Source organism: Gobius niger, assembly GCF_951799975.1.
Source record: "Gobius niger genome assembly, chromosome: 10".
Lineage (NCBI taxonomy): Eukaryota > Metazoa > Chordata > Actinopteri > Gobiiformes > Gobiidae > Gobius > Gobius niger.
This window is the reverse complement of record NC_136861.1, coordinates 4,595,262-4,666,889: the sequence shown is the minus strand read 5'-3', so window position 1 is coordinate 4,666,889 and position 71,628 is coordinate 4,595,262. Positions and strand designations below refer to the sequence as shown.

At 43.2% G+C, this 71,628-nt stretch overlaps 6 protein-coding genes across 6 annotated transcripts; all 6 read left to right on the top strand.

The window, feature by feature from the left end:
• Nucleotides 1-9,831: 9,831 nt before the first annotated feature.
• Nucleotides 9,832-11,358, top strand: LOC306969177 (E3 ubiquitin-protein ligase TRIM35-like; the record flags this gene model as incomplete). Its single annotated transcript, XM_079564777.1, has 2 exons — nt 9,832-10,293; nt 10,417-11,358. 2 exons carry the CDS (start codon nt 9,832-9,834, stop codon nt 11,356-11,358), a joined length of 1,404 nt encoding a protein of 467 aa, XP_079420903.1.
• A 4,923-nt stretch (nt 11,359-16,281) lies between these two features.
• LOC306969101 (uncharacterized protein) lies at nt 16,282-27,160 on the top strand (the record flags this gene model as incomplete). The annotated part of the gene is made up of 6 exons (XM_079564703.1): nt 16,282-16,680; nt 16,867-17,361; nt 21,699-21,893; nt 22,112-22,365; nt 25,630-26,104; nt 26,228-27,160. The coding sequence occupies 6 exons, from the start codon at nt 16,282-16,284 to the stop codon at nt 27,158-27,160; spliced, it is 2,751 nt and encodes a 916-aa protein (XP_079420829.1).
• A 7,489-nt stretch (nt 27,161-34,649) lies between these two features.
• Nucleotides 34,650-46,479, top strand: LOC306969100 (uncharacterized protein; the record flags this gene model as incomplete). The annotated part of the gene is made up of 7 exons (XM_079564702.1): nt 34,650-35,111; nt 35,235-35,930; nt 36,598-36,784; nt 37,435-37,517; nt 42,711-42,820; nt 44,836-45,310; nt 45,434-46,479. 7 exons carry the CDS (start codon nt 34,650-34,652, stop codon nt 46,367-46,369), a joined length of 2,949 nt encoding a protein of 982 aa, XP_079420828.1. The 3' UTR covers nt 46,370-46,479.
• Nucleotides 46,480-51,169: 4,690 nt separating this feature from the next.
• LOC306969099 (E3 ubiquitin-protein ligase TRIM35-like) lies at nt 51,170-52,696 on the top strand (the record flags this gene model as incomplete). The annotated part of the gene is made up of 3 exons (XM_079564701.1): nt 51,170-51,631; nt 51,755-52,367; nt 52,497-52,696. The coding sequence occupies 3 exons, from the start codon at nt 51,170-51,172 to the stop codon at nt 52,694-52,696; spliced, it is 1,275 nt and encodes a 424-aa protein (XP_079420827.1).
• Nucleotides 52,697-56,973: 4,277 nt separating this feature from the next.
• Nucleotides 56,974-58,563, top strand: LOC306969175 (E3 ubiquitin-protein ligase TRIM35-like; the record flags this gene model as incomplete). Its single annotated transcript, XM_079564775.1, has 2 exons — nt 56,974-57,372; nt 57,559-58,563. The coding sequence occupies 2 exons, from the start codon at nt 56,974-56,976 to the stop codon at nt 58,492-58,494; spliced, it is 1,335 nt and encodes a 444-aa protein (XP_079420901.1). The 3' UTR covers nt 58,495-58,563.
• Nucleotides 58,564-63,494: 4,931 nt separating this feature from the next.
• LOC306969174 (uncharacterized protein) lies at nt 63,495-70,986 on the top strand (the record flags this gene model as incomplete). Its single annotated transcript, XM_079564774.1, has 4 exons — nt 63,495-63,956; nt 64,080-64,962; nt 69,446-69,875; nt 69,966-70,986. The coding sequence occupies 4 exons, from the start codon at nt 63,495-63,497 to the stop codon at nt 70,984-70,986; spliced, it is 2,796 nt and encodes a 931-aa protein (XP_079420900.1).
• Nucleotides 70,987-71,628: the final 642 nt, after the last annotated feature.

Genomic DNA, 71,628 nt, shown 5'->3' with positions numbered 1-71,628 from the left:
CTTAGCAATGTTTTTCAGATGGTAAAAAGCTGCTGATGTTATTGCTTTGATGTGGCTGTTTAAGTTCAGGTCTGAGTCCATGATTACTCCTAGATTTCTAACCTGATTTTTTGGTTTTAGAGAGAGAGACTCAAGGTGACTGAGAACACTTTGTCTTTGTGCCTGTGCGCCAAAAACAATGATCTCAGTTTTGTCTGAGTTTAGCTGGAGAAAGTTGTTTTGCATCCACAAACTGATCTGTTGGATGCAGTGACAGAGTGTATCTACAGGCCCATGTTCACCAGCCGTCAGTGACGCGTAGATTTGAGTGTCATCTGCATAGTTGTGGTACGACGCATTGTTGCTGTTTATTAGCTGACCCAATGGAAGCATGTACAAGTTGAATAAGAGGGGTCCCAAGATTGACCCCTGGGGGACTCCACAGGTCATGGCAATTTTGTCTGAGACACAGTTGCCAATTTCAACAAAGTACGTCCTGTCCTCGAGATAGGACTTAAACCAGTTTAGAGCAGTACCAGAGATTCCCACCCAGTTTTCTAACCTGTGAAGTAAGATCCCGTAGTCCACTGTGTCAAAGGCAGCGCTCAGGTCCAGCAGAACTAAGACTGAGACCTTACCTGCGTTGGTGTTCATGCGGATATCATTTGTCACCTTGATCAGAGCTGTCTCAGTGCTGTGGTGGGGCCTAAAGCCTGACTGGAAAGTATCAAACACATTGTTAGACAGGAGAAAGTAAGTGAGCTGCTGATATACTACTTTCTCTAGGACTTTTCCTAAGAATGGCAGGTTTGATATGGGCCGGTAGTTGTTCATTACCTTGGCATCAAGGCTGCTCTTTTTTAGAAGAGGCTTAATGACTGCTGTTTTCAAGGCCTTTGGAAATGCTCCAGTCTGGAGTGAGATGTTAACTAACTGAGCAAGTTGTGGTAACAAGCTGGTCAGCACAGACTTCAGAAATTTAGTGGGTAATTCATCAAGGCAGCATGTACATGAACTCAGACCAGAGATAACCTCTTCGATTGTTTTGTCAGTAACAGGTGTGAAATGTCTACACTTTATCAACATGAAGATGTTTTGATGTTTAACTGGACCAGGTCATAATGAGAGTCTGTCACTGTTTATTCTGTTATGTTTCTTTGTGTTTTTGCTCCTAAAACAATAAAGACTTTTTCTATTTTCCACAAAGACTCCATTACCTCGTCATTAACAGATCCAGACTTTTTGTCTTAATGTCGATGTTTCTAAGAATTAAAAATCTCTTTTCAAACAGATTCATCCAGTTTAAACTCGACACGTGACTCTATGACACAGTTTTTAAAAAAGGCTCTCACACTTTTCAGCCTGAACTCCATCTAAAAGTTTTCTGGGGAGTTGAAGTATCAGCAGCAGACGAGGGAAGAGAAGCCCAAATATTTACTCAAGTACAGGTAAAAAGTAGTGACCGAAACAATTACTCAAGTAAAAGAAAGTGTTGCTTGAGAAAATGTCACAGCCGAGGCCAGAGTAACTCCTCAATTGAAAGCCAAGACCTACAAAACTCATCTAAACCAATCTTCCTCACGTTGTTGCCGCATTTTTCATCACTTTTTCAATCACATTTCCCTCTTGTTTCATCCTCGTTTCGTTTCGGTTGCTGTTTTGACACTTTTTCAAAGAATCTTTCAGATTTGGGTAAAGCCAAAGTGGGTTTAAGGTTAAAAGAGGTTAAAATGATCAGAACTAAACCACAAAGGTTCCTCACCCACCGCTTTCAAATGTTCCAAGTTCCGTAAAGGAAAAGTGGAAAAGCAAATTAACGTCGTCAAAGAAAATCTGTAACTTTTTGTCTCTTTAATAAAAAAAAAATCTGTAGTTGTTTGAAATTTTGAATCTTCACTTCATGTCGTTAAACAATAAAGTCATTAAAGTCATCAGACTTTAACCTCTTAACTCCCGCCTGAACCGAGAGGATCTTTTTCCTCACGTCATCAGATTTTTTTTTTCAGCATTTTTTTGTTGGGTATTCAACTCATTTTTGTAACTTTTTTGTCATTTTTTGTCAAATTTTTGTCAAATTTTAATCATATTTTTGTCACATTTTTGTCATTTTTTTTCGTCAATTTCTTGTAATATTTTTGCCAATTTTCCATTTTTGTCACATTTCCATCATTGTTTTCGTCTCAGTTTTGTTGCTATTTTCACAGCTTTTTTCCAGAAGCTTTTGGATTGGGGCAAAGCCAAACTGGAGAAAACGTGCTCAGGCGGGAGTTAAGGGGTTAAATAAGTTTGTGCGGCTCAATTCTCTTCAATAAATGACAAACAAAGTCTTGTTTTCCTAAAAATGTATTACATAAATAATCTGAAATCAGCTCATTTTCACAAATAAAAGATGAAAAACACAGTGGAAGTGACTTTCCCCACATTTCCACAGACTTTTATCTCAGCACAAACTCACAGTCTTTGAGGTCGAGCTCCTCCAGCTGAAAAACACACAGAGCTCTGTCAACACCATGATTTACACAAAGGAAAATGATTTCAGATTAATAATGTCAACTTTAAGTGGCTTAAACTAGACAATACACTGAGTTCCAAATTATTATGCAAATGACATTTTTCTCAGATTTTCTAAACTGTCGACTCAAATGACAGGGAGCTTCATTTTCAAGTCTTTAACCTCTTAACTCCCGCCTGAACCGAGAGCATTTTCTCCAGTTCAGCTTTACCCAAATCCTGTAGGCCAGTGTAACGCCTCATTTGAAAGCTAAGGTCTACAAAACTCGTCTAAATGGGATCTTTTTCCTCACGTCATCAGATTTTTTTTCCATCATTTTTTGGGGGGTTTTCAACTCATTTTTGTAACTTTTCTTCTTCATTTTATTTCATTTTTTGTCACATTTTTACGGGTTTTTTTTGTCATTTTTCCGTCAATTTTTTGTCACTTTTTATGTCATTTTTTTGTCATTTTTTTGGGTCATTTTTTGGTGACATTTTTTGTCAATTTTTTGTGAAATTTTTGGCACTTTTTTGTCAATGTTTTCTCACTTTTTTGTCACATTTCCATCATTGTTTTCGTTTCAGTTCTGTTGCTATTTTCACACCTTTTTTCCAGAAGCTTTTGGACTGGGGTAAAGCCAAACTGGAGAAAATGTGCTCGGTTCAGGCGGGAGTTAAGGGGTTAACATAAAGAGATCAGATCTACCACATTGTTTAAAGGTCAGATTGTCTGTATAGTCACAGTAAGAAGAGGACGGACCTGTGGATGATCTGCTGCAGGTCCACGGAGCCTTTCCGATGATGGTGAACCACGAGCGGGAATTCAACCTTCAGCTGCTGGTTTATCTGCAAACAGAGAAAACCCTTTAGGATCCGGACTTCAGAGGTTTGTGCTTTAAACTCCTCTGACACACTTCTTAACCCCCACGGGAACCAGCACACAGCTTTATCCAAATCTAAAAGGAAAAAAGGGTCAAAATAGCCACAAAAACGGACAAAAACGGGGATGAAAATGCAACAAAACCATGAGAAAGAAAAGCGATGAAAGAGCGACAAAAAAGTGACAAAAAAATGACAAAAAAGAAACAAAAAATGACAAAAAATAACAAAAAAGTGACAAAAAAGTGACAAAAAAATGACCAAAAATAAAAACAACAAAAAAAACGACAAAAAGTGACAAAAAAGACAAAAAAATGATAGAAGCGTGACAAAAAAGTGACCAAAAATCATCAAAAGCATCAAAAAAGTGACAAAAAACAAAAAAACAACAACAAAGGGACAAAAAAGTGACAAAAACATGACAGAATAGCATAAAAAAGAGACAAAAAGTAACAAAAATAACAAAAAAACAACAAAAAAGTGACAAAAAAACCCCAAAAAACAAAAAAAAGGGACAAAAAATAACAAAAAAACAAAAAAAAGGGACAAAAAAGTGGAAAAAAAACGACAAGAAGTGACAAAAACGACGCCAACTTGACAAAAACCCAACTAATAAACAACAACAAAACACAAAGTGAGGAAAAAGCTTCATTAAGATCAGTTTTGTAGGTCTGAGCTTTCAAATCTGCTCTACAGGCTGTGACCTTATGGATTTGAGTAAAGCTGAAATGGAGAAAATGATTAAGGCGGGGGTAAGAAGTTAACTTTTACAGTCAGAGAAATGTATAGAAAATATCTGCAGCTGTTTCCTTCTCCATCACTTCCTCAGTGAAGCAGCGCCATCTGCTGGTGAACAATGGCTACAGCATGTGAAGTAACTGGAGGAAATCGAGCTCAACAGTCCAGGACACTTACGCTCCTTTACTGGAGTCTGGAAGTGATAATCCCGTTCATATTTAACACTGACTCTTAAAAACATTCAAATATTAAGAGTTTAAAAGTACGACCGGGCTCTGTGGTGTTATAGTTGTGATATTTCAATATTATCTTGTAGACAATGTATCTATAAATCGTCTACGAGATAATATCAAAATTGCTGTTTGGAAGATAAAGAAATTTACAATATCTTCAATGTGAGAATATGGGGAGGACTGGGGGAAATGTGGCAGAAATGCAGAGGTGGATAGTACTCAGTTACATTTACTCAAGTACATAAGTAACATTTCCAAGAACTTCTTAGAGTCGTTTTTTCACACAATACTTTTCGCTTCTACTTGAGTAAAATTATAATGAAGTATCTGTTTCTTACTTGAGTAAAGAGGTGAGTTCCATCTGTGTCTTTAAAAACCTCCGTCAGAAGTTTGTGAGTCTTTGCACACGCCTCGTCCCAAACCAGGAAACCCGGATCAGACACAAACGTCTGTGTGAAACTGTGGAGCCTGGACTGAGGTGAGTCTGAAGCGTTTCTCACATTAATGGGGTTTAAATAGAGCTGAGAGTCACAGATCCACAGAGTCAGAGAACAGGAAGTGAGATCGTGTTCAGGGAGAGACTCTGACACAGGTTTACAGCTGAAACAGGGAAGGGCATCTGATTCTGATTCCACTGTTTTCAATCAAACGCTTTAGAATCTTTTCCTGTTCCAAGGTGGTGATGTGGATTGGTGTTTGCTTTCAACAAATAAAGGGACAAAGTCTTCAATGAGACCAATGAATCCTTCCCTTAAAGTCCGTATGACAGGTTTTAATGCTTTTGAAAACATGACTCATTTCGATGGATCATATGTTGCAAGTTCATGAAGAAATGCTGGGCAGAAAAGTTATTTTTATTTGATTCTTTAAGCTACTGACAGGAAGTGACATACAGTAGATAAAGGTAAAGTTCCAGCAGTTTGACTCATTTCTCATTTCTTACATGGCCCGACCCCTCACCTTTAACTGGGTTCTGTTTAACAACTAACAATGGACCTTATCACATATTTGTTTGTAGAGACGCAGTTCAGCGAATGAAATGTTGATCTAAACTTTTTATTATTAAGACCTAATAGAAGAAAGTATTTTTTATATAAAGATGTTCTTTCAGTTCTGCGGACCTGCGTGTCCTTTGTCTATTGCGGGGTGGATGTAGATCGGGGTTCCCTGACCCTATGAGGTTCAGGGTGGCTTTGTGAAATAATTCTTATACAGGGTTAGTGGCTACTAATAAGTCCGTGGCCCCTTCCCAAACCAGTAAATTGGTAAAAGGTCTTACGCCAAACCCGATGTGCGTCCGCCATGATAAGGAGCGTCCGAATTGGGCTGTCAGTTAGGAAGGAGTTAGGAAAAGGAGCCTCAATGCTACAGATATATATAAAGGCTAGATGTCTCATGGAGGATCTTACCACAGGGAGCTCACTCATAACATTGTGTTTTATGGTGCATGTACTTTTAAATAACCAGAACTTGCTCAATTTTCGCTTTGGCTTGTTATAAACCTCAGAGGTGTAGGTATGATACTGCATACACATTGTAACACTAGCAATCGTGTTAAACCACAGGTGAGCTTCAATAACAAAGCCAGACAGTCAGTGTGGGTCCAACAGCCCTAAGGCAAAGTTTATTTACAATTAAACAAATACTAAAATGGTTGAATTGGAACGGTAATGGTGTGGCCTCGAGCTGGGGTGAGAGGGGTATACTATTTGTGAAAAACAAACACAAGGTTAAACACAAATAAACACCATTTCCATAACAGAAATCACCCATATATACATGTGCCACCACCACCAAAACTACAAATAAAATCACCACCCAGAGTGAACCCCTATCCCACCCAGCTGTTGCTAGATTAGGTCCACACCAATTGGGGAAGATCTTGTTTAAAATGAAATGACACAGTAAACTGAAACTAACTCAAAAATAAACGGCAACCAGCACTGAGCCTATAAAAGCACAGTGCAATTATTAAACAATATAACAGAACAATTTACAACTAAAAGCATACCTTTAAAACTGGACTGTTAAGACCCTTAAAAGAATACAACATCATTTACAATGTTAGTGTTTTACAATAAAAACCTTAAAACCTAAAACAGTTCTCACCAGGAAGCAACGTGTGCACAGGCCTGCTCAGAAAGAGGAAGCAAGCCTGTGTAGCTCCTCCCTTTATAGCCTCATGTGATCACCTGATCACACCTGTCCCTGCCACAACATGTATAAAAAAGAAAATCTTTATTTCAACATGTTCCATTCAGAATTATAGTCACGTTAATAACGTTTGTAAGAAACCAAACCGTTTGTAAATCCGTGAAGATTTGAGTGAGATATGAGGATTTGTGTTGGTGCTGATCACTCACTCACTCGAGCTCGCCAGAAAGCTTCCCTGTGGCAAGATGGCCGCCAGTTTTGCCGGAAGTGACTCTGCCTTAAAGGGATATTACAGGATTTTTGACATAGGGCTTCATTTCCTAGTTATCCAGAGTGTTGCTGGTACCTGGAGATATTTCATATGTTTGAAGAGTTTCGTGGCGCTAGGCTAATGCAAGGCTAGTGCAAGGCTATGGTATCAGCTAGCCTGCATTAAAAACAGTGTGACCCGCTCCACAGAGCACCTGAGGCAAATCACTTATAACGCCAGACTAACCATATACATGTCTGTGTCCATAGAATCATGTTGGGAATATAACTGACCTGCATCACATGAATGATCGCATTTTGAGGGACTATTTTCTCGCAGATCACTCCGCCGCTGCGTAGCTTATACAACCACGAAGCTGATGCTGCTCAAATATAAGGTATTTTAAATGATTCTATGGACACAGACATTTATATGGTTAGTCTGGTGTTATAAGTGATTTGCCTCAGGTGCTCTGTGGAGTTTTTAATGCAGGCTAGCTGATACCATAGACATGCACTAGCCTAGCATTAGCCTAGCGCCACGAAACTCTTCAAATATAAGAACTGCATGAATTACAAAAAAAAACATATCTCCAGGTACCAGCAACACTCTGGATAACTAGGAAATGAAGCCCTATGTCAAAAATCCTGAAATATCCCTTTAACGCATCTAGGCTTTATGTACATCTATGACTATCAGAGGCACGAGGTCAGTGGAGCTCCACTTTTCCACAGGAACTAACGTCACGTCTGCAGGACAACACTTAAACTAATCCAAGCTAACACTAAACCTAAGGATAGCGGAGTGTACGAAAGGCGTTTTATTGAGATTAACTACAATGAACGTTGCGGGGGAAAAAGTGTAGCTGACAGAACTTCCTGTGGAGGTCTGGATCTCCACTAATCACGTGACTCTCCACTGACAGCGGCCAGATGCTCATGACTCACTTCCTGTCAGTGTCCAATAAGGAAGTGAAACTATAAACATCACAAAGATGGTCAAACTAAACAAATCTTTAGCAACATCTTAACTATGTTTTAACAAAAATGATGTCTAATGTGTCATAAGATGCACTTTAAGTTTAGCCTTTGGTTTAAAACGTGATGAAACAGCGCTGTGAATGATCTGCAGCCACACAGACTCTGTCACTGATCTGAAAAAGGGTCCAGGGCAGAGATATAATAAACTGTAGATCGCACCTTTGGCTCCAGCTGTAGATGAACTGCTTTGACCCGCCCCTGTCCACTGGTTTGGTGCAAAGGGATTTATTAAAATGTTTTCATGGTTTCACTTCTCTGCCAGTGGGACTGAGTGGACTGTGCTTTGCCTCATACTTTGAATGAATAAAGATTAACATTATACTAGATATTAGTTCTAACTAGTGTTGGGCAGTAGTTACAGTATTGAGAATACGTGCATTCAGGTACAGTCACTCTTTCGTTTGAGGGTATTTAGAATAGAGTTACTTTCTTAAAATCAAGGGGATACATTATGGTACTCAGTCATTTATTTTTTTGCGTCATGTTGCAGGACATCGAGAGGAAAAGATCAAAATGACCTGGGAAAAGTTTAGTGATCTCGGCTGCTTTATTGTGTTCCTGATAAATAAGTTCAGAACAGGCGCAAGCACACACTGTATTTGTACTAGTATTTGTATTTGTACCACTTTGTCTAAAACCGATACGAGTACTTTGATTGAAGTACTTGCCGATACCGAATACCGATACGAGTACAAGGCATTTTCTTCAACAGGCTTTTTGAAGTGAATCGACGGTTTATAGACGGACTTTTTCACAGCTGATTGGTTTGTAATTAGTTAATTTACTCATTTACATTCATTTTTCATTCAATATTATTCCTTTTTTTTATTGCTCTGTCCATCATAGACCGAACAGCTGCTCATAATAATAATAATAATAATACATTTTATTTGTATTGCACTTTACATATGAAGAACACATCTCAAAGTGCTACAATTGACACAAAAAACAAGCAAAACAGAACATATCAATAGTAAAAACACGAGGAATATTATCAGTTAAAAACACAAAATAAACATACTAAGAAAAAGGCGCCCAAAATAAGTGGGTCTTCAGTTTACTTTTAAAAACCTCGATAGACTGTGGTGCCCTCAGATGGTTGGGGAGGGCGTTCCACAGTCGAGGAGCAGCTGCCTGGGACGCCCTATCTCCCTTAGTGCGGAGCTTTGTCTTGGGGACCAGGAGTTGGTGGCTGTCAGAGGAGCGGAGCTGTCGGGTTGGTTTGTGGTTCTCATGTCCTAAAGCTCCTCAATGCTTGTGCTTTATTCGTTTATATATTTGTATTTAACAATAGTATTGAGATGTGACTTATGACTGCAGATAAATGGTCTCTTTTCTCCTTCACTTCAGCTCCGTGTGGATTTTCTCCTGTGTTTATAGTAACTTATCCAGTAGCTTCAGCATTTTCATTGTTTTGCTCATTGTGGCTCAATATAAACATGCTGTATGTCTTTATTTTGGATTTTTTTAGAGAGCTGCGTCCTTTAGAAGCACCGGCCACACGTCAAGTGGTATCGGTTTCTGGTATCGCGACCTGATGAATGAGTGTGAGTATGAGTACAAGCGTGTGGTATCGGCCCGATACCCGATACTGGCATAAAGTGCGCACCTACGAGCACTCTCAAAACCACTATTGGATTTTTCCTTCCGACTCCCCGTGAAAGCTAAATGACAGCTCTGCATGAAAACAAGGAACTTTTCAAAAGATTCAAAGACTTTTTATTTGTGAATGATTTGAAATTATATTTCTCTCATCCTTGATTGTGGAGTGGGGAGAGAGGGGTGGGAGCACAGGGAAGGCAGGGAGTTCAGCTTCCTGTTCTTCAGTCGACTGGAGCTGGCCCGTGGATCCCGCAGTCTCCTCCCTGAAGGCATCACTTTGAACAGACTGTGTGATGGGTGCGTAGGGTCCCCTTTGCGGGTGAGACGGGTGGAGAACAAGTCCTTAGTAGAGGGAGAGGGGCTCCGCTTTATGACATCCCTAATTTCCAAACCTTTTAATAACGACTTTCACTCCATCTGACTCGTCCTTTTGTTATTTCTGATCTTCAGAGCTCTTTCCGACATGGCGTCCAGACTGGAGCAGCACCTGAGCTGTCCCATCTGCTGTGAGCTCTTCAGAGATCCTGTGGTTCTGACCTGCAGCCACAGCTTCTGTAAGGTCTGTTTGGAGAACTGGTGGGAGGACAAACTACTGAAGACCTGTCCAGTCTGTAAGAGAAGGTCCTCCAGGGATAATCCTCCAAAGAACCTGGTCCTGAAGAACCTGGTGGAGACGTTCACAGAGGAGAAAGGGCAGACTGCTCCAGCTGCAGAGCAAACATCTCCATCTTCACAGGAGCCCGAGTGCAGACTTCACTCTGAGAAGCTGCGGCTCTTCTGTCTGGACCATCAGGAGCTGATCTGTCTGGTCTGTAGAGACTCCAGGACTCACAAAGACCACAGGTTCAGTCCCATCGAGGAGGCAGCCTCAGACCTGAGAGAGCAGCTGAGGAGAAACATCAAACCTCTACAGGACAAACTGAAGGTAAGAGACCTCGTCCTCCTGTTCCAGTCAGAAGAACGTGTCCACAGAGCTCAGAGGAACATCAACATGTCCTGCTACAGAAAGGGAAGTCTGACTCTAAATAACTCTGATGTTTCTCCTCAGGTCCTGGATGAGAGCAGAGCACAGTTTGATGAAGCAGCGGCTCATATCTCACTCCAGACCAAACAAACACAGACACAGATCAGAGCGGAGTTTGAGAAACTGCACCAGTTTCTGAGGGACGAGGAAGAGTCCAGGATGAAGGCTCTGAGGGAGGAAGAGGAGCAGAAGATCCAGAACATGAAGGACAAGATGGCCGCCCTGAGCAGAGACATGGAGGCTCTGTCCAAGACCATCTCAGAGACAGAGGAGCAGCTGAGAGCAGCAGACGCCTCCTTCCTGCTCCAGTACAAGACTGCAGAGGAGAGGCTGCAGCGCTGCCCCCTGGTGGAGGAGCCACAGATGGAAGACGAAGATCTGATAGACCAGGTCAAACATCTGGGAAACCTGGGCTTCAACATCTGGATGAACATGAAGAAACTGGTGCAGTTCTTCCCTGTGGTTCTGGATCCAAACTCTGCAGGCTCTGATCTCATTCTGTCTGAAGATCTGACCTCAGGGAGAGCAAGAGAGAGACAGAAGGTCCCAGAAAACCCTGGGAGACTTAGTGATGGCTATTTTCGTGGATCAGAAAGTTTTGTCTCTGGGACTCACAGCTGGGAAGTGGAGGTCAGGGGTCAGGTCTGGTCTGTGGGTGTGAGTGGACATGTTCAGAGAGGAGCGGACACTGAGGTTAGAGGATCTTGGTTCATACAATTCACTGAAGGTAAATACTTCGCTGTTTCTACCAAATCCCTGGCCCCAGATCTGGCTCTCTCAGTGAAGAACCTGCAGAGAGTTCAAGTGAAGCTGGACTTTGACACAAACACATTGACCTTCACTGACCCCGACACAAACACAGACCTTCACACAGTCACAGACTCTTTCACTGAGATCTTTCCATTTTTATACACATATGATGCTCCTCTGAAGATCTCGCCAAAGAGCATCACAGTAACAGTGTAGATGTCACAGGTTTGAGGTTTATTGTAAGTTCGAAATTGGCATGGCCGATGAGAAAAGTTATTACTGAACTATGTTTGTAATGAGAGCCGTGGGGTAGTGCAACCAATAAAGACAAATACATTTAAAAGGTCTTTACAATTTATTAATAGAGTTATAAAAATATGGATGTTTGGACTAAAAATAATTAAGGTAAAACGATGAAAAGCTATGGGGTCGTCGTGGAGGCACTCACGCAGTCCCCTTCTTCAAGGGGCAGGAGCAAGGCTGACTGGTGGGGAGCTCTCTGGGTCCTGGAGCTGTCCGGGTCCACGCCTTAGGGTCACCTGCACAAACAGCACAAGAGGGGCCATCAGAGAAGGCAACCCACCCACACCACGCGTCATTGTACTGGCTCCTGATGCCCTGCCCCGTGTCCGCATCGGGTCGCTCTGTCCTCGCCTTACGTCTTCACGCGGTCGCCCCGTCACCACCATAGGTTCAGTCTTCCTCCGTCCAGACTTATCTGCTCGTCCTGTATCTCCTCGTGCCCCTACGGCGTCCGCCACAGGCCCACGTTCTTTCTGTAGTTCTGTCCCCCCCCGTTGCCCTCTTCGTCTCCCCTTTTATCCAGCCTTTTCTCCCGTCCCGCCACCAACAGGTGTGTTGATTACGCACCCCTGGGCATTGGACAGCCAAGTCATGTGTTGAGGTAGTCAAAGCAACGAGGTAAAAAAACACAAGTTAAAAACACAAAGCGCACTTTCAAAAACGCCATCCACTCCGTGACATAGAACCTACAGCTCCATGTTACTGTCCTCTCTCTTTAATCAAAACAGTCAGAGCTCAAATTGCCTCCACTAAAACTCAGTTCCTCCCGAGTCTTTTCACTGTCGATCTGTTTTGATTTAAATCTACACTTTATCAACATGAAGATATTTTGATGTTTAACTGGACCAGGTCATAATGAGAGTCTGTCACTGTTTATTCTGTTATGTTTCTTTGTGTTTTTTGCTCCTAAAACAATAAAGACTTTTTCTATTTTCCACAAAGACTCCATTACCTCGTCATTAACGGATCCAGACTTTTTGTCTTAATGTCGACGTTTCTAAGAATTAGTTTCATCCAGTTTGAACTCGACACATGACTCTATGATCAAGACCAAGAGATCAGAGGCTCTCACACTCCAGCTCCACCTCCAAGTATCTGAGGGAGCTGAAGCCCATGTATTTACTCGAGTACAAGTAAAGAGTAACTCATGATAAGAAGCGTCCGAATTGGTCTGTCAGTTAGAAAGGAGTTAGGGGGAGGAGCCTCAATGCTAACTATCATAGCCACTTTAACATAGGGACCTCTAATGCTAACTAACCGGTGATAATGTAGCAGAGTGGAGGTTACTATAAAATAAATAAAATAAATATGTTGCCACAACGCCACCCAGTGTAACTGGGAAATACCTTAAAACAAGTCTAAGGCACACAAGTTCGTTAAAAAGGACCGGGCAGAGGCAAATGATTTACAAAAGCATGTTCTGTTTTATTATAAAAGTTAAGTTTGGTTTCTTAAAAAGTCCATTTTAGATATTTCGTTCTTTAAAAGCGGAGAATCCAGGACGTACAGAGATGAACAAGTTGACAGACATACAGGCAGGGGAGGCATGATGGTGCTGCCAAGACCCTGCAATTACATTTAACATGAGTACAGAATACATTTTACAGCTGACAAAAACAAAACAAAACAAAGATCCTACCAGGTAGCGAAAGCAAAGCGAGACACCCTACGAGCCCGCAGACCCCGGACCACGTCCAGCTATACGGCCCCACTCGGACCGGCATCAGCAGCGCTATGTGAACAGCAGGAACTTAGACAACGCACCCGCATGACAAGACACAAGCTGCGAACACCACGCTTATCATCGAGGCATGGAAGTTGCATACAAAGTTGACGGCCTTAAGCCTACGTCGCCGGCTTGACGCTCCCGACACGACGCACAACCAAGCAACCCCAGACTAGCCGCTAGCGAAGCCCCGCAGCAGGTGTGACGTCAGAGAGGTGAGAGGGCAGGTGATGGGGAAGAGGCCCCTTTTATAGTGCGCCCCCTACGTGCCATTGGCTTAACGCAGGGACACCTACCCCACCTTACTACAATAAGGAGCTACGTGCCATCCCATAAGCCACTGCACCAATCCCCCCGCCCCCCCGATTCATTGAATGACAGGAGCACATTTGATAATTAAAAAAAAATATGGAATAAGATTCTGCACAAGCCAAACTTTATAAAAGTGACAAATTACACGTTGTCGTCACCTGTCAGTGTGTTAAAGCAGTGGTTCCTAAAGTGGGGCTCGGGACCCCTCGGGGGGTCGTGAGGCTTTGGGTGGGGGTCCCCAGATGATTTCAGGATGAAATAAAAAGAAAAGTGCTACTGTTTTTAATATATTTTGAGTGTAAAATTGCATATCATTTGTGAAATCCATTGAAATCTTCCAAATAAACTGATTAAATACATATTAACTTCATTTAAAAACATTTGTCTTCCCTCTAGTAGCAAAAGAGGCAATAACTTGATACAATGGGGGTCCCGAGTCGTTTACATGTCAATGTTTGGGGTCCCAGAAAAAAAAAGTTTGTGAACCCCTGTGTTAAAGAGAGGCCTCAGTAAATGTCTTACTCGAAGCAGTTTGTGCTTTTGCTTTCACTTAATCGACACTTCAGCCACATGGATCATTTGCTACGGCAGCTTTATCAAACAGCTGTGGAGATAATATAGCACTAAAGGGAAATGTGAGGCTCATTTTTTTTTTTTTTCTCCTTAAATGTCTTTGTTTGGACACTATGTTGTTGCATATGCAGGACAGTAGGGGGCGACATGTGCTTTTGTTTGCCTGCAGTCTGCCAATAACCTTAAAGAAGAAGAACAGCAGCTGTTGGTGATGTCACTTCCCCTTCCCCTGGGTAAGGACGGTCCAACTGGGCAAAAGCTGCTGAAGCTCTAGTTCACTCTCTGCACAGATCTAACAGTCGACCCCATGAAAGGTCAAGGGTCAGGAGCTCGGGTTCGGACATAGAGGCGATAATGTGACGGTTTCAGACGCAGCCCAAGGACACATCAGTGTAGCCGTCACTGCCTTGCTCCAGCCAAAATCACCCATAATGCACCTCGGCTCTCAATAACACAAGGAAGAAATAAAGGTGGTGCTGGTGTGACTTAAAGCACTTTAATTACACTTTTTAACAACAAAATACAAACTTTGACTCGTTCCATTGCTCTGCAGCCAGTGTCCATTTGACTGTTTACAAAAAAGGAAATATTTTTGTCAAGATTTGGTCAAATAATTAATTTTAGGTTTTTCTCTTTTTAGTTAAATAATAAAAAATATTCTTTTTGTTCATAAAAATGTCTTTTGTTAACTTGAAATGTAAATAGGCCTGATTTGATTCAAACATTAAAGCAAATGTCAGTGTTTCCTGGAGCAAAGGACATGATTTGTTTTCATTTCATTTCATTGATATAAAAGGAACTTATATTTTTATTGTGTATTTTCAGATCGGGTTCATCATCTCTGACTGCTTTTTATGTGTTTATTATTAGTTACTAAAATATAATTATACTGTCGCCCCCAGCCCCACAGAGTCTCCCCCTCCTCAGCAGACCCTCCCCCCTCCCCGGATGAAACATCACTTCCTTTTTTGATTCTGTGATGTCACTTCCTGTATCTCTGAAGCGTCTTCCATTAGATGCTCTTTTTGGACCAAAGCCTTGGACTGAAGGAAGTGAGTTTGGAGGCACCGCCTTCAACAGCAAGGCAAGGCAAGGCGAGGCAAGGCGAGGCAAGGCAAGGCAAGGCAAGGCAAGGCAAGGCAAGGCAAGGCAAGGCAAGGCAAGGCAAGGCACCTCGGCTTTGGGAAACAGCCACAGATTGAGAAACGGCTCTTGTCCCACAGCAGGAAACAGCCGCCTGAGACACAGAGCTGCTGCTTCGACCACAAACGTCTGTGTGAAACTGTGGAGCCTGGACTGAGGTGAGTCTGAAGGGTTTCTCACATTAATGGGGTTTAAATAGAGCTGAGAGTCACAGATCCACAGAGTCAGAGAACAGGAAGTGAGATCGTGTTCAGGGAGAGACTCTGACACAGGTTTACAGCTGAAACAGGGAAGGGCATCTGATTCTGATTCTACTGTTTGTCTTCAGTCAAACACATTAGAATCTCTTCCTGTTACAACATGAATGAACTCGTCTGCAGAACAAAGAGAATCAGACCTTCCCGTGTGAGCAGCAGACACGGAAGTCGACAGTGAAAGAGGAAGTAAAAACCAAACTGTTTATCTGATGATTTTACAGAATTATCTGCTTTTCCCACTGAATGTTTTGTAACTTTAGTGTAAATAAGTATATTTTGCTCTTAAATGGTAAATGGTCTCAACTTATTTGCACTTTTCTACTTTCATTCGGCCCAAAGCGCTTTACAGTGAGGAACCACTCACCCATTCAAATATACACAGACACTGGAGGTGAGGAGGGGGAAGTGTCTTGCCCAAGGACACAACCACAGTGTGCACCTTTAGGAGTTGGGATTCGAACCCCCGACCTTCTGGTCATGACTCGCTCCAGCATCTGTGCTAAACCCGTGTGTGTGCTGCCCCCTCATGGCTGAAGTAAAGGCTGTTTTTCTGGTGGACTTTTTCCCGTTGTTTGGTTTGCCGTGTCACCACAGCCGCCCACTGAGCAGGAGGGAATTTACAAACTGTTCTTTCAGCAGGAGATTCAGATAAAGTTGTGTTTTTTTGCTGTGTTTGTCCAACAGTTTGGACCCAGAAGTTCCTCAGTTTAGAGTTTTCCGTTTCAAATTGTCGTGACTTTCTCCGTTTCCAAACCTTTTAATAACGACTTTCACTCCATCTGACTCGTCCTTTTGTTATTTCTGATCTTCAGAGCTCTTTCCGACATGGCGTCCAGACTGGAGCAGGACCTGAGCTGTCCCATCTGCTGTGAGCTCTTCAGAGATCCTGTGGTTCTGACCTGCAGCCACAGCTTCTGTAAGGTCTGTTTGGAGAACTGGTGGGAGGACAAACTACTGAAGACCTGTCCAGTCTGTAAGAGAAGGTCCTCCAGGGATAATCCTCCAAAGAACCTGGTCCTGAAGAACCTGGTGGAGACGTTCACAGAGGAGAAAGGGCAGACTGCTCCAGCTGCAGAGCAAACATCTCCATCTCCACAGCAGCCCGAGTGCAGCCTTCACTCTGAGAAGCTGCGGCTCTTCTGTCTGGACCATCAGGAGCTGATCTGTCTGGTCTGTAGAGACTCCAGGACTCACAAAGACCACAGGTTCAGACCCATCGAGGAGGCAGCCCCAGACCTGAGAGAGCAGCTGAGGAGAAACATCAAACCTCTACAGGACAAACTGAAGGTAAGAGACCTCCTCCTCCTGCTCCAGTCAGAAGAACGTGTCCACAGAGCTCAGAGGAACATCAACATGTCCTGCTACAGAAAGGGAAGTCTGACTCTAAATAACTCTGATGTTTCTCCTCAGGTCCTGGATGAGAGCAGAGCACAGTTTGATGAAGCAGCGGCTCATATCTCACTCCAGACCAAACAAACACAGACACAGATCAGAGCGGAGTTTGAGAAACTGCACCAGTTTCTGAGGGACGAGGAAGAGTCCAGGATGAAGGCTCTGAGGGAGGAAGAGAAGCAGAAGATCCAGGACATGAAGGACAAGATGGCCGCCCTGAGCAGAGACATGGAGGCTCTGTCCAAGACCATCTCAGAGACAGAGGAGCAGCTGAGAGCAGCAGACGCCTCCTTCCTGCTCCAGTACAAGACTGCAGAGGAGAGGCTGCAGCGCTGCCTCCTGGTGGAGGAGCCACAGATGAAAGACGAAGCTCTGATAGACCAGGCCAAACATCTGGGAAACCTGGGCTTCAACATCTGGATCAACATGAAGAAACTGGTGCAGTTTTTCCTTGTGGTTCTGGATCCAAACTCTGCAGACTCTGATCTCATTCTGTCTGAAGATCTGACCTCAGTGAGAAAAGGAAAGAAGCAGAAGGTCCCAAAGAACTTAGGGAGACTTAGAGATTGCTCTCTATTTGGATCAGAAGGTTTGGTCTCTGGGACTCACAGCTGGGAAGTGGAGGTCGGGGCAGGAAAGGACTGGTCTGTGGGTGTGTGTGGACTTGTTCAGAGATTAGCAGACACTGAGTGTGAACTTTGGTTCATACGTTTCACTGATGGTGAATATTCAGCCGTCTCTGACTCAGGCCCATTTAAACCTCTCTCAGTGAAGAACCAGCAGAGAGTTCAAGTGAAGCTGGACTTTAACTCAAAAACAGTGACCTTCACTGACCCCGACACAAACACAGACCTTCACACAGTCACAGACTCTTTCACTAAGATCCTTCCCTTTTTCAGCACATATGATGCTCCTCTGAAGATCTTACGAAAGACAGTTAGGGCTGGGTTCCGAACAACATATGACCCACAGTGAGTCCAAAAACAGCTGCATTTGCGCTGAAGTGCAAATGCAGCTGTTTTCTTAAAGTGAAGCAAGACTATAACTTAAATCCAAAGTAAAACGTTTGTAAATATTAGAGATGGCAGAGTGTGGTCTGCAGCAGGTCTGAGCCAGGGCTTATGGAGCATTCAGACCGTAAGCTTCTCAGGCTTCAAAATGGCGCCTAAAGCCCCTAGTTGGACGCCTGTGCTTATTGAAGTCAGGCGTTTGTTACAAACGTCACTGAACGTCAAGACGCTCTGGCGTCTCTGGCGAACGTCAGCTCAGAGTTTGTTCTGCAGATCAGCCGCATCTTTGAAGGAGCTTTTGCCTGAAAAATAACTGCTGTTTTGGGGCTAACCAGTCGCTCTTTGCTACTGCCATGTCCTGTGACTCTTTAACTATACCCCCATGGACAGCACCTGGATCTCCCAGTATTTAACCCCCATACGCTTGAATAGAGGGACAGATTTTGTACCAGTGGCTTGGCTTAGCCCGGTTAGCATGTTACAATCACCTACAGCTCATTGATTAAAAGTCTACAATAAACCACAAATGTGTCCAGCCCGTCTCAGTGATCTTTATAAAGGCTGCTCTATGTAGTTACCAGCTTCATTGACATTATTAGTGCATAATACAGAGTCGATGCGAGCTCGCTGCTGAGAAAACTGATCAACTAGGCAAGGCAAGGCAAGGCAAGGCAAGTTTATTTGTAGAGCACAATTCATACACAAGGCAATTCAAAGTGCTTCACAGTTGAAAACAAATAGAATCAATAAAAACATCAACATAGAATTAATCAATTACAGTAAAAGGCGAGAGTGCAGATAAAATACTTTCAGTCATATGCATTGGTAAAAAGAACTGTTTTCAGCCTGGATTTGAACATTGTCAGAGTTGAGGCCTGTCTCACATCCTCGTGAAGACTGTTCCAGATTTTAGCTGCATGAAACTGAAATGCAGCCTCACCGTGTTTATTATTGACTCTGGGAACCACCAGGAGGCCCCTCCCTGAAGTTCTCAGGGCCCGAGATGGTTCATACGGCTCTAACATGTCAGAGATGTACTTTGGAGCTAAACCATGAAAAGACTTGTACACAAGCAGAGCTATTTTAAAGTCTATTCTCTGAGTGACAGGAAGCCAGTGCAGAGACCGGAGCACTGGACTAATATGGTCGTATTTCCTGGTTCTTGTCAGGACTCGAGCAGCAGCGTTCTGGATGTACTGTAGCTCTGACAGCTCGTTTAGAGAGGCCAGTGAGTCGTTAGAGTATCTAATCTGCTGGAGACAAATGCATGGATAAGTCTCTCTAAGTCTGGTTTTGACACTATTCCTCTGATCTTAGCAATGTTTTTCAAATGGTAAAAAGCTGCTGATGTTATTGCTTTGATGTGGCTGTTTAAGTTCAGGTCTGAGTCCATGATCACTCCTAGATTTCTAACCTGATTTTTTGGTTTTAGAGAGAGAGACTCAAGGTGACTGATAACACTCTGTCTTTGTGCCTGTGCGCCAAAAACAATGATCTCAGTTTTGTCTGAGTTTAGTTGGAGAAAGTTGTTTTGCATCCACAAACTGATCTGTTGGATGCAACTATTACCTGTTGTAGATGAAATGTGAGCAATAAACTTCAAAATCAACCAGCCCGGCTCAGTGTGTGATCATTGTTTAACGGTTCTTTATGTAGATGTGGTTTCATTGACATTATTCGTGCATATGTGGGCCCATGGCCATTATAATTTTAGTTTTTTTCTTGAACTTTTTGTTTGCATGGTTGATATGGTTTGCTGTGATTTATTTCAGTTGTGTTGCATGTTTGTTTTTGTTAAGAAGTGGGTCATACAACAGGACAAAGGGCGTTCAATCTGATTTTTATCTACAGATGTCCGGCACAAGCATGGGCTCCAAGACGGCCCTGAGCTTTGCATCTCTCCACTGTGGACACTTTGAACACAACATTATCTTCAATGAGAATCAGAATCCACACTTCATGAACATCTCTAATCAGAAACAATGATGTTTCTTTATCTGGAAGGGCACAACAGATCAACTGAGGTCATTTCATGAATTTATAAACTCACTTTATCACCTTAGATTCACTATGGAATATGATTGCAATAAAATACATTTCTTAGACATACTGATTAATAAAAAATGCAACAAACTGTCATCTGATCTATACAGAAAGAGTACTGACAGAAATTCAATCTTACATGGACACTCATATCATCCAGCACACTTGAAAAAGAGCCTACCAATCTCCCAATTCAATCAGATCCGGGGGATCTGCAGTGCAGACTCAGACTATGATATCCAAACGTTTCCAAAAAAGATAATATAAGGACGAAGGGATCACCACGGCACGGAACAAGTTCAACTCTGTCTCACAACAGGAGTGTCTTCAACACAACACAAAGAACAAAACACCATCAGAGTCGATCGCGTTGTTCAATATTCACCTCTCAGCAAAGAATTGGAACACACTATCAGGAAGTACTGGTACATCATACAATCTGATGCAAATCTAAAGGAGCTCTTGGAACCGCCCCGCTTTGTTTTGAAAAGACCGCCCAACTTAAATAACATCAGCCGCACTTTCTACAGCAAATACCACAAGGAAACTATCGATGTGGTCACTGCACTCAGCGCAACTTCACTGTGTGATTTCCTGCAATACAAACAATGTGACATATATGCTGAAATGAAATGTCCCTGTGGGCTATATATATATATATATATATATATATATATATATACAACATCAGGAAAAAGGAACACGAGAAACTAGAGAAATACCAGGGGCTCAGAGAAGAGCTGGAGAAAACCTGGAGGGTGAAGGCATCAGTGGTGCCCGTGGTCGTTGGGGCACTCGGGGCAGTGACCCCCAAACTGGAGGAGTGGCTCCAGCAGATCCCAGGAAATACATCAGACATCTCGGTCCAGAAAAGTGCAGTTCTAGGAACAGCAAAGATACTGCGCAGAACCCTAAAGCTCCCAGGCCTCTGGTAGAGGACCCGAGCAGGAGGAAAAAGAGACCGCCCGCGGAGGGTGAGGAAGAGTTAGTATATATACACTGTATATATACAACCAGACCTTTAAAAACTAGAATCTCAGAACACAGATCAAACAGTCACAATCATGATGATAAAAGTCTAGTGGTGAAACATTTCACAAAAAACAGACACAATGTCTGAGATACATGAGGATAGAGAAAGTGAGTTCACCATTTCTGGATTCACACTTTAGACACATTGAGCCTTACGCCGAATTTACACCAGGAGCTATTACTGAATGTGACATACGCGACGCGTGATACGCGCGCATTTTCGAAAGCGCAAATTTACACATACGGCGTCAAAGCAGCTAAAGCTACGTGTGTGTCTCTGCTCTTCCCCAAATCACTTGGGATCATTTTGCCTATAAAATGGGTGAGTAATAACATTTCTCATGCCTGCATATTCTTCACGTTGTCTTTGTAAAATTTGTGTTGAGCATCGTAAAGTGTGCTGTACTTCTCCACTTCGACATTCAACTTTTCATTGTCCATCCCAAACACAAGGATGCTTCAAACTTCAAAAAATCAACAGAAAACTTATTTTGACAGGGTGTCGGAAGTTTACTTTGAAAGACTGTACCATTTTCCCGTCTAAAATTCCGGAATTTGCCGCGTATACGCGTCAGTATAAAAAAGTAAACACGTATGTTGTATACAAAACTTTTAGGTTTCCATATTAACACAGAACAAAGAATTTTACTCACATGTCTGTGTAAGCTCTCAGTCGTACAGGAGTTGTCCATCTTCAATGAAGGTCTTAGAGTCGTCTTCAGATTTAATCTTTCTCCACTTTACTCTAATCTCCTTCGCCGACAGGGCAGTGCCAGTCCAATGAGACGGGACATCAGCCGACAGGGCAGTGCCAGTCCAATGAGACGGGACATCAGCCGACAGGGCAGTGCCACTCCAATGAGACGGGACATCAGCCGACAGGGCAGTGCCACTCCAATGAGACGGGACATCAGCCGACAGGGCAGTGCCAGTCCAATGAGACGGGACAGGGCAGTGCCAGTCCAATGAGACGGGACAGGGCAGTGCCAGTCCAATGAGGCGGGACATCAGCCGACAGGGCAGTGCCAGTCCAATGAGGCGGGACAGGGCAGTGCCAGTCCAATGAGACGGGACAGGGCAGTGCCAGTCCAATGAGGCGGGACATCAGCCGACAGGGCAGTGCCAGTCCAATGAGGCGGGACAGGGCAGTGCCAGTCCAATGAGACGGGACAGGGCAGTGCCAGTCCAATGAGGCGGGACAGGGCAGTGCCAGTCCAATGAGGCGGGACATCAGCCGACAGGGCAGTGCCAGTCCAATGAGACGGGACATCAGCCGACAGGGCAGTGCCAGTCCAATGAGGCGGGACATCAGCCGACAGGGCAGTGCCAGTCCAATGAGGCGGGACATCAGCCGACAGGGCAGTGCCAGTCCAATGAGACGGGACATCAGCCGACAGGGCAGTGCCAGTCCAATGAGACGGGACAGGGCAGTGCCAGTCCAATGAGACGGGACAGGGCAGTGCCAGTCCAATGAGACGGGACGTCAGCCGACAGGGCAGTGCCAGTCCAATGAGACGGGACATCAGCCGACAGGGCAGTGCCAGTCCAATGAGACGGGACAGGGCAGTGCCAGTCCAATGAGACGGGACAGGGCAGTGCCAGTCCAATGAGGCGGGACAGGGCAGTGCCAGTCCAATGAGACGGGACGTCAGCCGACAGGGCAGTGCCAGTCCAATGAGACGGGACAGGGCAGTGCCAGTCCAATGAGACGGGACAGGGCAGTGCCAGTCCAATGAGACGGGACAGGGCAGTGCCAGTCCAATGAGGCGGGACATCAGCCGACAGCAGAACAATAGGCAGGTAATCAGAGTGAACAGCCGTGAATAGGACAGGACACATGGATCCTCTGGGGGGAGCAGGTCGTCAGAGATGCTCTACTTCAAAGGTGTTTACTCACAGGTGAGAGTAGAGGTGATTCGGGGAGGAGCCGGGCCAAGACCAACTCCCCGCTGTGGTCTTTATCTGGGCTGAGGGCTGAACAGAGTTCACCGATGAAGCCTTTTGGATGAGAGGTGAAACGTTCGAGACTCTAACTACTGAGCACAGAAGGCAACTCTAAGACCTTCATTAATTGTACTCACATCTTAAAATGTATATGTTGTAAATAACATGTACATAATTGTAAAAATATTGCACTTTTTCTCGTCCGAGATGAGCCAGACGGACGCAGTTTTACAGGCGACTGCAGACGCAGGTGCCGGTTAGATTTCTGTCCGACTTGATTAAGGCGGGGGTAAGAAGTTAACTTTTACAGTCAGAGAAATGTATAGAAAATATCTGCAGCTGTTTCCTTCTCCATCACTTCCTCAGTGAAGCAGCGCCATCTGCTGGTGAACAATGGCTACAGCATGTGAAGTAACTGGAGGAAATCGAGCTCAACAGTCCACGACACTTACGCTCCTTTACTGGAGTCTGGAAGTGATAATCCCGTTCATATTTAACACTGACTCTTAAAAACATTCAAATATTAAGAGTTTCATATATAGTTTAAAGTTTAATATTAAGAGTTAGTCGTGATATTTCGATATTATCTTGAAGACGAAATATCTATAAATCGGAGAATGGGGCAGAAATGCAGAGGCGGATAGTACTCAGCTACATGAACTCAAGTGCATGTACTTAACTTTTTGAAGATATTGTACTTCTTAAGAGTAGTTTTATCTCACAATACTTTTCACTTCTACTTGAGTGAATTTAGAATGAAGTATCTGTTGCTTACTTACTTTTTCCACTGTGAGTAAATATTTCAGCGGCAAATGCTTCATTTTGATGGATAGAATAAATGATCAAAGTAACGTTACTCTTACTTGAGTGAATATATCGGCTGCTCTGCCCAGATCTGGAGAAATGGGAGAAACAAGTGGAAAAAATGGTGGGAAATTGGGAACAAAAATGTAAAATGGGGGAATTTTGAAAGTGTTTTTGTCGTCTGTTCTGGACAATTATCCTTTTGAGCGACAAAGTAAAGAAAGATGTTTGCACTTCCTCACGTCATCATCGTTATGGAGTCCGTAAGTAATACTGAGATATTCATTCTTGTCAATATGGCCCGGACAGGTGAGCAGGGCGTGGCCAGGTTTCTTCTCTTTAACTCCCGCCTGAACCGAGCACATTTTCTCCAGTTTGGCTTTACCCCAATCCAAAAGCTTCTGGAAAAAAGGTGTGAAAATAGCGACAAAACTGAGACAAAAACAATGATGAAGATGTGACAAAAAAGTGACGAAAAAATGAAAAAAATGTGACGAAAAAAGTACAAAAATGTGACGAAAAAATTACAAAAAAGTACAAAAAAGTGACGAAAAAAGTACAAAAAAGTGACGAAAAAAGTACAAAAAAGTGACGAAAAAATGACAAAAAAATGACAAAAAAACACAAAAAAACAAAAAAATGACAAAAAATTACAAAAAAGTGACAAAAAATGACAAAAAATGTGACAAAAAAATTACAAAAATGTGACAAAAAAATGACAAAAACCCCCCCAAAAAATACAAACAAAAATACAACAAATGTGACAAAAAATGACAAAAAAATGACAAAAAAATGACAAAAAAATGACAAAAAAATGACAAAAAAAGTTGCAAAAATGAGTTGAAACCCCCCCAAAAAAGATGGAAAAAAATCTGATGACGTGAGGGAAAAGATCCATTTAGATGAGTTTTGTAGGTCTTAGCTTTCAAATGAGGCGTTACACTGGCCTACAGGATTTGGGTAAAGCTGAACTGGATGCTCTCGGTTCAGGCGGGAGTTAAGAGGTTAACTGACACTGGGTTTGTATCGACCTATTGTTCAGATACTAATGCAACATCACCGAACAGAACCAGAAAACTGGGCCATTTTTAATTTCATATTTCTAACTTTCCAAACATCCCAGTTCTTCACAGCTCATTTCACAACTTTCACCGTCACAATAAAGCAACAACTTACCTGCTATTGAGCTTTGACCTGAGAATTAGAGAAACAATATCAGTGTCTTTATGACTGCTCTGAAACCAACTACAACATATAGAAACTTGAATAAACAGCATTAAAACAGGATGAGTTGAATCAGGACCTGTGTCTTTAAAAACCTCCGTCAGAAGTTTATGAGAGTCTTTGCACACGCCTCGTCCCAAACCAGGAAACCCGGATCAGACACGAACGTCTGAGTGAAACCTGGAGCCTGGACTGAGGTGAGTCTGAAGGGTTTCTCACATTAAACAATCGTCTCTCAGCTGTTCAGAGCCGGACTGATGACGGCTGTGACCGGAGGATCCTTGTTCTAAATACAATAGTTGTTACTGTGTCATGTGTGGATTCCTGCGCCGTTATTATTCCCTTCAGGACAATTATTAACTTGAACCTTGAACGAAACATAAAACCTGTGGAAATCGTGATATTTCCAAAGAGAAATCCAAGAAAATACAGAAAAACTCAAATATTCTGAACGACATCTGCTTCATCGATCAAAAAGAAGAATTTACCACTTAAAGATTTACTCACAGTGGAAAAAGTAACAATTATTTTTACTCGACTAAGAAACAGAAACTTCATTATATTTTTACTCAAGTAGAAGTAAAAAGTACTGTTTGATAAAACTACTTCAAGAAGTACAAGTTCTTCAAAACGTTACTAAAGTACATGTACTCTCCGTTTCCAAACCTTTTAATAACGACTTTCACTCCATCTGACTCGTCCTTTTGTTATGTCTGATCTTCAGAGCTCTTTCCGACATGGCGTCCAGACTGGAGCAGGACCTGAGCTGTCCCATCTGCTGTGAGCTCTTCAGAGATCCTGTTCTTCTGACCTGCAGCCACAGCTTCTGTAAGGTCTGTTTGGAGAACTGGTGGGAGGACAAACCACTGAAGACCTGTCCATTCTGTAAGAGAAGGTCCTCGAAGCGTCCTCCACCAACAAACCTGGCCCTGAAGAACCTGGTGGAGACGTTCACAGAGGAGAAAGGGCAGACTGCTCCAGCTGCAGAGCAAACATCTCCATCTCCACAGCAGCCCGAGTGCAGCCTTCACTCTCAGAAGCTGCAGCTCTTCTGTCTGGACCATCAGGAGCTGATCTGTCTGGTCTGTAGAGACTCCAGGACTCACAAAGACCACAGGTTCAGTCCCATCGAGGAGGCAGCCTCAGACCTGAGAGAGCAGCTGAGGAGAAACATCAAACCTCTACAGGACAAACTGAAGGTAAGAGACCTCCTCCTCCTGTTCCAGTCAGAAGAACGTGTCCACAGAGCTCAGAGGAACATCAACATGTCCTGCTACAGAAAGGGAAGTCTGACTCTAAATAACTCTGATGTTTCTCCTCAGGTCCTGGATGAGAGCAGAGCACAGTTTGATGAAGCAGCGGCTCATATCTCACTCCAGACCAAACAAACACAGACACAGATCAGAGCGGAGTTTGAGAAACTGCACCAGTTTCTGAGGGACGAGGAAGAGTCCAGGATGAAGGCTCTGAGGGAGGAAGAGGAGCAGAAGATCCAGGACATGAAGGACAAGATGGCCGCCCTGAGCAGAGACATGGAGGCTCTGTCCAAGACCATCTCAGAGACAGAGGAGCAGCTGAGAGCAGCAGACGCCTCCTTCCTGCTCCAGTACAAGACTGCAGAGGAGAGGCTGCAGCGCTGCCCCCTGGTGGAGGAGCCAAAGATGGAACGATCAGATCTGATAGACCAGGCCAAACATCTGGGAAACCTGGGCTTCAACATCTGGATAAACATGAAGAAACTGGTGCAGTTCTTCCCTGTGGTTCTGGAGCCAAACACTGCAGGCTCTGATCTCATTCTGTCTGAAGATCTGATCTCAGTGAGAAAAGGAGAGAAGCAGAAGGTCCCAGAGAACTCAGAGAGACTTAAAGATGGTTTTGTACTTGGATCAGAAAGGTTTGTCTCTGGGACTCACAGCTGGGAAGTGGAGGTCGGGGGTAAGGGCTGGGATGTGGGTGTGTTTGGACGTGTTCAGAGAGGAGCGGACACTGAGGTTAGATATTGGTTCATACGTTTCACTGACGGTGAATATTCAGCCTTTTCTGACCCAGACCAGGTTAAACGTCTCTCGGTGAAGAACCTGCAGAGAGTTCGAGTGAAGCTGGACTTTGACACAAACACATTGACCTTCACTGACCCCGACACAAACACAGACCTTCACACAGTCACAGACTCTTTCACTTGGATCGTTCCAGGTTTACTCACACGTGACGCTCCTCTGAAGATCTCACCAAAGAGCATCACAGTAACAGTGTAGAAGGTTAAAAGAGGTTAAAATGATCAGAACTAAACCACAAAGGTTCCTCACCCACCGCTTTCAAATGTTCCTTTGTTCCAAGTTCCGTAAAGGAAAAGTGGAAAAGCAAATTCACGTCGTCAAAGAAAATCTGTAACTTTTTGTCTCTTAATAAAAAAAATAATCTGTAGATGTTTGAAATTCTGAATCTTCACTTCATGTCGTTAAACAATAAAGTCACATCAGATCATCATCAATTTATTTGTCAAATTTTTATCACATTTTTGTCATTTTTTTGTCAATTTTTCATCACATTTTTGTCATTTTTTTGTCACATTTTTGCAATTTTTTTAACATTTTTTTGTTGGGTATTCAACTCATTTTTGTCATTTTTTGGTCACTTTTTTAATCACATTTTTTCATCAATTTTTTATCAAATTCTTGTCAATTTCTTGTGATATTTTTGCCAATTTTTCATCAATTTTTCGTCACTTTTTAGTCAATGTTTTTCTCAGTTTTTTGTCACATTTCCATCATTGTTTTCGTCTCAGTTCTGTCGCTATTTTCACAGCTTTTTTCCAGAAGCTTTTGGATTGGGGTAAAGCCAAACTGGAGAAAACGTGCTCTGTTCAGGTGGGAGTTAAGGGGTTAAATAAGTTTGTGCAGCTCAATTCTCTTCAATAAATGACAAACAAAGTCTTGTTTTCCTAAAAATGTATTACATAAATAATCTGAAATCAGCTCATTTTCACAAATAAAAGATGAAAAACACAGTGGAAGTGACTTTCCCCACATTTCCACAGACTTTTATCTCAGCACAAACTCACAGTCTTTGAGGTCGAGCTCCTCCAGCTGAAAAACACACAGAGCTCTGTCAACACCATGATTTACACAAAGGAAAATGATTTCAGACGAATAATGTCAACTTTAAGTGGTTTAAACGAGACAATACACTGAGTTCCAAATTATTATGCAAATGACATTTTTCTCAGATTTTCAAAACTGTCGACTCAAATGACAGCTTCATTTTCAAGTCTTTAACCTCTTAACTCCCGCCTGAACCGAGAACATTTTCTCCAGTTCAGCTTTACCCAAATCCTGTAGGCCAGTGTAACGCCTCATTTGAAAGCTAAGATCTACAAAACTCATCTAAATGGATCTTTTTCCTCACGTCAGATTTTTTTTCCATCATTTTTTGGGGGGTTTTCAACTCATTTTGTAACTTTTCTTCTTCATTTTATTTCATTTTTTGTCACATTTTTGTCATTTTTCCGTCCATTTTTTGTCACTTTTTGTAAATGTTTTGTCATTTTGTCATCATTTTTTTGTCATTTTTTTTGGTCATCATTTTGATGACATTTTTTGTCAATTTTTTGTGAAATTTTTGGCACTTTTTTGTCACATTTCCATCATTGTTTTCGTCTCAGTTTTGTTGCTATTTTCACAGCTTTTTTCCAGAAGCTTTTGGACTGGGGTAAAGCCAAACTGGAGAAAATGTGCTCGGTTCAGGCGGGAGTTAAGGGGTTAACATAAAGAGATCAGATCTACCACATTGTTTAAAGGTCAGATTGTCTGTATAGTTCGAGTAAGAAGAGGACGGACCTGTGGATGATCTGCTGCAGGTCCACGGAGCCGGTCCGATGATGGTGAACCTTGAGCGGGAATTCAACCTTCAGCTCTGCCTTCAGCTGCTGGTTTATCTGCAAACAGAGAAAACCCTTTAGGGTCAGGACTTCAGAGGTTTGTGCTTTAAACTCCTCTGACACACTTCTTAACCCCCACGGGAACCAGCACACAGTTTGGCTTTATCCAAATCTAAAAGGAAAAAAGGGTCATAATAGCCACAAAAACGGACAAAAACGAGGATGAAAAAGCAACAAAACCATGAGAAAGAAAAGCAATGAAAGAGCGATAAAAAAGTGACAAAAACAAGATAAAAAAGGTAAAAAAAGCGTTAAAAAAGCGACCAAAAAGTGACAAAAAAAACAAAAAAGTGACAAAAAAAGACAAAAAAGAAACAAAAAATGACAAAAAAGTGATAAAAAAGGTAAAAAAGCGTAAAAAAAAAAACAAAAAGCGACAAAAAAGTTACAAAAACATAACGATAAAAAATTAAAAAACAACAAAAAAGTGACAAAAAATGACAAAAAAGAAACAAAAAATGACAAAAAAGTGATAAAAACAACATAAAAAAGGTGAAAAAGCGTAAAAAAAAAGCGACAAAAAAGTGACAAAAAAGAAACAAAAAAAGACAAAAAATTGACAAAAACATAACGACAAAAATTTAAAAACAACAAAAAACTGACAAAATATTAAAAAAGCGACAAAACGAGGATGAAAACGCAACAAAAACATGAGAAAGAAAAGCGATGAAAGAGCGACAAAAAGGTGACAAAAACAAGACAAAAAAGTGACAAAAACAAGACAAAAAAGTGATCAAAACAACAAAAAAACGACAAAAAGTGACTAAAACAAAACAAAAAATCGTCAAAAGCGTCAAAAAAGTGACAAAAAAATTGAAAAGACGACAAAAAAGTGACAAAAAACATTAAAAAGTGACAAAAACGACGCCAACTTGACAAAAACCCAACTAATAAACAACTTCTTTCAAATCTGCTCTACAGGCTGTGACCTTATGGATTTGGGCAAAGCTGAAATGGAGAAAATGATTAAGGCGGGGGTAAGAAGTTAACTTTTACAGTCAGAGAAATGTATAGAAAATATCTGCAGCTGTTTCCTTCTCCATCACTTCCTCAGTGAAGCAGCGCCATCTGCTGGTGAACAATGGCTACAGCATGTGAAGTAACTGGAGTAAATCGAGCTCAACAGTCCAGGACACTTACGCTCCTTTACTGGAGTCTGGAAGTGATAATCCCGTTCATATTTAACACTGACTCTTAAAAGCATTCCAATATTAAGAGTTTAAAAGTACGACCGGGCTCTGTGGTGTTATAGTTGTGATATTTCAATATTATCTTGTAGACAATATATCTATAAATCGTCTACGAGATAATATCAAAATTGCTGTTTGGAAGATAAAGAAATGTACAATATCTTCAATGTGAGAATATGGGGAGGACTGGGGGAAATGTGGCAGAAATGCAGAGGTGGATAGTACTCAGTTACATTTACTCAAGTACATAAGTAACCTTTCCAAGAACTTCTTAGAGTCGTTTTTTCACACAATACTTTTTGCTTCTACCTGAGTAAAATTATAATGAAGTATCTGTTTCTTACTTGAGTAAAGAGGTGAGTTCCATCTGTGTCTTTAAAAACCTCCGTCAGAAGTTTGTGAGTCTTTGCACACGCCTCGTCCCAAACCAGGAAACCCGGATCAGACACAAACGTCTGTGTGAAACTGTGGAGCCTGGACTGAGGTGAGTCTGAAGGGTTTCTCACATTAATGGGGTTTAAATAGAGCTGAGAGTCACAGATCCACAGAGTCAGAGAACAGGAAGTGAGATCGTGTTCAGGGAGAGACTCTGACACAGGTTTACAGCTGAAACAGGGAAGGGCATCTGATTCTGATTCTACTGTTTTCAATCAAACACATTAGAATCTCTTCCTGTTCCAAGGTGGTGAAGTGGATTGGTGTTTGCTTTCAACAAATAAAGGGACAAAGTCTTCAATGAGACCAATGAATCCTTCCCTTAAAGTCCATATGACAGGTTTTAATGCTTTTGAAAACATGACTCATTTCGATGGATCATATGTTGCAAGTTCATGAAGAAATGCTGGGCAGAAAAGTTATTTTTATTTGATTCTTTAAGCTACTGACAGGAAGTGACATACAGTAGATAAAGGTAAAGTTCCAGCAGTTTGACTCATTTCTCATTTCTTACATGGCCCGACCCCTCACCTTTAACTGGGTTCTGTTTAACAACTAACAATGGACCTTATCACATATTTGTTTGTAGAGACGCAGTTCAGCGAATGAAATGTTGATCTAAACTTTTTATTATTAAGACCTAATAGAAGAAAGTATTTTTTATATAAAAATGTTCTTTCAGTTCTACGGACCTGCGTGTCCTTTGTCTATTGCGGGGTGGATGTAGATCGGGGTTCCCTGACCCTATGAGGTTCAGGGTGGCTTTGTGAAATAATTCTTATACAGGGTTAGTGGCTACTAATAAGTCCTTGGCCCCTTCCCAAACCAGTAAATTGGTAAAAGGTCTTACGCCAAACCCGATGTGCGTCCGCCATGATAAGGAGCGTCCGAATTGGGCTGTCAGTTAGGAAGGAGTTAGGAAAAGGAGCCTCAATGCTACAGATATATATAAAGGCTAGATGTCTCATGGAGGATCTTACCACAGGGAGCTCACTCATAACATTGTGTTTTATGGTGGATGTACTTTTAAATAACCAGAACTTGCTCAATTTTCGCTTTGGCTTGTTATAAACCTCAGAGGTGTAGGTATGATACTGCATACATATGAATAAAAAAGAAAATCTCTATTTCAACATGTTCCATTCAGAATTATAGTCACGTTAATCACGTGTGTAAGAAACCAAACCGTTTGTAAATCCGTGAAGATTTGAGTGAGATATGAGGATTTGTGTTGGTGCTGATCACTCACTCACTCGAGCTCGCCAGAAAGCTTCCCTGTGGCAAGATGGCCGCCAGTTATGCCGGAAGTGACTCTGCCTTAAAGGGATATTACAGGATTATTGACATAGGGCTTCATTTCCTAGTTATCCAGAGTGTTGCTGATACCTGGAGATATTTCATATGTTTGAAGAGTTTCGTGGCGCTAGGCTAATGCAAGGCTAGTGCATGTCTATGGTATCAGCTAGCCTGCATTAAAAACAGTGTGACCCGCTCCACAGAGCACCTGAGGCAAATCACTTATAACACCAGACTAACCATATAAATGACCTGCATCACATGAATGATCACATTCTGAGGGACTATTTTCTCGCAGATCACTCCACCGCTGCGTAGCTTATACAACCACGAAGCTGATGCTGCTCAAACATAAGGTATTTTAAATGATTCTATGGACACAGACATTTATATGGTTGGTCTGGTGTTATAAATGATTTGCCTCAGGTGCTCTGTGGAGTTTTTAATGCAGGCTAGCTGATACCATAGACATGCACTAGCCTAGCATTAGCCTAACTCTTCAAAAATAAGAACTGCATGAATTACAAACAAACATATCTCCAGGTACCAGCAACACTCTGGATAACTAGGAAATGAAGCCCTATGTCAAACATCCTGAAACATCCCTTTAACACATCTAGGCTTTATGTACATCTATGACTATCAGAGGCACGAGGTCAGTGGAGCTCCACTTTTCCACAGGAACTAACGTCACGTCTGCAGGACAACACTTAAACTAATCCAAGCTAACACTAAACCTAAACCACTAAACTCACTTCCTGTCAGTGTCCAATAAGGAAGTGAAACTATAAACATCACAAAGATGGTCAAACTAAACAAATCTTTAGCAACATCTTAACTATGTTTTAACAAAAATGATGTCTAATGTGTCATAAGGTGCACTTTAAGTTTAGCCTTTGGTTTAAAACGTGATGAAACAGCGCTGTGAATGATCTGCAGCCACATAGACTCTGTCACTGATCTGAAAAAGGGTCCAGGGCAGAGATATAATAAACTGTAGATCGCACCTTTGGCTCCAGCTGTAGATGAACTGCTTTGACCCGCCCCTGTCGACTGGTTTGGTGCAAAGGGATTTATTAAAATGTTTTCATGGTTTCACTTCTCTGCCAGTGGGACTGAGTGGACTGTGCTTTGCCTCATACTTTGAATGAATAAACATTAACATTATACTAGATATTAGTTCTCACTAGTGTTGGGCAGTAGTTACAGTATTTAGAATACGTGCATTCAGGTACAGTCACTCTTTCGTTTGAGGGTATTTAGAATAGAGTTACTTTCTTAAAATCAAGGGGATACATTATGGTACTCAGTCATTTATTTTTTTGCGTCATGTTGCAGGACATCGAGAGGAAAAGATCAAAATGACCTGGGAAAAGTTTAGTGATCTCTGCTGCTTTCTTGTGTTCCTGATTAATAAGTTCAGAACAGGCGCAAGCACACACTGTATTTGTACCACTTTGTCTAAAACCGATACGAGTACTTTGATTGAAGTACTTGCCGATACCGAATACCGATACGAGTACAAGGCATTTTCTTCAACAGGCTTTTTGAAGTGAATCGACGGTTTATAGACGGACTTTTTCACAGCTGATTGGTTTGTAATTAGTTAATTTACTCATTTACATTCATTTTTCATTCAATATTATTCCTTTTTTTATTGCTCTGTCCATCATAGACCGAACAGCTCATAATAATAATAATAATAATAATAATAATAATAATAATAATACATTTTATTTGCATTGCACTTTACATATGAAGAACACATCTCAAAGTGCTACAATTGACACAAAAAACAAGCAAAACACGAGGAATATTATCAGTTAAAAACACAAAATAAACATACTAAGAAAAAGCCGCACAAAATAAGTGGGTCTTCAGTTTACTTTTAAAAACCTCGATAGACTGTGGTGCCCTCAGATGGTTGGGGAGGGCGTTCCACAGTCGAGGAGCAGCTGCCTGGGACGCCCTATCTCCCTTAGTGCGGAGCTTTGTCTTGGGGACCAGGAGTTGGTGGCTGTCAGAGGAGCGGAGCTGTCGGGTTGGTTTGTGGTTCTCATGTCCTAAAGCTCCTCAATGCTTGTGCTTTATTCGTTTATATATTTGTATTTAACAATAGTATTGAGATGTTACTTATTACTGCAGATAAATGGTCTCTTTTCTCCTTCACTTCAGCTCCGTGTGGATTTTCTCCTGTGTTTATAGTAACTTATCCAGCAGCTTCAGCATTTTCATTGTTTTGCTCATTGTGGCTCAATATAAACATGCTGTATGTCTTTATTTTGGATTTTTTTAGAGAGCTGCGTCCTTTAGAAGCACCGGCCACACGTCAAGTGGTATCGGTTTCTGGTATCGCGACCTGATGAATGAGTGTGAGTATGAGTACAAGCGTGTGGTATCGGCCCGATACCCGATACTGGTATAAAGTGCGCACCTACGAGCACTCTCAAAACCACTATTGGATTTTTCCTTCCGACTCGCCGTGAAAGCTAAATGACAGCTCTGCATGAAAACAAGGAACCTTTCAAAAGATTCAAAGACTTTTTATTTGTGAATGATTTGAAATTATATTTCTCTCATCCTTGATTGTGGAGTGGGGGGAGAGGGGTGGGAGGACAGGGAAGGCAGGGAGTTCAGCTTCCTGTTCTTCAGTCGACTGGAGCTGGCCCGTGGATCCCGCAGTCTCCTCCCTGAAGGCATCACTTTGAAGAGACTGTGTGATGGGTGCGTAGGGTCCCCTTTGCGGGTGAGACGGGTGGAGAACATGTCCTTAATAGAGGGAGAGGGGCTCCGCTTTATGACATCCCTAATTTCCAAACCTTTTAATAACGACTTTCACTCCATCTGACTCTTTTGTTATGTCTGATCTTCAGAGCTCTTTCCGACATGGCGTCCAGACTGGAGCAGCACCTGAGCTGTCCCATCTGCTGTGAGCTCTTCAGAGATCCTGTTCTTCTGACCTGCAGCCACAGCTTCTGTAAGGTCTGTTTGGAGAACTGGTGGGAGGACAAACCACTGAAGACCTGTCCAGTCTGTAAGAGAAGGTCCTCCAGGGATAATCCTCCAAAGAACCTGGCCCTAAAGAACCTGGTGGAGACGTTCACAGAGGAGAAAGGGCAGACTGCTCCAGCTGCAGAGCAAACATCTCCATCTCCACAGCAGCCCGAGTGCAGCCTTCACTCTGAGAAGCTGCGGCTCTTCTGTCTGGACCATCAGGAGCTGATCTGTCTGGTCTGTAGAGACTCCAGGACTCACAAAGACCACAGGTTCAGTCCCATCGAGGAGGCAGCCTCAGACCTGAGAGAGCAGCTGAGGAGAAACATCAAACCTCTACAGGACAAACTGAAGGTAAGAGACCTCCTCCTCCTGCTCCAGTCAGAAGAACGTGTCCACAGAGCTCAGAGGAACATCAACATGTCCTGCTACAGAAAGGGAAGTCTGACTCTAAATAACTCTGATGTTTCTCCTCAGGTCCTGGATGAGAGCAGAGCACAGTTTGATGAAGCAGCGGCTCATATCTCACTCCAGACCAAACAAACACAGACACAGATCAGAGCGGAGTTTGAGAAACTGCACCAGTTTCTGAGGGACGAGGAAGAGTCCAGGATGAAGGCTCTGAGGGAGGAAGAGGAGCAGAAGATCCAGGACATGAAGGACAAGATGGCCGCCCTGAGCAGAGACATGGAGGCTCTGTCCAAGACCATCTCAGAGACAGAGGAGCAGCTGAGAGCAGCAGACGCCTCCTTCCTGCTCCAGTACAAGACTACAGAGGAGAGGCTGCAGTGCTGCCCCCTGGTGGAGGAGCCAGAGATGGAAGACGAAGCTCTGATAGACCAGGCCAAACATCTGGGAAACCTGGGCTTCAACATCTGGATGAACATGAAGAAACTGGTGCAGTTCTTCCCTGTGGTTCTGGATCCAAACTCTGCAGGCTCTGATCTCATTCTGTCTGAAGATCTGACCTCAGGGAGAGCAAGAGAGAGACAGAAGGTCCCAGAAAACCCTGGGAGACTTAGTGATGGCTATTTTCGTGGATCAGAAAGTTTTGTCTCTGGGACTCACAGCTGGGAAGTGGAGGTCAGGTCTGGTCTGTGGGTGTGGGTGGACATGTTCAGAGAGGAGCGGACACTGAGGTTAGAGGATCTTGGTTCATACAATTCACTGAAGGTAAATACTTCGCTGTTTCTACCAAATCCCTGGCCCCAGATCTGGCTCTCTCAGTGAAGAACCTGCAGAGAGTTCGAGTGAAGCTGGACTTTGACACAAACACATTGACCTTCACTGACCCCGACACAAACACAGACCTTCACACATTCACAGACTCTTTCACTGAGATCTTTCCATTTTTATACACATATGACGCTCCTCTGAAGATCTCACCAAAGAGCATCACAGTAACAGTGTAGATGTCACAGGTTTGAGGTTTATTGTAAGTTCGAAATTGGCATGGCCGATGAGAAAAGTTATTATTGAACTATGTTTGTAATGAGAGCCGTGGGGTAGTGCAACCAATAATGACAAATACATTTAAAAGGTCTTACAATTTATTAATAGAGTTATAAAAATATGGATGTTTGGACTAAAAATAATATAACGATGAAAAGCTATGGGGTCGTCGTGGAGGCACTCACGCAGTCCCCTTCTTCAAGGGGCAGGAGCAAGGCTGACTGGTGGGGAGCTCTCTGGGTCCTGGAGCTGTCCGGGTCCACGCCTTAGGGTCACCTGCACAAACAGCACAAGAGGGGCCATCAGAGAAGCCAACACACCGGAGACTTTCTCTAAGTGAGCCACCAATGAGCACCACTACTCCAAGTACTTAATGCTTACACCGCAGGGGGAGCTTCCCACTCCCCCGCTGCTGGTGTTCCGCTTCGTGGTGCTCTTCCCAGACTCTCTCAGCTGCTTTTTCCCTCCCAGACCACGCGTCATTGTACTGGCTCCTGATGCCCTGCCCCGTGTCCGCATCGGGTCGCTCTGTCCTCGCCTTACGTCTTCACGCGGTCGCCCCGTCACCACCATAGGTTCAGTCTTCCTCCGTCCAGACTTATCTGCTCGTCCTGTATCTCCTCGTGCCCCTACGGCGTCCGCCACAGGCCCACGTTCTTTCTGTAGTTCTGTCCCCCCGTTGCCCTCTTCGTCTCCCCTTTTATCCAGCCTTTTCTCCCGTCCCGCCACCAACAGGTGTGTTGATTACGCACCCCTGGGCATTGGACAGCCAAGTCATGTGTTGAGGTAGTCAAAGCAACGAGGTAAAAAAACACAAGTTAAAAAAACAAAGCACATTTTCAAAAACGCCATCCACTCCGTGATATAGAAACCTACAGCTCCATGTTTCTGTCCTCTCTCTTTAATCAAGTTCCTGATGAAAAACAGTCAGAGCTCAAATTGCCTCCACTAAAACTCTGTTCCTCCCGAGTCGTGTCACTGTCGATCTGTTTTGATTTAAATCTACACTTTATCAACATGAAGATATTTTGATGTTTAACTGGACCAGGTCATAATGAGAGTCTGTCACTGTTTATTCTGTTATGTTTCTTTGTGTTTTTTGCTCCTAAAACAATAAAGACTTTTTCTATTTTCCACAAAGACTCCATTACCTCGTCATTAACGGATCCAGACTTTTTGTCTTAATGTCGATGTTTCTAAGAATTAAACATCTTTTTTCAAACAGATTCATCCAGTTTGAACTCGACACATGACTCTATGATCAAGACCAAGAGATCAGAGGCTCTCACACTCCAGCTCCACCTCCAAGTATCTGAGGGAGCTGAAGCCCATGTATTTACTCGAGTACAAGTAAAGAGTAACTCATGATAAGAAGCGTCCAAATTGGTCCGTCAGTTAGGAAGGAGTTAGGGGGAGGAGCCTCAATGATAACTATCATAGCCAATTTAGCATAGGGGCCTCTGGTGCTAACTATCATAGCCACTTTAGCATAGGGGCCTCTGGTGCTAACTATCATAGTCACTTTAGCATAGGGACCTCTGGTGCTAACTATCATAGGCACTTTAGCATAGGGGCCTCTGGTGCTAACTATCATAGCCACTTTAGCATAGGAGCCTCTGGTGCTAACTATCATAGCCACTTTAGCATAGGGACCTCTGGTGCTAACTATCATAGCCACTTTAGCATAGGGACCTCTGGTGCTAACTATCATAGCCACTTTAGCATAGGGACCTCTGGTGCTAACTATCATAGCCACTTTAGCATAGGGACCTCTGGTGCTACCTATCAGAGCCACTTTAGCATAATAGCCTCTGGTGCTAACTATCATAGCCACTTTAGCATAGGGACCTCTGGTGCTACCTATCATAGCCACTTTAGCATAGGGACCTCTGGTGCTAACTATCATAGCCACTTTAGCATAGGGACCTCTGGTGCTAACTATCATAGCCACTTTAGCATAGGGACCTCTGGTGCTAACTATCATAGCCACTTTAGCATAGGGACCTCTGGTGCTAACTATCATAGCCACTTTAGCATAGGGGCCTCTGGTGCTAACTATCATAACCACTTTAGCATAGGGACCTCTGGTGCTAACTATCATAGCCACTTTAGCATAGGGACCTCTGGTGCTAACTATCATAGCCACTTTAGCATAGGGACCTCTGGTGCTAACTATCATAGCCACTTTAGCATAGGGGCCTCTGGTGCTAACTATCATAACCACTTTAGCATAGGGACCTCTGGTGCTAACTATCATAGCCACTTTAGCATAGGGACCTCTGGTGCTACCTATCATAGCCACTTTAGCATAGGGACCTCTGGTGCTAACTATCATAGCCACTTTAGCATAGAGACCTCTGGTGCTAACTATCATAGCCACTTAAGCATAGGGACCTCTGATGCTAACTATCATAGCCACTTTAGCATAGGGACCTCTGGTGCTAACTATCATAGCCACTTTAGCATAGGGACCTCTGGTGCTAACTATCATAGCCACTTTAGCATAGGGACCTCTGGTGCTAACTATCATAGCCACTTTAGCATAGGGACCTCTAATGCTAACTAACCGGTGATAAGGAGCTATGTGCCATCCCATAAGCCACTGCACCAATCCCCCCACCCCCCTCGGCCCCGCCCTCGAGGGATTCATTGATTGACAGGTGCACATTTAATAATAATAATAAAAAATAAAAAAATGGAATAAGATTCTGCACAAGCCAAACTTTATAAAAGAGACAAATTACATGTTGTCGTCACATGTCAGTGTGTTAAAGCAGTGGTTCCCAAAGTGGGGCTCGGGACCCCTCGGGGGGTCGTGAGGCTTTAGGTGGGGGTCCACAGATGATTTCAGGATGAAATAAAAAGAAAAATGCTACTGTTTTTTATATATTTTGAGTGTAAAATTGCATATCATTTGTGAAATCCATTGAAATCTTCAAAATAAACTGATTAAATACATATTAACTTCATTTAAAAACATTTTTCTTCCCTCTAGTAGCAAAAGAGGCAATAACTTTATACAATGGGGCCCCGAGTCGTTTACAAGTCAATGTTTGGGGTCCCAGAAAAATAAAAAGTTTGGGAACCCCTGTGTTAAAGAGAGGCCTCAGTAAATGTCTTACTTGAAGCAGTTTGTGCTTTTGCTTTCACTTAATCGACACTTCAGCCACATGGATCATTTGCTACGGCAGCTTTATCAAACAGCTGTGGAGATAATATAGCACTAAAGGGAAATGTGAGGCTCAACTTATATTTTTATTGTGTATTTTCAGATCGGGTTCATCATCTCTGACTGCTTTTTATGTATTTATTATTAGTTACTAAAATATAATTATACTGTCACCCCCAGCCCCACAGAGTCTCGGCACCTCGGCTTTGGGAAACAGCCACAGATTGAGAAACGGCTCTTGTCCCACAGCAGGAAACAGCCTGAGACACAGAGCTGCTGCTTCGACCACAAACGTCTGTGTGAAACTGTGGAGCCTGGACTGAGGTGAGTCTGAAGCGTTTCTCACATTAATGGGGTTTAAATAGAGCTGAGAGTCACAGATCCACAGAGTCAGAGAACGGGAAGTAGTAGTAGTTGTAGTAGTAGTTGTAGTAGTAGTAGTTTATTCGGTCAGTTCATTCCTTTAAACGTAAAAAACATTTCCAATTCTTTGTGTACAACACGACCGAAAGGGTTTAGGCTGAAGTGAAAACTTATTACTTCTAACCCAGTTTACAGACTTCCACCAGAGAAAAAACAAAACACAAACATTAATAATGAACAATATCAAGTGTCAAACAGAAGAGAAATAAGCATAAGTATCTGGAGTTAGTAACATACATTTCAATATTCCAACAAATATGTCACATACATTTGTTTTATGTTAATTTAGTTGAAACTAAATCATGTCTTCATTATTATTTTTTATTTATTTTATTTTTTTCATCCTAAGCTTATATATTCTTGAATTTTAGCCGCTTTAAACAACTTTTTGAAAGCTTTGACTGTTTGGGACAGTTTTAACTGATCTTCCACAGATTAACACCTCTTACAGAAATACATCGACTCTTTTTATTCTTTTTAGCTTTTGCTTTTTTGAAAATAGCAGTTCCTCGGAGGTTACACTGACTTTTCCTGTGTTCAAAAAGCTCCTGGAGGAGGGAGAAGATTGTTAAATGCTTTGTGCACTATTACTAATGTATCTAGATCAACAAGATCATGGATTTTCAGTCGGATCAGCTCTACAAAGACAGGGTTCGTTGGTGATAGAAATCTGCTTTAGTCATAATTCTTATTGCCTTTTTTTGAGTAGGAAAATAGGATGAGTATTGGATTTATAATTGTTTCCCCATATTTCCAGGCCATAATTTAGGTAAGGAAGTATGAGGGAGTTATACAGTAATAGAAGAGATGTTTTATCGAGTACAGTTTTCAGTTTGAGGGAGATCGTGTTCAGGGAGAGACTCTGACACAGGTTTACAGCTGAAACAGGGAAGGGCATCTGATTCTGATTCTACTGTTTGTCTTCAGTCAAACACATTAGAATCTCTTCCTGTGACAACATGAATGAACTCGTCTGCAGAACAAAGAGAATCAGACCTTCCCGTGTGAGCAGCAGACACGGAGGTCGACAGTGAAACAGGAAGTAAAAACCAAACCAACTGTTTTCTGATGATAAACTGTTTATCTGATGATTTTAAGGCGAGGCCAGTTTATTTGTGAGGCACATTTCATGTACATGTACAAGTCAATGTGCCTCACAGCAACACCAGACACAATTAAAAAAGAAAGCAATAAAAAGCATAAGCAAGGTTCAGTTTTGGGACCATTATTATTTATTATCTATATTAATGATTTTGCTTCTGTTTCTACGACCACCTTTCCAGTTCTTTTTGCTGACGACACCAATCTATTTCTTTCTGACAGGGATTTAAAGGCTCTGATTAAAAATATAAATCATGATCTTCAAAATTATTCAGAATGGTTCAGAGCGAATAAATCCCACCTCCTGAAAGTGCACACTGCCGTTGTGTCCTTGGGCAAGACACTTCACCCACATGGCCCCCAGTGTCTGCGTGCATTGGTGTATGAATGAGAGCATGAGTGGGTGAGTGGATTCTAGCTGTAAAGCGCTTTGAGTGCCTAATGTAGGAGGAAAAGCACTTTATAAGTTGAGACCATTTACCATAAATTGTCATTAAATGTTAATACATCTAATTTTCTGTTGTTTGCTGGTAATAAAACATATGACAGAGATCAAATCAAAATGTATATTAATAATGAAGAAATAAACAGTGTTTCATCGACATGTTTTTTAGGAGTTCAGATGGACGATAAACAGGTCCAAAAGGTTTGCAAAAAGATAAGTCTATTGGAATCATAAGTAAAATTAGAAACCGAGTAAATCGTAAATGTCTCTTAACACTTTACTCCAGTCTTATTTATCCATATTTAAATGATGGTAATATTGTTTGTGGAAATACTTTCACCACTTACCGAAACACAATGTTCATTCTACAAAAGAAGTTTGTCCGTAAAGCGACTCTTTCCAAACCTGATGCTCCAAAGCACCGCTGTTTTCTGAAATAAAACTCTCTTTTTGATATAAATACTTTAATGACTTGTACCTTTGTATTTAGATCACTGTATGATGAGGACTGGCCTTCGTATATAAAACATTATTTTATGCAGAACCATCAGGTTCATCGTTATCCTACGCGGCAGGCTCTAAAACGGCCCCTTCATCTGCCGTTATATAAAACATCTGGTGATCAACGGTCAGTCAGATATGATGGAGTTAAAGTCTGGAACAGACATGTCCATCTTCTGGATTCATCCACCTCATTACACATGTATAAATAAACATAAATTTAAGGCTGAGTATTTGTGCTGAGTCCAGAGCAGAGACTCATGAAGGAAATGATTGTATGAGTATTGTATATTTGACACGTTGTATTTGTATTTGACTCTGTATTTTTTAATATGTAGTGACTTGGCGTGGGTTTACATTACTCTGATTCTTATTTAATTGTTTACTTGGGAGTGGTGTTGTTCTACCTCTCCCAGGCACATGCTATTATTATTATTATTATTTTGTTGCATATTCATACATCCGAACGGATGCTTTTCATGTTCTTTTTTTTCTTTTTAACTGGTTATACTAAAGTGCTAAAAAAATACAATATAAACACAATAGAATTACATTAAAAATACATAAAACAATACATCAGTGTATATTGAACCACCTGGACCCCTCCCTGAGGATGTCAGGGCCCGAGGTGGTTCATACGGTGTAATCTAGTAACATCCCATGGTCCACTGTGTCAAAGGCAGAACTAAGGTCCAGCAGAACTAACAGGGACTTGGCCTGGGCCTGTGAGGCAGTGTCGCCGAGGGAGTTTCTTCCAGGACAGCGTAACGTTTTGATGGGCACAGTGGACGGCCTTTCGCGAGTCTGTTTGATGTAGCCCCACGGACCAGCACCTCCTTAACCAAGGATGTTTCTCTTGGAGTGGAGCACCAGGCGGCAGGGTCCCACGGGGCAGGGTCCCACGGGGCAGGGTCCCACGGGGCAGGGTCCCACGGGGCAGGGTCCCACAGGGCAGGGTCCCACGGGGCAGCGGTGAGAGAGGCTAATCTCATGGATTTGATAAACTCCTGGAACAAAGCTTCTTTCTTCACCAGCTCAGACTTCAGACGCTGAATGTCGCCCTCCAGGTGAGTCATTCGTTTAGCATGTTTGTGCGGCACAGGCGGCACAGGCGGCACAGGCGGCACAGGCGGAACAGGCGGCACAGGCGGCACGGCCACATCTGGCAAACGAAGTCCAAAAATATAGTTTGTTTGACTGGAGACACTTTTAGGAGTGGAGGAGTGTGCTGCGTCCATGCGCACACATTTTAGAGAATTATCTGCTGTTTCCACTTAATGTTTTGTAATTAGTATAGAGTATATAGTATAGAGTAGAGTAAAGTATATTTTGCACTCAAATATGTGCCTCGTCGTGAGAACCAGGGACACAAGTCGGCAGCCCAAGTTTTGAGAGAAATGCAAAAGAAGGTTGTTTTTTTTTAATTGGTGATTTTCACTTTTTTGCAGAATCGCTTAGTTGAAGTCACGGAGAAGCCTCTCCATGTTTAAGCTGCAGTATTGGCATATTTAAAAGTGTAAACTTTTAGGTTCAGACCGGCTTGTTTAGAGAGATTTGGGAGTGTGCAGTAAAAAGGGGCGTGTCTGTATTTACATACTGGGTAAACACCGGGTCGTGTTGGATGGACAAAGATTGCATCAGACGAGCTGAACCGTGGACATGTTTGAAGTGGATTTATTCATCAGCGATTATGCGGCGCCGCTTCCTCATGAAAAGCCTTGAGAGCAAAGCAGCGACAGCGGGACAGAGACGCTGCTTTGCTCCCCAGACACTTTTGCAATCACCACGCCGCTTCAGCGTTAAAAAAACCTTCCAGCAAAGCACCAAACTGTAAGTCGTATGTTTTTATTACGGTGTATTTTGCGTTTGAGTTGATCTCTGATGTCTCGCCTCTCACACTCAGTGGCTCAAAAGGCTTCGTCAGCGACACTAAAGTTCAGTTCAGCCCACAGAGCAAGACCATAGGGAGGAGTTTTGCTTGGCTCCTCCCCGCTATTAACAGCTGCTCTCACCTGTGGGTAAACATCTTTGTAGTTTAAGAGATTTTCACTCTGATTGGATTTGGCTGATTGTAACCTGCTGTAGAGGCGACGACAAGGCACTTTGTAAAGATCTGATCTCACAGACGAGCTGCGGCGCGAACAAACACAAACATGAAAATAAAGCGTCTACGCTCGCTGCTAAAAGTCTGGGATATATTTTGGTTGAGCGTGAGATATGAGGGCTGTAGCGTGAGAGCGTGTGAAGGTACTCAAATGTGTGTGTCTCACGAGGAAAGCGTGAGAGTTGACAGCCCTGTGAAGCTAATCCTCCATGAAGACTCCGACTGTTTACATCTTAGGGCTGGACACTGCGGGGAGGGGGTTCTGCTGAGGGGCAGTGGCTGGTTACTCGGCTGGTGACGAAAGCTCGGAGGCGTCTCCAGGAGGTGGGGGCGTCTCCAGGAGGTGGGGGCGTCTCCAGGAGGTGGGGGCGTCTCCAGGAGGTGGGGGCGTCTCCAGGAGGTTGGGGCGTTCCTAGGAGGACTCAGGCAAACCTATCCCTAAAATGGCCGCCATCAGAGTTTTTACAGATGACTCAAAAATACGTGAATGTGCCAAGGCAACACTTCAGGCATGTTTTTAATGAGGGAATGACATAATAACATGATGTAAAGCTTGAAAAAGTTTTACATCATGAAAAAGTCGGAGAAGAACCACCTTTGTTCTTCACCTGTTCTTTCTCCAATCCACAAAGTCTCGCATTAATTTCATGACTCTGGATTCAAAACGTTTTATTGGAGATGCAAAAAATTTATTTTTTATTTTTTATATATATGGCGAAAATGAATTGGTGCCAGTGAATGACCTTTAGTTCTTATTCCTATCTCTGGTTTTCAAGTTTTAGAGTTTTTTGTTTCAAATTGTCGTGACTTTCTCCGTTTCCAAACCTTTTAATAACGACTTTCACTCCATCTGACTCGTCCTTTTGTTATGTCTGATCTTCAGAGCTCTTTCCGACATGGCGTCCAGACTGGAGCAGGACCTGAGCTGTCCCATCTGCTGTGAGCTCTTCAGAGATCCTGTGGTTCTGACCTGCAGCCACAGCTTCTGTAAGGTCTGTTTGGAGAACTGGTGGGAGGACAAAGTACTGAAGACCTGTCCAGTCTGTAAGAGAAGGTCCTCCAGGGATAATCCTCCAAAGAACCTGGTCCTGAAGAACCTGGTGGAGACGTTCACAGAGGAGAAAGGGCAGACTGCTCCATCTGCAGAGCAAACATCTCCATCTCCACAGCAGCCCGAGTGCAGCCTTCACTCTGAGAAGCTGCGGCTCTTCTGTCTGGACCATCAGGAGCTGATCTGTCTGGTCTGTAGAGACTCCAGGACTCACAAAGACCACAGGTTCAGTCCCATCGAGGAGGCAGCCTCAGACCTGAGAGAGCAGCTGAGGAGAAACATCAAACCTCTACAGGACAAACTGAAGGTAAGAGACCTCCTCCTCCTGTTCCAGTCAGAAGAACGTGTCCACAGAGCTCAGAGGAACATCAACATGTCCTGCTACAGAAAGGGAAGTCTGACTCTAAATAACTCTGATGTTTCTCCTCAGGTCCTGGATGAGAGCAGAGCACAGTTTGATGAAGCAGCGGCTCATATCTCACTCCAGACCAAACAAACACAGACACAGATCAGAGCGGAGTTTGAGAAACTGCACCAGTTTCTGAGGGACGAGGAAGAGTCCAGGATGAAGGCTCTGAGGGAGGAAGAGGAGCAGAAGACCCAGAACATGAAGGACAAGATGGCCGCCCTGAGCAGAGACATGGAGGCTCTGTCCAAGACCATCTCAGAGACAGAGGAGCAGCTGAGAGCAGCAGACGCCTCCTTCCTGCTCCAGTACAAGACTGCAGAGGAGAGGCTGCAGCGCTGCCCCCTGGTGGAGGAGCCAAAGATGGAAGACGAAGATCTGATAGACCAGGCCAAACATCTGGGAAACCTGGGCTTCAACATCTGGATGAACATGAAGAAACTGGTGCAGTTCTTCCCTGTGGTTCTGGAGCCAAACACTGCAGCCCCTGATCTCATTCTGTCTGAAGATCTGACCTCAGTGACAAAAGGAGAGAAGCAGAAGGTCCCAGAGAACTCAGGGAGACTTAGTGATGGCTTTGTAGATGGATCAGAAAGGTTTGTCTCTGGGACTCACAGCTGGGAAGTGGAGGTCGGGGGTAAGAGCTGGGCTGTGGGTGTGAGTGGATATGTTCAGAGAGGAGCGAACACTGAGGTTAGAGGATCTTGGTCCATATGTTTCACTGATGGTAAATATTCAGCTGTTTCTGACCCAGGCCCAGTTAAACGTCTCTCGGTGAAGAACCTGCAGAGAGTTCGAGTGAAGCTGGACTTTGACACAAACACATTGACCTTCACTGACCCCGACACAAACACAGACCTTCACACAGTCACAGACTCTTTCACTTGGATCTTTCCATGTTTATACACATCTGATGCTCCTCTGAAGATCTCACCAAAGAGCATCACAGTAACAGTGTAGAACCTACAGCTCCATGTTACTGTCCTCTCTCTTTAATCAAGTTCCTGATGAAAAACAGTCAGAGCTCAAATTGCCTCCACTAAAACTCTGTTCCTCCCGAGTCGTGTCACTGTCGATCTGTTTTGATTTAAATCTACACTTTATCAACATGAAGATATTTTGATGTTTAACTGGACCAGGTCATAATGAGAGTCTGTCACTGTTTATTCTGTTATGTTTCTTTGTGTTTTTTGCTCCTAAAACAATAAAGACTTTTTCTATTTTCCACAAAGACTCTAACGCTTAATTAATATGTAATAAGGTTAGGACTTGTGTTGCAACGGACGGAATATGACTGAACAGAAAAAACGTCATCGGAGCTTGGGGGAAATGATGAACACGATGCACAGAAATAAGATTTAAAGCGAAGTATATTCAAGCAAAAAAAAAAAGTAACACACAGTAACATATGAATAAATATAAATAAGGCCTTGTTTAGAGTGCACAACAACGACAATAAGGGAAAAAATGTCCACAAAAAACCCTTATGACCTTGGATCAAAACAGTCTGGTTTTAGTTCTTGTTTTAGAGTTCAGTTGATAAGTTTTTTCCCAAAACGCAATATTTAGTTTGGTTTACGATCCTTTTATCCAAAACTCAAAGTTCAGAGCACCGATCCTTGTCCAGGAAAGTTCAGAGTTCAAAAAGCCAAAAAAATGGAGGAAAAAATAATTATCCAACAAAAAGTGTCCAGCGGAGGCAACAGAAGAGGAATGAAAAGTTCCTGCCAGTTTGGTTTCAGCTCGCCACGTCTAGCAGAGGAATTCCTGGGGCAGGCGCTAAGAAAAAAAAACCTGACCTGAAAACAAGATCAGGAAAAAAAACATAAGTTCAGTGAGTAATCAGTTACTAGTAACATTCAGTGAATACATCAATACTGAAGCCAAGCAGAGCTTATTAAAAATAAATGTAAACATCAAAACAGTTGCGCAACATAATCAAAACAATCAGAAGCTTCATTCATTGTATTCAACGAAACCCTATGCGTTTCAATGGGCCGTTAGCATTCTGGTAGCATATGAAAACATGCATATTTAATCTAATCAAAAAGAGGTAATATAGATAAATATATATAAAGGATTATCTTATCTTATAGCACACAGTAGTGAGTGCAGTGACACCGCTGTAGTTGAGGGCCCAACAAAAATATAAACACTCAAAGACAGCGGTGTTTGAAGAACGGCTACCGCGAACACGGAAGTAGCGACTTTTATTTACGTTACTGTTTTGGTAACAACTGTCGGACATTTGGCAAAGTGCTACGACGCAAAACGGGTTCTGGTAACTCACCGTCGACTTTCGAGATGTGTTTCTTCGGGTTTATGGAGATCGGGACGGTTCTTTTGGTGGTTTGTTTGGTGCAGCAGTGCGTAGTCGGTCACAGCGGGAGCAGTGGGGCTGAGTCGGAAGTGATGGCCGTCAGGCACTTTTATGATAGCGCCGCTTGTGGCCGAGGGCCGCGGTTACATCATGGCCTTAGGAGACGTGGGTTACAACTCCATTACCTCGTCATTAAAGGGCCTTTTCTTCAGGTCGGCTTTACCCGAATCTAAAAACGTCTTGACTGGAGAGTTTACAGCCTATAAACCGGTGTGACCTCGTTTGAAAAGAGAAAACCTACAAAACTGATCCAGACTTTTGGTCACGTTGTCCTCGCCTTCATGTCACGTTTATGTCACTGTTTTAGTCAGTTTATTGTTGCTTTTTTGTTGTGCAGATGTTGCTTTTGTTGCTCTTATGGTGCTGTCGGTGCCTTTATCTGGTGGAGGACGGGCTAAAGGGACAACCAGACCAGATCAGATAGAGCCAAGATTCAGAGGAGCCTGGGGGGGGGGGGGGCAAGATCAAAGGACACACAAACACACAAGAAGTTAATGAAAAATAATACATTTACACTACAAATATGGTTTTAGTAGAATTATGTACAGAGGGAACACAAACAGGCGCTTTTAAAAATACATTGAAAATAAAAATACCTTAAAAAATGGTAAAATCCTTTAATGTTCGTGTGAAACTAACCGGTCGAGTTACAAATACCAGTTAGTTTGGTTCGAGCTGCGGCTCAACATCCAGATCTGGAGAATCTTCGAGAATCCGATCCAAAACCCTGACCTGGAAATAGGTCAGAAAATATCTTTAACTATGTTCTATATTGACCATAGTTACAAGTAAAGCTTTTAGAATTATTCAAAATATCTGAACCCCTTAACTCCCGCCTGAACCGAGCACATTTTCTCCAGTTTGGCTTTACCCCAATCCAAAAGCTTCTGGAAAAAAGCTGTGAAAATAGCAACAAAACTGAGACGAAAACAATGATGGAAATGTGACAAAAAAGCGAAAAAACATTGACAAAAAAATTATGATTAAGTGGCAAAAATGTCACAAGAAATAGACAAAAAATGACAAAAAAGTGATATAAATGTGACAAAAATGTGATAAAAAATGACAAAAAGTTACATAAATGAGTTGAATACCCAACAAAAAAATGAGGAAAAAAAAATGTGATGACGTGAGGAAAAAGATCCTCTCGGTTCAGGCGGGAGTTAAGAGGTTAAGTTGTACAATATTATAATTCAAATACTACTAAATAAAAATAAACCAATTTACATTAGTTTACATTCAGTCACAAACAAATTCTCAAAAGTGTAAAACAAGTTCACTTTAAGCTAAAAAAAATAACACTTTTATGCTTTAATAAAAATAAACATTTTTTACATTTTAAATAACATAAAAACCTTCAAAAAACAGGCAAAGTTCAGGCACCAGCACTTGACATTAACCCTCCTCATTTTCACAGTGGCTAACCCACATTAGCACCACCAGGGTCAACATTAGCATGTGCTAAATCCACAATTTTGCAAAGAAAACTGAATTTTAAAACCTTACACGAGTGACTTTGCATAAACCTTCAAATAGTCTCTCGTATCAAATGAATTGGGACCCTGGATTATCGTTTTTACCTCTGAAAAGTGCATTTTCGTAGTGAAAAAGCTAGCGGAGATAGCACTCGGAGGTTAGCATCCGGAGATTAGCATGCTAACTAGCCCACACACACAATGAATGGCACTCACCATGCTACACCACACTGGGACACAGGGTTTCCCAGCGCGCGCGGGTTCACAGCCTTTGGGACTCTCAGTATCTTACATTTAATAAAAAGAATTGTCATTAATCTGTATATTGCAATGTTTTGTTTTGTTTGAGTTGTTTTTTTCTTACCTATCACCGTGTATTTCCACCAAAAAGGCGGCAACTGACACGTTAGCTTCTCTGGAGCAGCTACAGGTCTCTCTCGGTCTGCGTCTCTGGCATGAGCACGTACAGGTCACGTACAGGTCACGTACAGGTCACGTACAGGTCACGTACAGGTCACGTACAGGTCACGCAGAGGTCAGAGGTCGGGAGAGGAGACCTGAGTAAACTTGAGGTTTTTGATTTTTGATTTTTAACAATATTCATCCATTTATATTTATATACTTTTTAGTCAATGTTTATTCTTATTATGAAATTAGGGGATTTTAATCAGAGTAATATCATTATTCATATTTTTAATCACGGTTTTTAAAGTCACACTGCAGAACATTTTGGACGATACTGTTGCCTTCAGTACAAAACATTTTCCTAATGACCAGCTCGACAGAAAATGCTGTTACTGCAGTGGGTCATCAAAGAATGGATTTGGATGAGAAACTAACCTGTTTAAATCTCATATTCTGCTGACTTTAGTCACATCTCCATGGAAACGAGCTGGAGACGCACCCGCTCCTGGTAAAGTTATGTCATGTCTAAGCAGAGCTGAGCCGCTCACAGCAAAAACACGTGTTTGTTTGAGGTATTTTTCACTGCTGAAAATATCTGTCATAAAATAAAAGTTTGTTAACTGGTTAAAATGTGAGCCGTGTCCAAACCTATTTCTAACTTTCCAAACATCCCAGTTCTTCACAGCTCATTTCACAACTTTCACCGTCACAATAAAGCAACAACTTACCTGCTATTGAGCTTTGACCTGAGAATTAGAGAAACAATATCAGTGTCTTTATGACTGCTCTGAAACCAACTACAACATATAGAAACTTGAATAAACAGCATTAAAACAGGATGAGTTGAATCAGGATCTGTGTCTTTAAAAACCTCCGTCAGAAGTTTATGAGAGTCTTTGCACACGCCTCGTCCCAAACCAGGAAACCCGGATCAGACACAAACGTCTGAGTGAAACCTGGAGCCTGGACTGAGGTGAGTCTGAAGGGTTTCTCACATTAAACAATCGTCTCTCAGCTGTTCAGAGCCGGACTGATGACGGCTGTGACCGGAGGATCCTTGTTCTAAATACAATAGTTGTTACTGTGTCATGTGTGGATTCCTGCGCCGTTATTATTCCCTTCAGGACAATTATTAACTTGAACCTTGAACGAAACATAAAACCTGTGGAAATCGTGATATTTCCAAAGAGAAATCCAAGAAAATACAGAAAAACTCAAATATTCTGAACGACATCTGCTTCATCGATCACGAAGAAGAATTTGCCACTTAAAGATTTACTCACAGTGGAAAAAGTAACAATTATTTTTACAGAAACTTCATTATATTTTTACTCAAGTAGAAGTAAAAAGTACTGTTTGATAAAACTACTTCAAGAAGTACAAGTTCTTCAAAACGTTACTAAAGTACATGTACTCTCCGTTTCCAAACCTTTTAATAACGACTTTCACTCCATCTGACTCGTCCTTTTGTTATGTCTGATCTTCAGAGCTCTTTCCGACATGGCGTCCAGACTGGAGAAGGACCTGAGCTGTCCCATCTGCTGTGAGCTCTTCAGAGATCCTGTGGTTCTGACCTGCAGCCACAGCTTCTGTAAGGTCTGTTTGGAGAACTGGTGGGAGGACAAACCACTGAAGACCTGTCCAGTCTGTAAGAGAAGGTCCTCTAGGGATAATCCTCCAAAGAACCTGGTCCTGAAGAACCTGGTGGAGACGTTCACAGAGGAGAAAGGGCAGACTGCTCCAGCTGCAGAGCAAACATCTCCATCTCCACAGCAGCCCGAGTGCAGCCTTCACTCTGAGAAGCTGCGGCTCTTCTGTCTGGACCATCAGGAGCTGATCTGTCTGGTCTGTAGAGACTCCAGGACTCACAAAGACCACAGGTTCAGTCCCATCGAGGAGGCAGCCTCAGACCTGAGAGAGCAGCTGAGGAGAAACATCAAACCTCTACAGGACAAACTGAAGGTAAGAGACCTCCTCCTCCTGTTCCAGTCAGAAGAACGTGTCCACAGAGCTCAGAGGAACATCAACATGTCCTGCTACAGAAAGGGAAGTCTGACTCTAAATAACTCTGATGTTTCTCCTCAGGTCCTGGATGAGAGCAGAGCACAGTTTGATGAAGCAGCGGCTCATATCTCACTCCAGACCAAACAAACACAGACACAGATCAGAGCGGAGTTTGAGAAACTGCACCAGTTTCTGAGGGACGAGGAAGAGTCCAGGATGAAGGCTCTGAGGGAGGAAGAGGAGGAGAAGACCCAGAACATGAAGGACAAGATGGCCGCCCTGAGCAGAGACATGGAGGCTCTGTCCAAGACAATCTCAGAGACAGAGGAGCAGCTGAGAGCAGCAGACGCCTCCTTCCTGCTCCAGTACAAGACTGCAGAGGAGAGGCTGCAGCGCTGCCCCCTGGTGGAGGAGCCAGAGATGGAAGACAAAGCTCTGATAGACCAGGCCAAACATCTGGGAAACCTGGGCTTCAACATCTGGATGAACATGAAGAAACTGGTGCAGTTCTTCCCTGTGGTTCTGGATCCAAACACTGCAGCCCCTGATCTCATTCTGTCTGAAGATCTGACCTCAGGGAGAGCAAGAGAGAGACAGAAGGTCCCAGAAAACCCTGGGAGACTTAGTGATGGCTATTTTCGTGGATCAGAAAGTTTTGACTCTGGGACTCACAGCTGGGAAGTGGAGGTCAGGGGTCAGGTCTGGTCTGTGGGTGTGTGTGGACATGTTCAGAGAGGAGCGAACACTGAGGTTAGAGGATCTTGGTTCATACAATTCACTGAAGGTAAATACTTCGCTGTTTCTACCAAATCCCTGGCCCCAGATCTGGCTCTCTCAGTGAAGAACCTGCAGAGAGTTCAAGTGAAGCTGGACTTGAACTCAAAAGCAGTGACCTTCACTGACCCCGACACAAACACAGACCTTCACACAGTCACAGACTCTTTCACTGAGATCTTTCCATTTTTATACACATATGACGCTCCTCTGAAGATCTCACCAAAGAGCATCACAGTAACAGTGTAGATGTCACAGGTTTGAGGTTTATTGTAAGTTTGAAATTGGCATGGCCGATGAGAAAAGTTATTATTGAACTATGTTTGTAATGAGAGCCGTGGGGTAGTGCAACCAATAATGACAAATACATTTAAAAGGTCTTTACAATGTATTAATAGAGTTATAAAAATATGGATGTTTGGACTAAAAATAATATAACGATGAAAAGCTATGGGGTCGTCGTGGAGGCACTCACGCAGTCCCCTTCTTCAAGGGGCAGGAGCAAGGCTGACTGGTGGGGAGCTCTCTGGGTCCTGGAGCTGTCCGGGTCCACGCCTTAGGGTCACCTGCACAAACAGCACAAGAGGGGCCATCAGAGAAGGCAACACACCGGAGACTTTCTCTAAGTGAGCCACCAATGAGCACCACTACTCCAAGTACTTAATACTTACACCGCAGGGGGAGCTTCCCACTCCCCCGCTGCTGGTGTTCCGCTTCGTGGTGCTCTTTCCAGACTCTCTCAGCTGCTTTTTCCCACCCACACCACGCGTCATTGTACTGGCTCCTGATGCCCTGCCCCGTGTCCGCATCGGGTCGCTCTGTCCTCGCCTTACGTCTTCACGCGGTCGCCCCGTCACCACCATAGGTTCAGTCTTCCTCCGCCCAGACTTATCTGCTCGTCCTGTATCTCCGTTGCGCATCTCCTCGTGCCCCTACGGCGTCCGCCACAGGCCCACGTTCTTTCTGTAGTTCTGTCCCCCCGTTGCCCTCTTCGTCAACTCTTTTCTCCAGCCTTTTCTCCCGTCCCACCACCAACAGGGGTGTTGATTACGCACCCCTGGGCATTGGACAGCCAGGTCATGTGTTGAGGTAGTCAAAGCAACGAGGTAAAAAAACACAAGTTAAAAACACAAAGCACACTTTCAAAAACGCCATCCACTCCGTGACATAAAACCTACAGCTCCATGGTACTGTCCTCTCTCTTTAATCAAGTTCCTGATGAAAAACAGTCAGAGCTCAAATTGCCTCCACTAAAACTCTGTTCCTCCCGAGTCGTGTCACTGTCGATCTGTCTTGATTTAAATCTACACTTTATCAACATGAAGATATTTTGATGTTTAACTGGACCAGGTCATAATGAGAGTCTGTCACTGTTTATTCTGTTATGTTTCTTTGTGTTTTTTGCTCCTAAAACAATAAAGACTTTTTCTATTTTCCACAAAGACTCCATTACCTCGTCATTAACGGATCCAGACTTTTTGTCTTAATGTCGATGTTTCCAACACAACAGTCTGTCACCTTCTCCTCCTGGGTTTGTCCCTGTTTCAGAGCATGGTGTCCTGCACTGGTCAGCTCCTCCTCTTCCTCCTGAGCAGCTCCCTCCGCTCCACTACAGTGTGTCACCTTCTCCTCCTCCTCACTTTAGCATAGGGACCTCTGGTGCTAACTAACCGGTGATAAGGAGCTACGTGCCATCCCATAAGCCACTGCACCAATCCTCCCCCCCGCCCCCCTCGGCCCCGCCCTCGAGTGATTCATTGATTGACAGGTGCACATTTAATAATAGAAAAAAAAAGAAAAAAAAATATGGAATAAGATTCTGCAAAAGCCAAACTTTATAAAAGTGACAAATTACATGTTGTTGCACATGTCAGTGTGTTAAAGCAGTGGTTCCCAAAGTGGGGCTCGGGACCCCTCGGGGGGTCGTGAGGCTTTGGGTGGGGGTCCCCAGATGATTTCAGGATGAAATAAAAAGAAAAATGCTACTGTTTTTAATATATTTTCAGTGTAAAATTGTCAAATCATTTGTGAAATCCATTGAAATCTTCAAAATAAACTGATTAAATACATATTAACTTCATTTTAAAACATTTTTCTTCCCTCTAGTAGCAAAAGAGGCAATAACTTTATACAATGGGGGTCCCGAGTCGTTTACATGTCAATGTTTGGGGTCCCAGAAATAAAGAGTTTGTGAACCCCTGTGTTAAAGAGAGGCCTCAGTAAATGTCTTACTCGAAGCAGTTTGTGCTTTTGCTTTCACTTAATCGACACTTCAGCCACATGGATCATTTGCTACGGCAGCTTTATCAAACAGCTGTGGAGATAATATAGCACTAAAGGGAAATGTGAGGCTCATTTGTTTTTTTTCTCCTTAAATGTCTTTGTTTGGACACTATGTTGTTGCATATGCAGGACAGTAGGGGGCGACATGTGCTTTTGTTTGCCTGCAGTCTGCCAATAACCTTAAAGAAGAAGAACAGCAGCTGTTGGTGATGTCACTTCCCCTTCCCCTGGGTAAGGACGGTCCAACTGGGCAAAAGCTGCTGAAGCTCTAGTTCACTCTCTGCACAGATCTAACAGTCGACCCCATGAAAGGTCAAGGGTCAGGAGCTCGGGTTCGGACATAGAGGCGATAATGTGACGGTTTCAGACGCAGCCCAAGGACACATCAGTGTAGCCTTCACTGCCTTGCTCCAGCCAAAATCACCCATAATGCACCACGGCTCTCAATAACACAAGGAAGAAATAAAGGTGGTGCTGGTGTGACTTAAAGCACTTTAATTACACTTTTTAACAACAAAATACAAACTTTGACTCGTTCCATTGCTCTGCAGCCAGTGTTCATTTGACTGTTTACAAAAAAGGAAATATTTTTGTCAAGATTTGGTCAAATAATTAATTTTAGGTTTTTGTCTTTTTAGTTAAATAATAGAAAATATTATTTTTGTTCATAAAAATGTCTTTTGTTAACTTGAAATGTAAATAGGCCTGATTTGATTCAAACATTAAAGCAAATGTCAGTGTTTCCTGGAGCAAAGGACATGATTTGTTTTCATTTCATTTCATTGATATAAAAGGAACTTATATTTTTATTGTGTGTTTTCAGATCGGGTTCATCATCTCTGACTGCTTTTTATGTGTTTATTATTAGTTACTAAAATATAATTATACTGTCGCCCCCAGCCCCACAGAGTCTCCCCCTCCTCAGCAGACCCTCCCCCCTCCCCAGATGAAACATGACTTCCTTTTTTTATTCTGTGATGTCACTTCCTGTACCTCTGAAGCGTCTTCCATTTGAGGCTCTTTTTGGACCAAAGCCTTGGACTGGAAGGAAGTGAGTTTGGAGCCACCGCCTTCAACGGCAAGGCAAGGCAAGGCAAGGCAAGGCAAGGCAAGGCAAGGCAAGGCAAGGCGAGGCAAGGCAAGGCGAGGCGAGGCGAGGCGAGGCGAGGCGAGGCAAGGCAAGGCACCTCGGCTTTGGGAAACAGCCACAGATTGAGAAACGGCTCTTGTCCCACAGCAGGAAACAGCCGCCTGAGACACAGAGCTGCTGCTTCGACCACAAACGTCTGTGTGAAACTGTGGAGCCTGGACTGAGGTGAGTCTGAAGGGTTTCTCACATTAATGGGGTTTAAATAGAGCTGAGAGTCACAGATCCACAGAGTCAGAGAACAGGAAGTGAGATCGTGTTCAGGGAGAGACTCTGACACAGGTTTACAGCTGAAACAGGGAAGGGCATCTGATTCTGATTCTACTGTTTGTCTTCAGTCAAACACATTAGAATCTCTTCCTGTTACAACATGAATGAACTCGTCTGCAGAACAAAGAGAATCAGACCTTCCCGTGTGAGCAGCAGACACGGAGGTCGACAGTGAAAGAGGAAGTAAAAACCAAACCAACTGTTTATCTGATGATTTTACAGAATTATCTGCTTTTCCCACTGAATGTTTTGTAACTTTAGTGTAAATAAGTATATTTTGCACTTAAATGGTAAATGGTCTCAACTTATTTGCACTTTTCTACTTTCATTCGGCCCAAAGCGCTTTACAGTGAGGAACCACTCACCCATTCAAATATACACAGACACTGGAGGTGAGGAGGGGGAAGTGTCTTGCCCAAGGACACAACCACAGTGTGCACCTTTAGGAGTTGGGATTCGAACCCCCGACCTTCTGGTCATGACTCGCTCCAGCATCTGTGCTAAACCCGTGTGTGTGCTGCCCCCTCATGGCTGAAGTAAAGGCTGTTTTTCTGGTGGACTTTTTCCCTTTGTTTGGTTTGCCGTGTCACCACAGCCGCCCACTGAGCAGGAGGGAATTTACAAACTGTTCTTTCAGCAGGAGATTCAGATAAAGTTGTGTTTTTTTGCTGTGTTTGTCCAACAGTTTGGACCCAGAAGTTCCTCAGTTTAGAGTTTTCTGTTTCAAATTGTCGTGACTTTCTCCGTTTCCAAACCTTTTAATAACGACTTTCACTCCATCTGACTCGTCCTTTTGTTATGTCTGATCTTCAGAGCTCTTTCCGACATGGCGTCCAGACTGGAGCAGGACCTGAGCTGTCCCATCTGCTGTGAGCTCTTCAGAGATCCTGTGGTTCTGACCTGCAGCCACAGCTTCTGTAAGGTCTGTTTGGAGAACTGGTGGGAGGACAAACCACTGAAGACCTGTCCAGTCTGTAAGAGAAGGTCCTCGAAGCGTCATCCACCAACAAACCTGGCCCTAAAGAACCTGGTGGAGACGTTCACAGAGGAGAAAGGGCAGACTGCTCCAGCTGCAGAGCAAACATCTCCATCTCCACAGCAGCCCGAGTGCAGCCTTCACTCTGAGAAGCTGCGGCTCTTCTGTCTGGACCATCAGGAGCTGATCTGTCTGGTCTGTAGAGACTCCAGGACTCACAAAGACCACAGGTTCAGACCCATCGAGGAGGCAGCCTCAGACCTGAGAGAGCAGCTGAGGAGAAACATCAAACCTCTACAGGACAAACTGAAGGTAAGAGACCTCCTCCTCCTGTTCCAGTCAGAAGAACGTGTCCACAGAGCTCAGAGGAACATCAACATGTCCTGCTACAGAAAGGGAAGTCTGACTCTAAATAACTCTGATGTTTCTCCTCAGGTCCTGGATGAGAGCAGAGCACAGTTTGATGAAGCAGCGGCTCATATCTCACTCCAGACCAAACAAACACAGACACAGATCAGAGCGGAGTTTGAGAAACTGCACCAGTTTCTGAGGGACGAGGAAGAGTCCAGGATGAAGGCTCTGAGGAAGGAAGAGGAGCAGAAGATCCAGAACATGAAGGACAAGATGGCCGCCCTGAGCAGAGACATGGAGGCTCTGTCCAAGACCATCTCAGAGACAGAGGAGCAGCTGAGAGCAGCAGACGCCTCCTTCCTGCTCCAGTACAAGACTGCAGAGGAGAGGCTGCAGCGCTGCCCCCTGGTGGAGGAGCCAAAGATAAAACGATCAGATCTGATAGACCAGGCCAAACATCTGGGAAACCTGGGCTTCAACATCTGGATGAACATGAAGAAACTGGTGCAGTTCTTCCCTGTGGTTCTGGATCCAAACACTGCAGGCTCTGATCTCATTCTGTCTGAAGATCTGACCTCAGGGAGAAAAGGAGAGAAGCAGAAGGTCCCAGAAAACTCGAGGAGATGTACTGATTGCTCTGTAGTTGGATCAGAAAGTTTTGTCTCTGGGACTCACAGCTGGGAAGTGGAGGTCGGGGGTAAGAGCTGGGTTGTTGGTGTGAGTGGACGTGTTCAGAGAGGAGCGAACACTGAGGTCGGAGGATCTTGGTACATACGTTTCACTGATGGTGAATATTCAGCCTTTTCTGCCCCAGGCAAAGTTAAACGTCTCTCAGTGAAGAACCTGCAGAGAGTTCGAGTGAAGCTGGACTTTGACACAAACACATTGACCTTCACTGACCCCGACACAAACACAGACCTTCACACAGACACAGACTCTTTCACTGAGATCTTTCCATATTTACTCACATCTGATGCTCCTCTGAAGATCTCACCAAAGAGCATCACAGTAACAGTGTAGAACCTACAGCTCCATGTTACTGTCCTCTCTCTTTAATCAAGTTCCTGATGAAAAACAGTCAGAGCTCAAATTGCCTCCACTAAATTGAAAATAAAAATACCTTAAAAAATGGTAAAATCCTTCGATGTTCGTGTGAAACTAACTGGTCGAGTTACAAATACCAGTTAGTTTGGTTCGGGCTGCGGCTCAACATCCAGATCTGGAGAATCTTCGAGAATCCGATCCAAAACCCTGACCTGGAAATAGGTCAGAAAATATCTTTAACTATGTTCTATATTGACCATAGTTACAAGTAAAGCTTTTAGAATTATTCAAAATATCTTAACCCCTTAACTCCCACCTGAACCGAGCACGTTTTCTCCAGTTTGGCTTTACCCCAATCCAAAAGCTTCTGGAAAAAAGCTGTGGAAATAGAGACAGAACTGAGAAGGAAACAATGGTGGAAATGTGACAAAAAAGTGAGAAAACATTGATAAAAAGTGACAAAAAATTTACGAAAAAATGACAAAAATATGACAAAAAATTGATAAAAAATTTGACAAAAAAATGACAAAAAAGTTACAAAAATGAGTTGAATACCCAACAAAAAAATGATGTAAACGTGAGGAAAAAGATCCTCTCGGTTCAGGCGGGAGTTAAGAGGTTAAGTTGTACAATATTATAATTCAAATACTACTAAATAAAAATAAACCAATTTACATTAGTTTACATTCAGTCACAAACAAATTCTCAAAAGTGTATAACAAGTTCACTTATTTTAAAAAATAACACTTCTTTGCTTTAATAAAAATAAACATTTCTTACATTTTAAATAACATGAAAACCTTCAAAAAACAGGCAAAGTTCAGGTACCAGCACTTGACATTAACCCTCCTCATTTTCACAGTGGCTAAGCCACATTAGCACCACCAGGGTCAAAATTAGCATGTGCTAAATCCACAATTTTGCAAAGAAAACTGAATTTTACAACCTTACACGAATGACTTGGAATAAACCTTCAAATAGTCTTTCGTATCAAATGAATTGGGACCCTGGATTATCGTTTTTACCTCTGAAAAGTGCATTTTCGTAGTGAAAAAGCTAGCGGAGATACCACTCGGAGGTTAGCATCCGGAGATTAGCATGCTAACTAGCCCCCACACAATGAATGTCACTCACCAGGCTACACCACACTGGGACACAGGGTTTCCCAGCGCGCGTGGGTTCACAGCCTTTGGGACTCTCAGTATCTTACATTTAATAAAAAGAATTGTCATTAATCTGTATATTGCAATGTTTTGTTTTGTTTGAGTTGTTTTTTTCTTACCTATCACCGTGTATTTCCACCAAAAAGGCGGCTACTGACACGTTAGCTTCTCTGGAGCAGCTACAGGTCTCTCTCGGTCTGCGTCTCTGGCATGAGCACGTACAGGTCACGTACAGGTCACGTACAGGTCACGCAGAGGTCAGAGGTCGGGAGAGGAGACCTGAGTAAACTTGAGGTTTTTGATTTTTAACAATATTCATCCATTTATATTTATATACTTTTTATTCAATATTTATTCTTATTATGAAATTAGGGGATTCTAATCAGAGTAATATCAATATTCATATTTTTAATCACGGTTTTTAAAGTCACACTGCAGAACATTTTGGACGATACTGTTGCCATCAGTACAAAACATTTCCTAATGACCAGCTCGACAGAAAATGCTGTTACTGCAGTGGGTCATCAAAGTGTAGCGACAACTGTCTCACCTTTGGTCGCTTCCGGGTGCCGGTGTAGCGATTTCAAACTACCCCCCCATTCACCTTACCCCCCGGTACTTTGAAATTGATTTCAGACTACCGGGGGGTAACTTGAAATCGATTTCAAATTACCCCCAGGGGTAACCTGAAACTGATTTCAAGTTACCCCCCCTGATTTCAGATTACCCCCGCCGCAATATGTATTGTTTGTTTGGCACGGCTGTGTTAAATAGAAAATGCCCGGATGTTAATTGCTAATAATAGCTACAACTCTCGTAAATTTTCATCTGATAAGGTTAGCTTTAGTTCGTAAACTCCACTATCCTTAAGTGTAGGGCTACGGTAAGGTTAGCTTTAGTTCGTAAACTCCACTATCCTTAAGGCTAGGGCTAAGGTAAGGTTAGCTTTAGTTCGCAAACTCCACTATCCTTAAGGTTAGGGCTAAGGTAAGGTTAGCTTTAGTTCGTAAACTCCACTATCCTTAAGTTTAGGGCTAAGGTAAGGTTAGCTTTAGTTCGTAAACTCCACTATCCTTAAGTTTAGGGCTAAGGTAAGGTTAGCTTTAGTTCGCAAACTCCACTATCCTTAAGTTTAGGGCTAAGGTAAGGTTAGCTTTAGTTCGCAAACTCCACTATCCTTAAGGTTAGGGCTAAGGTAAGGTTAGCTTTAGTTCGTAAACTCCACTATCCTTAAGTTTAGGGCTAAGGTAAGGTTAGCTTTAGTTCGTAAACTCCACTATCCTTAAGTTTAGGGCTAAGGTAAGGTTAGCTTTAGTTCGTAAACTCCACTATCCTTAAGTTTAGGGCTAAGGTAAGGTTAGCTTTAGTTCGTAAACTCCACTATCCTTAAGTTTAGGGCTACGGTAAGGTTAGCTTTAGTTCGTAAACTCCACTATCCTTAAGTTTAGGGCTACGGTAAGGTTAGCTTTAGTTCGTAAACTCCACTATCCTTAAGTTTAGGGCTACGGTAAGGTTAGCTTTAGTTCGTAAACTCCACAATCCTTAGGTTTAGGGCTAAGGTAAGGTTAGCTTTAGTTCGTAAACTCCACTATCCTTAAGTTTAGGGCTAAGGTAAGGTTAGCTTTAGTTCGTAAACTCCACTATCCTTAAGGTTAGGGCTAAGGTAAGGTTAGCTTTAGTTCGTAAACTCCACTATCCTTAAGTTTAGGGCTAAGGTAAGGTTAGCTTTAGTTCGTAAACTCCACTATCCTTAAGGTTAGGGCTAAGGTAAGGTTAGCTTTAGTTCGTTAACTCCACTATCCTTAAGGTTAGGGCTACGGTAAGGTTAGCTTTAGTTCGTAAACTCCACAATCCTTAAGGTTACGGCTCCAACTGCGGTTCCTGTAAGGTATTTTATGGATGAAGAAAGCAGTTGAGAGGGGGGTAGTCTGAAATCAGGGGGGGGTAGCTTGAAATCGCGTTCATCTTACCCCCGGGGGTAACTTGAAACTAAATTCAAAGTACCGGGGGGGTAGCCTGAAATGGGGGGTAGTTTAAAATCTTTACACCGGGGGATCCAGGTATAACGCGCTTGATCCACGATGTCCAGACTCACTTTCATGTTTTGGAGGCAGCGGCCATGGATTGAGGTGCGTGACGGCCCAAGATGATGGTTTTAAGAACAAATATTTGGCGGATTGGACATGGATATTGCAATGTGGTAGAGGTAGTCTAAAGGCCCTAATGGCAAGCGGTAAAAACTGTGCGACCTCCCGTCACCCAAACACCCCATCCACTGGCACCTGGGTATCCGTATAGACTTGCCTCCATCCTGCCCCTAAGTGGTAGAATGCAGGTCAACTACGTCTAATGTAAACAAACGCTTGCAGGCTAGATGAACCATAATGGCTCCTGCACTCCGGCCCCAATCGTGTAGACAGCACAATTCCCCAAGCATCAAACAGGAGTCCATTAAGTTGTGGTTGTTTTTATTTTAATTTTCTTCACCCCTTTGTTTTCCTTTTTTATTTACTTCCCTTTTTTCCCCCTTGTGCCACTTTTCACTTTTCTATTTTTTGAAAAATAACAGAATCTTGTATCATTTTGCTTTCACTTCACAGTTGTCTGTTACTTGTCTGTGAAAGTTCAGTAAGAAAATCAAAATGAAATCTTTATGTTTAGGGTTGTAAACATGACAAAATGAGCAAAAGTTCAACGTGTATGAATACTTTCGAGAGGCTCTGTATCTGTGTGTTGAGAGATGTGGGAATCCTCGTTGTCACTATGTATGTGTCACTTGTTTGTGACTCTTGGGCTGTAGAGGTCGGCCCGATGGGAAGTGGATTTATGACCCATAGGGATGGGTCGAGATGGCGGAGGTTGGCCCAGCACCACCAGGACCATCCATGAGCTTCACTGAAAAACTGTTTTTTTAATAACTCAGAAATACAATAATGTAGTTACTGTAATGGAACATACTGTAGTTGTGTCCAAAGTTATTTCCAACTTCCCAAAAATCCTCATTCCACAACTTTCACTGTCACAATAAAGCAACAACTTACCTGCTATTGAGCTTTGACCTGAGAATTAGAGAAACAATATCAGTGTCTTTATGACTGCTCTGAAACCAACTACAACATATAGAAACTTGAATAAACAGCATTAAAACAGGATGAGTTGAATCAGGACCTGTGTCTTTAAAAACCTCCGTCAGAAGTTAATGAGAGTCTTTGCACACGCCTCGTCCCAAACCAGGAAACCCGGATCAGACACAAACGTCTGAGTGAAACCTGGAGCCTGGACTGAGGTGAGTCTGAAGGGTTTCTCACATTAAACAATCGTCTCTCAGCTGTTCAGAGCCGGACTGATGACGGCTGTGACCGGAGGATCCTTGTTCTAAATACAAAAGTTGTTACTGTGTCATGTGTGGATTCCTGCGCCGTTATTATTCCCTTCGGGACAATTATTAACTTGAACCTTGAATGAAACATAAAACCTGTGGAAATCGTGATATTTCCAAAGAGAAATCCAAGAAAATACAGAAAAACTCAAATATTCTGAACGACATTTGCTTCAACGATCAAAAAGAAGAATTTGCCACTTAAAGATTTACTCACAGTGGAAAAAGTAACAATTATTTTTACAGAAACTTCATTATATTTTTACTTAAGTAGAAGTAAAAAGTACTGTTTGATAAAACTACTTCAAGAAGTACAAGTTCTTCAAAACGTTACTAAAGTACATGTACTCTCCGTTTCCAAACCTTTTAATAACGACTTTCACTCCATCTGACTCGTCCTTTTGTTATGTCTGATCTTCAGAGCTCTTTCCGACATGGCGTCCAGACTGGAGCAGGACCTGAGCTGTCCCATCTGCTGTGAGCTCTTCAGAGATCCTGTTCTTCTGACCTGCAGCCACAGCTTCTGTAAGGTCTGTTTGGAGAACTGGTGGGAGGACAAAGTACTGAAGACCTGTCCAGTCTGTAAGAGAAGGTCCTCCAGGGATAATCCTCCAAAGAACCTGGCCCTAAAGAACCTGGTGGAGACGTTCACAGAGGAGAAAGGGCAGACTGCTCCAGCTGCAGAGCAAACATCTCCATCTCCACAGCAGCCCGAGTGCAGCCTTCACTCTGAGAAGCTGCGGCTCTTCTGTCTGGACCATCAGGAGCTGATCTGTCTGGTCTGTAGAGACTCCAGGACTCACAAAGACCACAGGTTCAGTCCCATCGAGGAGGCAGCCTCAGACCTGAGAGAGCAGCTGAGGAGAAACATCAAACCTCTACAGGACAAACTGAAGGTAAGAGACCTCCTCCTCCTGTTCCAGTCAGAAGAACGTGTCCACAGAGCTCAGAGGAACATCAACATGTCCTGCTACAGAAAGGGAAGTCTGACTCTAAATAACTCTGATGTTTCTCCTCAGGTCCTGGATGAGAGCAGAGCACAGTTTGATGAAGCAGCGGCTCATATCTCACTCCAGACCAAACAAACACAGACACAGATCAGAGCGGAGTTTGAGAAACTGCACCAGTTTCTGAGGGACGAGGAAGAGTCCAGGATGAAGGCTCTGAGGAAGGAAGAGGAGCAGAAGACCCAGAACATGAAGGACAAGATGGCCGCCCTGAGCAGAGACATGGAGGCTCTGTCCAAGACCATCTCAGAGACAGAGGAGCAGCTGAGAGCAGCAGACGCCTCCTTCCTGCTCCAGTACAAGACTGCAGAGGAGAGGCTGCAGCGCTGCCCCCTGGTGGAGGAGCCACAGATAAAACAATCAGATCTGATAGACCAGGCCAAACATTTGGGAAACCTGGGCTTCAACATCTGGATGAACATGAAGAAACTGGTGCAGTTCTTCCCTGTGGTTCTGGATCCAAACACTGCAGGCTCTGATCTCATTCTGTCTGAAGATCTGACCTCAGTGAGAAAAGGAAAGAAGCAGAAGGTCCCAGAGAACTTAGGGAGACTTAAAGATGGCTTAGTACGTGGATCAGAAAGGTTTGTCTCTGGGACTCACAGCTGGGAAGTGGAGGTCGGGGGTCAGGTCTGGGATGTGGGTGTGATTGGACGTGTTCAGAGAGGAGCGAACACTGAGGTTAGATCTTGGTTCATATGCTTCACTTATGGTGAATATTCAGCTGTTTCTCCCCCAGACCCAGTTAAAAGTCTCTCGGTGAAGAACCTGCAGAGAGTTCGAGTGAAGCTGGACTTTGACACAAACACATTGACCTTCACTGACCCCGACACAAACACAGACCTTCACACAGTCACAGACTCTTTCACTAAGATCTTTCCATTTTTAAACACACGTGACGCTCCTCTGAAGATCTCACCAAAGAGTGTAGAACCTACAGCTCCATGTTACTGTCCTCTCTCTTTAATCAAGTTCCTGATGAAAAACAGTCAGAGCTCAAATTGCCTCCACTAAAACTCTGTTCCTCCCGAGTCGTGTCACTGTCGATCTGTTTTGATTTAAATCTACACTTTATCAACATGAAGATATTTTGATGTTTAACTGGACCAGGTCATAATGAGAGTCTGTCACTGTTTATTCTGTTATGTTTCTTTGTGTTTTTGCTCCTAAAACAATAAAGACTTTTTCTATTTTCCACAAAGACTCCATTACCTCGTCATTAACGGATCCAGACTTTTTGTCTTAATGTCGATGTTTCTCACACAACAGTCTGTCACCTTCTCCTCGTGGGTTTGTCCCTGTTTCAGAGCGTGGTGTCCTGCACTGGTCAGCTCCTCCTCTTCCTCCTGAGCAGCTCCCTCCGCTCCACAACAGTCTGTCACCTTCTCCTCCTGGTTTGTCCCATCCTTGTTTCCTGTTGCTCCTCTTGTGGCGCCTCCTCTGTACTGCAGCTGTGGGGCCTCTCGGTGCCTCTTCAGTGTCTCAGAAGAACAAACGTGTCTCAAATGGGTTTAGCTGGTGAAGTGGGCGTGGTCAGGCATCGACATCATCACTCGCCGCCCAAGTGCTGTTCCAATGTTCAAGTCATCGAGCATGTGTCCGCCCTTTGCTAGCATGTGGCTAATGCACAAAGGCCCGTCCGAAACGAGCAGATTGGTCAGAGCTCTTACGCCAAACCCGATGTGCGTCAGCGTCCGCCATGACAAGAAGCGTCCGAATAAGTCCGTCAGTTAGGAAGGAGTTAGGGGGAGGAGCCTCAATGCTAACTACCATAGCCACTTTAGCATAGAGGCCTCTGATGCTAACTATCATAGCCACTTTAGTATAGGGACCTCTGATGCTAACTATCATAGCCACTTTAGCATAGGGACCTCTGTTGCTAACTATCACAGCCACTTTAGCATATGGACCTCTGGTGCTAACTATCATAGCCACTTTAGCATAGGGACCTCTGATGCTAACTATCATAGCCACTTTAGCATAGGGACCTCTGATGCTAACTATCATAGCCACTTTAGCATATGGACATCTGATGCTAACTATCATAGCCACTTTAGCATAGGGACCTCTGGTGCTAACTATCACAGCCACTTTAGCATAGGGACCTCTGGTGCTAACTATCACAGCCACTTTAGCATAGGGACCTCTGGTGCTAACTATCATAGCCACTTTAGCATAGGGACCTCTGGTGCTAACTATCATAGCCACTTTATTATAGGGAGCTCTAATGCTAACTATCATAGCCACTTTAGCATAGGGGCCTCTGATGCTAACTATCATAGCCACTTTAGCATAGGGGCTTCGGATGCTAACTATCAAAGCCACTTTAGCATAGGGACCTCTGATGCTAACTATCATAGCCACTTTAGCATATGGACATCTGATGCTAACTATCATAGCCACTTTAGCATAGGGACCTCTGATGCTAACTATCATAGCCACTTTAGCATAGGGGTCTCTGATGCTAACTATCATAGCCACTTTAGCATAGGGGCCTCTGATGCTAACTATCATAGCCACTTTAGCATAGGGGCTTCGGATGCTAACTATCAAAGCCACTTTAGCATAGGGACCTCTGATGCTAACTAACCGGTGATTAGGAGCTACGTGCCATCCCATAAGCCACTGCACCAATCCCCCCACCCCCCCGATTCATTGATTGACAGGTGCACATTTAATAATAATTAAAAAAATATGGAATAAGATTCTGCAAAAGCCAAACTTTATAAAAGTGACAAATTACATGTTGTCGTCACATGTCAGTGTGTTAAAGCAGTGGATCCCAAAGTGGGGCTCGGGACCCCTCGGGGGGTCGTGAGGCTTTGGGTGGGGGTCCCCAGATGATTTCAGGATGAAAAAAAAAGAAAAATGCTACTGTTTTTAATATATTTTGAGTGTAAAATTGTCAAATCATTTGTGAAATCCATTGAAATCTTCAAAATAAACTGATTAAATACATATTAACTTCTTTTTAAAACATTTTTCTTCCCTCTAGTAGCAAAAGAGGCAATAACTTTATACAATGGGGGTCCCGAGTCGTTTACAAGTCAATGTTTGGGGTCCCAGAATAAAAAAGTTTGGGAACCCCTGTGTTAAAGAGAGGCCTCAGTAAATGTCTTACTCAAAGCAGTTTGTGCTTTTGCTTTCACTTAATCGACACTTCAGCCACATGGATCATTTGCTACGGCAGCTTTATCAAACAGCTGTGGAGATAATATAGCACTAAAGGGAAATGTGAGGCTCATTTGTTGTTTTTTTTCTCCTTAAATGTCTTTTTTTGGACACTATGTTGTTGCATATGCAGGACAGTAGGGGGCGACATGTGCTTTGGTTTGCCTGCAGTCTGCCAATAACCTTAAAGAAGAAGAACAGCAGCTGTTGGTGATGTCACTTCCCCTTCCCCTGGGTAAGGACGGTCCAACTGGGCAAAAGCTGCTGAAGCTCTAGTTCACTCTCTGCACAGATCTAACAGTCGACCCCATGAAAGGTCAAGGGTCAGGAGCTCGGGTTCGGACATAGAGGCGATAATGTGACGGTTTCAGACGCAGCCCAAGGACACATCAGTGTAGCCTTCACTGCCTTGCTCCAGCCAAAATCACCCATAATGCACCACGGCTCTCAATAACACAAGGAAGAAATAAAGGTGGTGCTGGTGTGACTTAAAGCACTTTAATTACACTTTTTAACAACAAAATACAAACTTTGACTCGTTCCATTGCTCTGCAGCCAGTGTTCATTTGACTGTTTACAAAAAAGGAAATATTTTTGTCAAGATTTGGTCAAATAATTAATTTTAGGTTTTTGTCTTTTTAGTTAAATAATAGAAAATATTATTTTTGTTCATAAAAATGTCTTTTGTTAACTTGAAATGTAAATAGGCCTGATTTGATTCAAACATTAAAGCAAATGTCAGTGTTTCCTGGAGCAAAGGACATGATTTGTTTTCATTTCATTTCATTGATATAAAAGGAACTTATATTTTTATTGTGTGTTTTCAGATCGGGTTCATCATCTCTGACTGCTTTTTATGTGTTTATTATTAGTTACTAAAATATAATTATACTGTCGCCCCCAGCCCCACAGAGTCTCCCCCTCCTCAGCAGACCCTCCCCCCTCCCCAGATGAAACATGACTTCCTTTTTTTATTCTGTGATGTCACTTCCTGTACCTCTGAAGCGTCTTCCATTTGAGGCTCTTTTTGGACCAAAGCCTTGGACTGGAAGGAAGTGAGTTTGGAGCCACCGCCTTCAACGGCAAGGCAAGGCGAGGCGAGGCGAGGCGAGGCGAGGCGAGGCGAGGCAAGGCAAGGCAAGGCAAGGCAAGGCAAGGCAAGGCACCTCGGCTTTGGGAAACAGCCACAGATTGAGAAACGGCTCTTGTCCCACAGCAGGAAACAGCCGCCTGAGACACAGAGCTGCTGCTTCGACCACAAACGTCTGTGTGAAACTGTGGAGCCTGGACTGAGGTGAGTCTGAAGGGTTTCTCACATTAATGGGGTTTAAATAGAGCTGAGAGTCACAGATCCACAGAGTCAGAGAACAGGAAGTGAGATCGTGTTCAGGGAGAGACTCTGACACAGGTTTACAGCTGAAACAGGGAAGGGCATCTGATTCTGATTCTACTGTTTGTCTTCAGTCAAACACATTAGAATCTCTTCCTGTTCCAACATGAATGAACTCGTCTGCAGAACAAAGAGAATCAGACCTTCCCGTGTGAGCAGCAGACACGGAGGTCGACAGTGAAAGAGGAAGTAAAAACCAAACCAACTGTTTATCTGAGGATTTTACAGAATTATCTGCTTTTCCCACTGAATGTTTTGTAACTTTAGTGTAAATAAGTATATTTTGCTCTTAAATGGTAAATGGTCTCAACTTATATGCACTTTTCTACTTTCATTCGGCCCAAAGCGCTTTACAGTGAGGAACCACTCACCCATTCAAATATACACAGACACTGGAGGTGAGGAGGGGGAAGTGTCTTGCCCAAGGACACAACCACAGTGTGCACCTTCAGGAGTTGGGATTCGAACCCCCGACCTTCTGGTCATGACTCGCTCCAGCATCTGTGCTAAACCCGTGTGTGTGCTGCCCCCTCATGGCTGAAGTAAAGGCTGTTTTTCTGGTGGACTTTTTCCCTTTGTTTGGTTTGCCGTGTCACCACAGCCGCCCACTGAGCAGGAGGGAATTTACAAACTGTTCTTTCAGCAGGAGATTCACATAAAGTTGTGTTTTTATGCTGAGTTTGTCCAACAGTTTGGACCCAGAAGTTCCTCAGTTTAGAGTTTTCTCTTTCAAATTGTCGTGACTTTCTCCGTTTCCAAACCTTTTAATAACGACTTTCACTCCATCTGACTCTTTTGTTATTTCTGATCTTCAGAGCTTTTTCCGACATGGCGTCCAGACTGGAGAAGGACCTGAGCTGTCCCATCTGCTGTGAGCTCTTCAGAGATCCTGTGGTTCTGACCTGCAGCCACAGCTTCTGTAAGGTCTGTTTGGAGAACTGGTGGGAGGACAAACTCCTGAAGACCTGTCCAGTCTGTAAGAGAAGGTCCTCCAGGGACAATCCTCCAAAGAACCTGGTCCTGAAGAACCTGGTGGAGACGTTCACAGAGGAGAAAGGGCAGACTGCTCCAGCTGCAGAGCAAACATCTCCATCTCCACAGCAGCCCGAGTGCAGCCTTCACTCTGAGAAGCTGCGGCTCTTCTGTCTGGACCATCAGGAGCTGATCTGTCTGGTCTGTAGAGACTCCAGGACTCACAAAGACCACAGGTTCAGACCCATCGAGGAGGCAGCCTCAGACCTGAGAGAGCAGCTGAGGAGAAACATCAAACCTCTACAGGACAAACTGAAGGTAAGAGACCTCCTCCTCCTGCTCCAGTCAGAAGAACGTGTCCACAGAGCTCAGAGGAACATCAACATGTCCTGCTACAGAAAGGGAAGTCTGGCTCTAAATAACTCTGATGTTTCTCCTCAGGTCCTGGATGAGAGCAGAGCACAGTTTGATGAAGCAGCGGCTCATATCTCACTCCAGACCAAACAAACACAGACACAGATCAGAGCGGAGTTTGAGAAACTGCACCAGTGTCTGAGGGATGAGGAAGAGTCCAGGATGAAGGCTCTGAGGGAGGAAGAGGAGCAGAAGATCCAGAACATGAAGGACAAGATGGCCGCCCTGAGCAGAGACATGGAGGCTCTGTCCAAGACCATCTCAGAGACAGAGGAGCAGCTGAGAGCAGCAGACGCCTCCTTCCTGCTCCAGTACAAGACTGCAGAGGAGAGGCTGCAGCGCTGCCTCCTGGTGGAGGAGCCACAGATAAAACGATCAGATCTGACAGACCAGGCCAAACATCTGGGAAACCTGGGCTTCAACATCTGGATAAACATGAAGAAACTGGTGCAGTTCTTCCCTGTGGTTCTGGATCCAAACACTGCAGCCCCTGATCTCATTCTGTCTGAAGATCTGACCTCAGTGAGAAAAGGAAAGAAGCAGAAGGTCCCAGAGAACTCAGAAAGACTTAGTGATGGCTTTGTACGTGGATCAGAAAGTTTTGTCTCTGGGACTCACAGCTGGGAAGTGGAGGTCGGGGCGAGTGAGGACTGTTATGTGGGTGTGATTGGACATGTTCAGAGAGGAGCGGACACTGAGGTTGGAGGATCTTGGTTCATACAATTCACTGATGGTGAATACATTGCTGTTTCTACCAGAGCCCCAGTCCCAGATAAACCTCTCTCAGTGAAGAACCTGCAGAGAGTCCTAGTGAAGCTGGACTTTGACACAAACACATTGACCTTCACTGACCCCGACACAAACACAGACCTTTACACAGTCACAGACTCTTTCACTGAGATCGTTCCATTTTTATACACATCTGATGCTCCTCTGAAGATCTCACCAAAGAGCATCACAGTCACAGTGTAGAACCTACAGCTCCATGTTACTGTCCTCTCTCTTTAATCAAGTTCCTGATGAAAAACAGAGCTCAAATTGCCTCCACTAAAACTCTGTTCCTCCCGAGTCGTGTCACTGTCGATCTGTTTTGATTTAAATCTACACTTTATCAACATGAAGATATTTTGATGTTTAACTGGATCAGGTCATAATGAGAGTCTGTCACTGTTTATTCTGTTATGTTTCTTTGTGTTTTTTGCTCCTAAAACAATAAAGACTTTTTCTATTTTCCACAAAGACTCTGTAACGCTTAATTAATATGTAATAAGGTTAGGACTTGTGTTGCAACGGACGGAAAATGACTGAACAGAAAAAACGTTATTGGAGCTTGGGGGAAATGATGAACACGATGCACAGAAATACGATTTAAAGCGAAGTATATTCAAGCAAAAAAAAAAAATAGTAACACACAGTAACATATGAATAAATATAAATAAGGCCTTGTTTAGAGTGCACAACAACGACAATAAGGGAAAAAAATGTCCACAAAAAACCCTTATGACCTTGGATCAAAATAGTCTGGTTTTAGTGCTTGTTTTAGAGTTCAGTTGAAAAGTTTTTTCCCAAAACGCAATATTTAGTTTGGTTTACGATCCTTTTATCCAAAACTCA